The sequence below is a fragment of the Amborella trichopoda genome, chromosome 3 (genome assembly GCF_054954075.1).
Source record: "Amborella trichopoda isolate Santa Cruz 75 chromosome 3, AtrichopodaSantaCruz75HAP2 v2.0, whole genome shotgun sequence".
NCBI classification, from domain to species: Eukaryota; Viridiplantae; Streptophyta; class Magnoliopsida; order Amborellales; family Amborellaceae; genus Amborella; species Amborella trichopoda.
In genome coordinates, this window is record NC_142338.1 from 47,025,441 (window position 1) to 47,086,388 (window position 60,948).

The 60,948-nt window shown below is 36.2% G+C and overlaps 4 protein-coding genes across 21 annotated transcripts; 3 read left to right on the plus strand and 1 right to left on the minus strand.

Moving 5' to 3' along the window:
- Positions 1-3,847: 3,847 nt before the first annotated feature.
- On the plus strand, positions 3,848-13,272 carry LOC18443868 (D-xylose-proton symporter-like 2). 15 transcript variants are annotated; one of them, XM_006854049.4, is made up of 15 exons: positions 3,848-4,146; positions 4,244-4,315; positions 5,279-5,382; positions 7,037-7,115; positions 7,338-7,397; positions 7,636-7,702; positions 7,787-7,911; positions 8,255-8,356; positions 8,474-8,842; positions 9,442-9,489; positions 9,572-9,634; positions 11,129-11,209; positions 11,897-11,995; positions 12,325-12,462; positions 12,880-13,272. In XM_006854049.4, the coding sequence occupies exons 2-15, from the start codon at positions 4,265-4,267 to the stop codon at positions 13,009-13,011; spliced, it is 1,518 nt and encodes a 505-aa protein (XP_006854111.1). In that variant the 5' UTR covers positions 3,848-4,146; positions 4,244-4,264; the 3' UTR covers positions 13,012-13,272. The 15 variants fall into 15 exon arrangements, with proteins under 15 accessions (XP_006854111.1, XP_088717087.1, XP_020529078.1 ...); XM_088860961.1 differs by having other exon boundaries at positions 7,791-7,911; XM_020673419.2 differs by having other exon boundaries at positions 7,051-7,115.
- Positions 13,273-25,268: 11,996 nt separating this feature from the next.
- On the plus strand, positions 25,269-28,744 carry LOC18443866 (uncharacterized). The gene is made up of 4 exons (XM_006854047.4): positions 25,269-25,525; positions 25,920-25,992; positions 27,598-27,684; positions 28,321-28,744. Exons 1-4 carry the CDS (start codon positions 25,352-25,354, stop codon positions 28,371-28,373), a joined length of 387 nt encoding a protein of 128 aa, XP_006854109.2. The 5' UTR covers positions 25,269-25,351; the 3' UTR covers positions 28,374-28,744.
- Positions 28,745-32,226: 3,482 nt separating this feature from the next.
- Positions 32,227-41,319, plus strand: LOC18443865 (transmembrane 9 superfamily member 2). Of its 3 annotated transcripts, none has more exons than XM_011628639.3 (9): positions 32,227-32,482; positions 33,030-33,100; positions 33,217-33,404; positions 36,399-36,439; positions 37,389-37,974; positions 38,283-38,420; positions 38,574-38,730; positions 39,161-39,645; positions 40,793-41,319. In XM_011628639.3, exons 1-9 carry the CDS (start codon positions 32,428-32,430, stop codon positions 41,010-41,012), a joined length of 1,941 nt encoding a protein of 646 aa, XP_011626941.2. In that variant the 5' UTR covers positions 32,227-32,427; the 3' UTR covers positions 41,013-41,319. The 3 variants fall into 3 exon arrangements, with proteins under 3 accessions (XP_011626941.2, XP_006854108.2, XP_088717096.1); XM_006854046.4 differs by having other exon boundaries at positions 32,227-32,344; XM_088860970.1 differs by lacking the exon at positions 33,030-33,100 and having other exon boundaries at positions 32,227-32,344.
- Positions 41,320-43,830: 2,511 nt separating this feature from the next.
- Positions 43,831-60,301, minus strand: LOC18443864 (uncharacterized). Of its 2 annotated transcripts, XM_088860971.1 has the most exons (9): positions 59,961-60,301; positions 58,939-59,047; positions 58,616-58,706; positions 57,770-57,885; positions 56,334-56,453; positions 56,128-56,217; positions 45,375-45,511; positions 44,722-45,037; positions 43,831-44,167 (listed from the first exon to the last, which is right to left on the minus strand). In XM_088860971.1, exons 4-9 carry the CDS (start codon positions 57,881-57,883, stop codon positions 44,015-44,017), a joined length of 930 nt encoding a protein of 309 aa, XP_088717097.1. In that variant the 5' UTR covers positions 57,884-57,885; positions 58,616-58,706; positions 58,939-59,047; positions 59,961-60,301; the 3' UTR covers positions 43,831-44,014. The 2 variants fall into 2 exon arrangements, with proteins under 2 accessions (XP_088717097.1, XP_011626940.1); XM_011628638.3 differs by lacking the exon at positions 58,616-58,706.
- Between the last annotated feature and the right edge of the window lie 647 nt (positions 60,302-60,948).

Below are 60,948 nucleotides of genomic sequence, written 5' to 3' on the forward strand. Positions count from 1 at the left end.
GGAGCCTGCTATCAAGGGGAAGCATTAAAAGGTCGCTTTCCTACGCGTTTGGTATCTGCTAAATACACGTAAATGCAGATAATATGAGCATACGTGGCTCATTTTAGTCCGTTAAAATACATATAGCCATGATCGATTGTTATTTTTGCAGGGATATGGAAACGTGCAGCTCTAATGATCCTCAAATTCTCGGGTTCTTCCATTGAGATAATGGACGGTCCTGATCAAAGAAGTTAGACCTCCTAGCTTATCTGAACCGTCCGTCTAACTCGCTCTCTGCCAATAAGGAATACCGGGTGAAATGCCCTACACATTTACCAAATATACTAGGAGCTATTCTCTAATGAAAGTAATGCTTTTAAATATTTTAACATATTTACGCACCAGCCTCAAAAACTTGGAAAAATATTTTTTATGATGGTGATTTTAATATATTTCTACAACCAAACGATAAATATGTTAACTCCCATATGCCACTCAATTTTATTTTCTCGTTATAAATAATTTAAGTTTTTTTTTTTCTTTTGATATATTAACTATAGGAATGGAGGTGCACATTAAGTTAAGACATCCGCCCCCTAACCACTGCAGTTCAAAAAAAAAAAAATCTACCCCCAATCCCAACCCCATTTCAAAAATTTCAAGTGATTTTATATAATAGTTAAAAATATAGGAGTTCATGACACATTGCACAATATTTTCAGCCACACAATTAGATGAAAAAATAAATTCAGTTGTTGAATCCACATGTAGGGAACATTAGTCTTAAAAAAATTCTTAAAAAATCAAAATAAGACAGATACCTAAAAATAAATGCAAATAGAAGTTTGATAATTAAGGAAGTGAGATTACTTGTGAGCATGTTATTGACTTGACTCGAAGTTCAAACAAATTTTTTTTGAATTCGTGACACACTTCAAGTAATCGAAATTGACATCTAACGGCTAAGAATAATTATAACTACTTTATAAGAAAGATAAATGGTCTCACGTTATACAATTTCATAAATATTCCCTACTAACCTACCCAAAAAGAATAGTAGGTAAATATAATTACTATGAGACGGTACGTTATAAGACTATTATCTTTCTTACCGTGATGTTACAATTACTACACGCTATTAGATATCAAATCAAATGGCTTGAGGTGTTCACCAAATTTTAGAAACTTTTTTTAGAACTTTGAGTTTAGTCAATGACATGCTTACAATCACTCGATTTGAAAGTAAATCAATCGAGTTCTCTTTGTATACTTTTCCAATTACTATAATAAATTAACGTTTCACTTATTACTCCTTCTAAAAGATCAAATAAATGTGTGTTTCATAACTTGAGAATAGCATGAAAATAGACAAAAAAAAATTAATAGAAAGATAACACTCACAAACAAATGTAAGAAGCATTACGTAGAGTAATTATTTAGAAAATATAAAAGTTTATATAGAGCTTAGGCTCTAAACAACCAAATTAGAGCCTACATCAAAAATTTCACTAGAAGAGGTTGTTTTGATGCCCAAATATCGTCAAATTGATCATATTGACATCAAGATGAATGGACTTGAGAAAAAAATAGATTTCAAGTTTTAGAAATATTGCATTGGATAATTAATTTTTAAGTTATTAAAGTTTTTATAGATCTGCTCGATCTACACTATTTTTAAAGCTTTAAATTTTATAATTAAGTATAAAAATATAATTTAAAGCTAGTCAAAGATTTCTAGTATTGCAACCACATTTCTCAACACTATTTGAAAGTGGGCTCTAATTTGATTGTTTAAAGCCTCGGCTCTATACAAACCGCACCTTTTAAAAAATAGGTTTGAAACTTATATCTTGGGTCGTTAAGAGAAATTGAAGACAAAAAATTGTATACTCAAAGAAGAGAGAACATGCACTACCCAATGCTTCCCTAACATATTTGGAATGTTTTTCTACATTTCCTTTATAAGAGAAACAATCCTAAGTAAAAAGAAAAACTTATGCCTTTTTTATCGATATTTATTAGGAAAAAGGCAACCTCTATGGTATAGAAGTAAGGTGCATCTCACAAAAATCCAGCAGGGAAGAGTATTTTGAAGTTGGAAAGCCTTTCGGGTGATCATCTCAACCGCAAGACAAATGGATATGAAGGACAGAAAAGGATTTCAAATCCTAATAATAGTGCTCGTTGTAACAAATTATTTGGGTTGTCTATTTTTTAGATTTTCAAATGTTTATAGATGTGCTCGATAAATATCATTTTTTGAGATCTTAAATTTCATAGTTAAGCTTGAATATAAATTTTCTTATAAGGCTTTTTACACTAAAACTACATCTTTTGGCAAAATATGGGTTGTCCAGTTGTACTACGGTAAATCAGGTGGAGTTTATAGGTCTTTTACAACGACTTAACATCTTACAAGAAAGGCATATTACATGTTATTATATTGTGGAAGGGGATTTCCTTAACATTATCAATTCGTATGATGAGTTGAGAGTTGAGAAAACCTGGATCTATTTGATTGCAAATCATGGATATTTGTAGTTCTATCGAGATTTCTTTAAACATGTTTACAGAGAAGCTAATGAAGTGGCCGATGGTAAGCCAAACAAGGTGTCACTTTAGTTGAGTTAGCTATTTCCGAGGAATTGTTATAGTAAACTTTTGTATCTTTAGTCATTTATCTTTTTCAATAAAATTAAGTAATATTGTAAAAAAAATATAGAGGTGTATGGCACTTCAGTAGTATAAGGTGGGCACCTTGTACAAACCTTTCCTTATTTATACCATGCCGAAATATTGTCATTTGCTTGGGTTATCGTTATTGAGTTTTCCTTTAATGGATGGAATACATGCATTAAAATTGACCCAAATCTAAATTCCTTGAATTTCTATACATTAATCATCTAAATCAACTTGGTTAGGCTATTGGACTAGAATTATGAATCTCATGCTCTATCTGTCTGAATTTATTTAATTTTTCTATTTCATTTTTAAGAGGATAAAGTTTGTATAAGGTGGCAATCCTTTGCTATTAAAATAAGATGCACCTCAAAAATCCTTTAGAAGAGAGTGTTGTAATATTAGAAAACGTTTCGATTTGATCATCTCGACTTCAACAGGTACGGATTTGAAGAAAAAAAAACATTTAAACTCCCAAAAACATTGTATTTTGTAACAAATTATTTGCACCGTCTATTTTTAATATTTTAAAATGCTTATATATCTGTTTGATATGTACTATTTTTTATATTTTAAACCCCATAATTAAATATGAAAATAGATTTTTAAACCATCGTATCATCTCCGAGCATAGTCAAGAGGCGCCCCATGTTTCTCCGGTACAAAGAGTGCATCTTGTACAAACATCACCCAAATTTCGTATTAAAACAAGAGTTTTGGACTTTCCACGTGTTTGTTGTAGGGTGGCAATGGATCGGAGTGGGACCTTGACTAAAAAATATAATGTGGGACCCAACCCGACTCTGACTAGACCCGATCAAAAAATTAAAATATTATTGAACCCAAACCCAAATTCAAATAGTATTCCCACCTAACTCAATTTTTGCACCCATACCCAAAAACTCATACAGGTCAGGTCCATTGCCACCCCTAATTTCTTAGTCGTGTGGCCTTTTTTTTTTTTTTTCACTCGTATCCTTTTCTAAATATTTTTTTTCCCCTTTTAAGTCATCACGGTTAGATTGAGTTTACATAGATGCTTGGGGGCATTTTGCATTTTCCAAAAACTTTAAATATGGAAGTCTCGGGCCGTTCTCTGAAATCAGCGACTCGATTCGTCATCTCCTCCTGGCGTTACTTTAAAACGGACCAGAGAGAGAAAGCAACTATCTAACACCAGCTCAAAAATAGGACATTTTCTCTCTCTATAATTGTGCTCTCTCTCTCTCTCTCTCTGCAAGATTTAACCTTCATCACTCTCTTTCTCTGTCAACGTTTAACTTTCACGACTCTCTCTCTCTCTGTCAAGGTTTAACCTTCATCACTCTCTCTCTAAACTCTGCAACTACCTCGTGCTAGCTGCCATCCCAATTTTCTGTAGTATAGAGAAACCCTAATATGTGCGATTAAAAGTAACATTATAACATGCCAATTCCATGATAACCAAAGGAAGGGGGCTCTAGTTCTCAGCCTTCTCTGTCCAAGGTAAGTAACTAGAAGTCCATGCCCTTTAGCAAATTATTTATCTCTCTGGTTCAAAAATTGGTTTAATTTGCTGCTTTTTCTTTTTTCTTTTTGACAGATTTAGTTCACAGATTGAAAGATGCTATCTGAAAGTTCTGATTTAGAACAACCGAGAGATGGGAAATCAAATGTAACGTTTTTTTATTTTTTGTTTTTTATAGTGGAAATATCCTTTTGTTTTGCTTCTTGGTTTTTCATTTTTAAGTATTAAGTTACTTAATTTTAATTGGTTCGTATTCTTTTTTATTGTGTTTGTTTGATTTTATGAGCTGCTCATTTTCTTTTTTCCAGTAATTATGCTTTTCCTTTTTTTTCTCTGTTTTTTGCTTCTGGTATAAAACACGTGGAATTGGTGGATTCACTTGAAGAGCATGTTAAAGGTTGCTTTTCCATTCGTTGGGGGATTGCTTTACCATTGACAATTGGGTTCTTATTGTACACTAATTTCATTTATGTTTGGACTTATTATCTATATGAAGAAAAAAGAACATTTGCTGTCTTGAATTTGTTTGTCCTATTATGTTTTGTGATACATTTTTTTATTGTCTATAATCAGGTTCTTATATGTTTGGGCTTTCATTTTTGTATTTTTTTATTTTTAGTTTGGATTCGCAAAAAATATTAATTAAATAATTGGCTTGTTTTTTTCTTTCTTCTTAGTCTTCGGTCTTCATGTATTCAGTCAGTAAGTCCTGTTTATACTAACCCATACATAATGTAAGTAGTTCTTTAGCTTTTTTTCTTTTTTATTTTTTACCTCAGTGGTGGATAGCTCATTTGCCTTTATGATTGTCATATCAAACGATATTCTTATTGTTGCTCGAGCTTCGATTACATTTTCTTTGGAAACTTGAAGTAAATAATGAAATTTTGCTATTGGTTAGTTTTACAGTAGCGAATGATAGTATTGGTTAGTTCTCTGCTTTTTAATTTACTCTGCTTTGAGCAAGAGAGTTGTTCTTGCCGAAAGTTTTCTTCTTTTGCTAGCTTTAAGTTGGACTTTGAGAGTAACTAGGGACCTTTGTTTTGGTTATATGAAGAGTAACTGTTTAGGTGGTTTCCTTTACAGTGTGTGAATTTGTTTTTGTTGCAGGGTGTTACAGTTTCTTCACCTAGTGAAGATGACAGTGCTAGAGAACCCCTTGTTCCTGTCACTGCTTCGGTTGAAGCCTACTCTGTTGCAGCAACAATTCTTCCGTAAGTTATCTTCTTGGGTCACTCATAATACTGTTTCTTCTTTCCATCCAAGGTTTAAATAAATGGCAGTTGCATGAAAATAACAGGCATCCTGATACTTATAGATCCCGCACCATTACTATTGCACCCATTACAATATATAAAAGTGGGAATAAAAACAGTCTGTATCATATTACAGCCAAGTGCTGCTTCATTTAAGGAACAGCTGTCATGCGCCAGTTTAGCACACATGATATTGGATTTCCTATCATTAAGTAATGGCAAAAAAACTAAAATAGTGGCTGTTATGTTCAAAATAATGGAAATATATGTCATTATCATGGAAAAATAAAATGTAAAATAGTATATCTTCAAATATTTCTTCATATTTTATCATTTTCCCTGGTATTTTCCTCTCTTCCCATTATATTCCCTTTTTTCTAGTTTTAACTCTATTTTTTCCTTTTTTTCGGTTGAACACTGATTATACTGATATAGCACAATCGTTAGAATTATAAAATTGAAAATGGACCAGTCCTATTGCATTCCATTTCACTTTTTTTCAAGTGTTGCTTCAATCCCTCTATCTACTACTATTTCAAAATTGATGGCTGGTGCTAATTATGCTTCATCGAATGCATTCTTGTAAAAGTACCATTTCTTGGCTTTCTCCTTTCCGCTATCAATCATTTGGTGGTGGAGATGGGCAGCCTCAAGGGGATCCCCTGTATCGCACCACATGCTTGCATCGTAAAAGAAAATGCCATTAATTGGTTTGTGTACTTCTACATCGTCTAGGGTTATGGCTATGCCTACCGTTGCTATTCCCTATACTAGGTTGTGAATTAATTACGACTAGCTATTCACACGTGTGTTGCAAAATGTCATAGTTGAGGAACTAGATGAAATCTGATTTCCAAAATATTTGTTCCAAATGAATGGTTAATATATTAAGTAGTACTCTTTTAGTTTTAATCTTTCTCCATAATTATTGAATTTCTCATATTTAAATTTATTGTTTTCTTTTTTAATTTTTTTTGTTAATTTTCAATCATTTTCTAACTTCTTTGTAATGTAGATATCTATTTCGTTAAGAAAAATGTTTCTCATTAATTTTAATGAAATTTTTTATTTTGGTATGAATTATTTTCCTCATACATGGCATACAGTTATTCTCTAAATATTTTTAAGCTTTCATGTTTTTCTTATCTCGTTCCTATTTCCTCTCTCTAGTTTATTATTATTAGAAACTAAATTTAGATAATAAATAAATGAGCCCAGTTTTAAAGTGGCTTGACTAACTGATGTTAGATTTAGATAATGCAATGAGAGTTTTTCAAAGAATATGCTTATAAAACAAGTCTATGTAAAAAAAGAAAAAGAATAGCATATTTAATTGGGTTTTTAGAGAGAGATAATTTGAGAAATTGGAGGGAATGGCTATGCAACTTAATTTTAAAGTCCGTGCTTCCAACATAGTTGGTTTCTGTAAGTCATTGTTAATATGCAGAACTTTTATCAAAAAATAAAAAACCGTAGAATTTGTTGCCCGAATTTTTGTTTGTATTTTTTGTTTAGGTTCTTCGTATAATCTTATTAATTGGTGCAGATAATGTACTATTGCATTGTTTTATTTGAAATTACTAATAATTTCATAAACTGCATAATTGTTTAGGTTTTTATTTCCAGCTTTAGGAGGACTCCTCTATGGCTATGATATTGGTGCAACATCTGGTGCTTCCATTTCTTTAGAGGTGTGTGTTATTTACCCTATGATTGTCTTTTAAATTGGAGGATCTTTACAAACATAAGATAAATACACAGCTGAGTGATAACAGCCTTAAGGATAGATCCGGAAAGATACAATTTACTTAGGTAACCTAAGTTTTGGATTTGGATGAGCAGCTTTGAAATATATTGAGGTTTATTGATGTGTTTTCCTGTCTCCTATTCTGAAACCTTCCTTTTCTTGGCAGTCTCCTGAGTTAAGTGGCACCTCATGGTATGATTTGAATTCATTCGAAGTTGGGCTTGTGGTAAGTTTATATCCATGTCAAGACTCTGAACATTCAAGACTCTGAACATATAACTTACTAAACAGCACTTGCTTGATACATAGAGATTGCGACCTTCTTATCTGGTAGTTATGTGTGTCCCCACATGTGTATTTCGTTCATGTGTTATGATCGCAAAATGTATATTTTTATGCACCCATTCATGTAAGTTTATGAATATTTTTATTTTTCTCTGTTAAAGTGCTCATATCTTATGTAGGTCAGTGGTTCGCTGTATGGGGCATTGATTGGATCCATTTTGGCATTCGGTGTTGAGAATTTCTTAGGTAGATTTCCTGTATTATTTTCACACTAAGTAGTGTAACTAGCTCATGATTTAGGGATGCTAAGGCAACAATGTTTTAATGAAGGAAGGCGGAGGGAATTACTTGTGTCTTCTATGCTATATCTTGTTGGAGCTCTTGTAACAGCCTTAGCGCCTGATTTTCCAGTTTTGGTGGTTGGGCGTCTTGTATATGGTTTGGGAATTGGAATGGTACTGCACTAATTCCCCTTATTTTCTCATCTTTTTGGTAATTCTTGGTATCTACTCTGTGTGTACTCTCCGACTCAAGTGACTTACTAGTTGTCACTCTGAGAATGGATTGATATTTACCTTGTTTGGAATTTCGAATATGGAAAACATTTTAGGGCTTGAACCTCTTGACATAGTGGTTGTTTTGTGTGGGTCGCACCACTATGATCTTGAGTTTGAATCCCAACACTGTCCACATGGGATAAGATGGGGAAGGAAAACCCTTTTGTTGTTTCAACTGCATACTTAGTTTCGCACATAATCTACTAAATTTTATCCTTTCGTGGTCTGGAATTTTTTACAGGCCATGCATGCAGCTCCAATGTACATCTCAGAGACAGCTCCTTCTCAAATACGTGGAAGACTGATATCTCTTAAAGAGTTTTTCATTGTTTTGGGGATGGTTGTAAGTGTTGAAGCATCTCACTAGACACTTTTAGTTTGTAAATATTTCTTTTATGGCTCACTTTTGATTTATTTCTTGAAATGCCATAGTTACAAATGCATTTCATCTCTCATACAGCTAGGATACACAGTTGGTAGTCTCGAGGTTGACATAGTTTCTGGATGGAGGTATATGTATGGAACCAGCTGTCCAATATCAATCATAATGGGAGTTGGAATGTGGTGGTTGCCACCATCTCCGCGATGGCTGCTACTTTGTGCTGTACAAGGAAGGGGATCCTTCCAAGACATAAAAGAGAGGGCAACATATGCCTTATGCCGATTAAGGGGTCGAATTGATGACAACTCAACTTCAGAGAAAATCGATGAGCTTTTCGATGAGATCTCTAATTCCAGTGAGGAGCAAGAAGCATCTATAGGAGAGATTTTCCAAGGAAAGTGTTTAAAAGCCCTTGTTATCGGTGCAGGCCTGGTTTTCCTTCAGCAGGTAAAGTTCTGCAGCCACTTTGATCACAATGGTATAGTTTTTTGGGTTATTTTGTTTAATTTAGTTTTAACGAATTGTTTTTTAACATTTTTATTAAGTGCGCTTCGATGAGAAGAATGGACGCCTAAAATTTCAAATGATTTGGATTTCTAGAAAAAAATTAAAATTAAAATACAAAATGAGGTCGTGATCATCAGATCGGCCCAAATTCAATCTGGGCCGTTGGGCTCATATGTAGTTGTGAACTAGTGGGATAACCCCAGCCTTTTCTTATATATATATATATATAGAGAGAGAGAGAGAGCACTATGAGTAGCTGTGTGCTTGAGAGAGAGAGAGAGAGCACGATGAGTAGCTGTGTAGCACATTCATTTGTGGGTGTGATGTAGGAGATAAGAGGCATGAGTTTTGAAGAGCCTATCGTCATTCTCTTGAAAACGGGTTCCTATGGCCATGGCCATGGCCAAAGCCATTGAGAAATGAAGAAACTCTCTTGGTGGGTTGCTAAGTAAACAACAAACAAGTGGGTCCGCTAGATTGGTCAAAATGTTGACAACTGCTTCTCAATCTCGACCTACTTATCCTTTGTTTGCATGCAGATCACAGGTCAACCAAGTGTTTTGTACTATGCGGCAACAATTTTTCAGGTATATGTTATTCTATATTTATTCATATTGTGGAGGTTGCAATCAGATGATAATTTGATCTTATTTAAATTTTGTTGGCCAGAGTGTGGGTTTCTCTGCAGCTTCTGATGCAACTCGGGTTTCAATTCTTCTTGGCATACTAAAGGTTATTACTTGCTCCAGAAAAATTACTCATCACAAAAAATACTCTGGGGTTGTAGTGTATTGAATGCTAATGGCATTTGCTTGCTAGCTAGCTAATAGTTATCCATTATGTAATTAAATAGTTGCTTTGTGCTTTTACATGTGATAGCATGTATAGAGAGAGACATGATAAGGATAGTTCTTGAAATGTGCTTGATAGTAACTTGCAGTGATGCTGATAAGATTGCCACACAGCTTATCCATTGATGGAATTATCAATTGCCTCTGGCATCTGTTCATTTGCCACACTAACGAGAAACATTTATTTGAGGAAGATTAGTCAGTATTCTCAGAGATGTTTCATTTGAATATGATTTTTCTATAATTGCTCGGATGGTTCAAGGAAGCCACATCTTTTCCATTTTGCTTTTGACTTGCAATATGCATTCTTTGGACTCAGCACTGATTGTCTTTTCATTTAACGCACCATCCCCTAAGGGGGGGGGGAAATTCCCATATTTGCCAATTGTTTTGTTCCTTTAGCATGTACTGTAAAAATAAGAAATACGAAAATTTTCAAAGTCTCCTAATCTGGGAGGAATATATGTAAAGGTGTGGTTTGTATAAGGCCGAGGCCCTAAACAATCAAAGTAAGGTGCACCTTCAAATAATGTCCACGGATGTTGTTGCAGTACTAGAAATAATTGTGATGGCCTGAAAATTTATTTTCATCTCTAGAGAACTTTACTAAAAAAAAATTTATTTTCATCTCTAATTATAAAATTTAAAGCTTTAAAAATAGTGAAGATCAAGCAGATCTATGAATGCTTAAAAATCTTGAAAGTTGACGGTCCAGAAAATACATTACAAGATGCACAATTTCCAAGACTTGAAATCCATTTTTTTCATGTTTGTACATCTCGAGGTCGAGACGATTGCTTTGAGGATTTTTGAACATCGAAACAACCTCTTTTAGTGAATTTTTGAGGTGCGCCTTGATTAGATTGTATAGGGTCTCACCCTTATATAAACTTTTTCCATATGAAAATTTTCTGACTTCAGTTTTTTACTGGGAGGTGTCCCTATAGAGCAAAGTAACCGTCTTCAAAAGAGGCAAAAGGACGCTCTTATGATTCAGGAGCGCTTAAAGAGTGCATCTTCTCACTTGGCCAATGGTTAGGGTACCTTTGGAATAAGACTGATGTTACTTAGAGGTTCCATTTTAGTAATAAACTACCTCTGCATTCTAGGTTTCCTCTTTGGTTTAAATTTCAGTTTAGGGCTTCTCATACTTATTCATTTTCATGGTTCATGTTACAAGCACCAATATGGTTGTGTTACTTTTTTTTTGATAGATCCAAGAAGTACACTTTCCTGGTTGGTTCTCTTTCCATGGTCCATGCAATAGAATTTTGCTTATCAGTGAACAAAGTTTTCTTAGTACATACACTTTCCTCATTATGTCAGTGTATCGATTCTACATTGTGAAGGTCTCATTTGGTTTCTGTTTTTATAGTTAATAACAACTGGAGTTGCTGTCATTGTGGTCGACAGAGTTGGTAGGCGGCCTTTATTATTAGGGGGAGTTAGTGGCATTGTAAGTTATTCATCTCCTGTTTCTAAAAACATTATATATTTGGTGTAGCTTATAGTAACAAATATCTTCATCTTCTTAATGTCCTCTGAAGATATTGTGGATTTTGTAAAAGATCTATTTTTTTCTATTGATATCCTCCTCCTCTTTTTGAAATGTATAGTTCTCTTTTTGATTATAAGTTTTCCTCCGTCTTTTTTGAAAATGTATACTTCTTTGTCATCATTGTGAGATCTCCTCCCTCTCTTTTTGAGAAAATATATTATTGATTTTACGAGAAAAATAAAATGTACATTTGTAAAAATTTCTTACAAAAAATAAGAGTCTGTAAGGTCTTGAATTTAAAAAATTTGCAGACAAAATGCATTTGTTATTTTATTTTTTGTCTTTTTTTTTTTTTAATATTTGATGTCCATATAAGAAACCTTCAAGAAATCCTAAGAAATCCAAATTTTGAAATTCTCTCAAGTAATGCTGAGAAATTTTTTGGAACAATGTGTTTGAAGATTTTTTTTTTCCTCTGCAATTTGTGGAAACATATTCAAGGGACATTACATTGTTATCATTAACCATGCTGATACTATTAGGGTTCTACTTGCTGCAGAATTGTAGCTAATTTTGTTTGGTATTGCCTTATTTTGGCTTTTTATTATTGAACAAAGTTGAAACTTCTATTTTTATGGGATGCAGGTGATTGCCCTATTCTTATTGGCTGCATACTACACTTTCCTGAGCAGTTTACCAGTTGTAGCTGTAGTTGCATTATTGTTGTATGTTGGGTGTTACCAGGTATGAAATCATAGTTGCTGCTTGAGTCTAATATCACTCGGAGCTAATGTGATTGATATTTAGGAAATTGATTAATATTTTTCTTCTTTGTTCTTTAATAAGTTATCCTTTCACTTACAATTAGATTTCGGTATTTTCTGCTAAAATTTTTTCAGGACAAAGCTTGATAAAACTATCTATTTTTCTGTCTTTTTTCTTTTTAATGGATCACTTATTAAAGTCCAGGTAAATTTGTTTATGATGTTTTGTCATGAATTAAAGCTGGTTGCATTTGTTGCATGTATGAAAGTGGCTTATAGTTATTTAGCTGACAAGGAACTATATTGCAGCTGTCATTTGGTCCCATTGGGTGGCTCATGATTTCAGAGATTTTCCCTTTGCGTTTTCGAGGGAAGGGACTAAGCATAGCTGTACTTGTGAATTTTGCTTCAAATGCACTGGTCGCATTTGCTTTCTCACCACTAAAGGTAAAAGCACGTCTGATGTTCACCTACCAAACTATCAAGTTCTTATTCTTGTTTCCTGGGCCACCTGCATGGTGTGGCCCTAGTCTAGTTTTGGCTTTGGCATTACGTTGTTGGGTGGGAGGAGCAACGGCTAGTTTTTTGTTTTTTTTGTGTGTGTGGGGGGGGGGGGGGGGGGGGGGGGAGAGAATTGTTAGAGATATGTGTGTTTGTGTGGGAGATAATTGTTAGGGCTGTGTGTATGCCTGGCTGGGTGTGTGTGAGAGAGAATTGTTAAATATCTATTGAGAGAGACTGTTGGGTTGCTAAGGTTTCATTCTTACATACAAACAGAGAGAGAGAGAGAGAGAGAGAGAGATACTACATATTTAACACACTTTCAGAGAGTTGTATTCACTACATACTTATTATGACATGCAGGCCCTGTTGGGAGCTGGACTTCTATTTGCTGCATTTGGGGTGATTGCAATACTTGCTCTGCTCTTTATCTTCTTCTATGTGCCAGAAACAAAAGGTCTCAGCTTGGAGGAAATTGAGTCAAAGATCCTTTAAAAGACAGTTCCTCTTCATACGTATACTGGCTTTTGTGAGTGGAGGGAGAGAGAGAGAGAGAGAGAGAGGTGGTTGGATAGGAGATGTATTTCAATATTTGATATGTAGGCAACTAATAGCATTGTCTTCAGTTTGTGAAGATGCAGTTTAAAAATCCCTATTGTTTATATGTACTCGAAATCGTTCGTACTTTCTTGCATGTCATTGTCACTTAGACATGTTCAGTATTTAGAATAAATACAGTGATTGAATTTTGATCGAGATTTAAATCTTCACAACTCGAAGGCCACGAGTCTTTGGGTTTACAGGATTTGTCTCCATGAGGGAGCTTGTATATTGTAATTTGCTTTGTACAGAGTCAGTCTTATTTTGTTTTAGGGCGTGGTTTGTATAAGGTTGCAATCGTAAACAATCAAATTAAGGCACACTTCCAAATTCTATTATACATGTAAGTTTAGTATAATTTTCTTTTTTAGGATGGCTTGAGAATCTATTTTCATCTCTAATTATAAAATCTTGACTCCAAAAGTGGTTCAAGTCAAGTAGATCTATAAACACTTTAAACTCTTGAAAATGAATGGTCCAGATAATATGTTGCAAGATGCACTATTTTTACGATTTGAAATCTTTTCATATTCATAATCACTATGTCAAGATGATCAATTTTTCCAACATCAAAACAATCTTTTGTGATGGATTTTTTATATGCATCTTAATTTTACATTTTAGGGTTGCAACCTTATATAAACTTTTTTTCATTTCTTAACGGTGACTCATGCAATGAAGTTAAAATAAATGGATGGAGCAAGGTCAGCCATATAATGAATTGTTCATTATGAGTTAGCAAGATAATGTGTCACATAAAAGTATGTTAAAAATATGTATTTTTGTTATAAGGAAGTCACAGTCATTTAAATTGTTAAAAGTTAAATCCAATAATTTTTGATGTACTATGAAGTTAAAAAAAAATTATTTGAATTTTGAACTTTAAGCTTCGTCAACGATAGACCAATCCAATAATCAAAAGTGATTAGGACTTTTGTGTATCTCATATAGATGGTCTTATTATACATTTTTCATAAGATGCCTCTTATCTTCTTCTTTCTCAAATAGAAAAAATATTTATTAGGTTAAGGCTCTAAACAACCAAACAAGGGGGCACCTGAAAAAATACTAGAAAAAGTTATTTTTGATGCCGAAAGGCCCTCAAATCAATCATCTCAACCTTGAGATTACATTGACGTAAAAACAAATGGACTTCAAGTCTTGAAAATAGTGTATCTAGTAAATACATTATTTAGGTTGCCAAATTTCAAGATTTTGAAATATTTGTAGATCTGCTTGATCTACGCTATTTTTAAAACTTTAAATCTTAGATGAAAATATTTTCATGCCATTATAAGGATTTTTGGTACCGAAACAGTAACTTTCGATATTATTAAAAAGTACGCTTTACTTTGATTGTTTAGGGATTTAAACCTACACTGCTAAAATGGCACAGAATTCCATATGAGTTGGGAGGAAGACATTCCAACCTTAAGGCGTGGGAGAGTTTGGTAATTTTCAACGTTCCTGTTGAAAAAAATGAACTCAAAATTTGGAAAAAATAATATGATTCATGTATCGTGTATGCTCAAGATAATAACAAGACCAGTGGTTTATCATCATCATTATTCAAATTAGTTGGTGATAGATAGACAGCACATATTATGTTGTCTGATGCCTCTGATGGTATCCACTCCTCCATCACCATTATTGCAACGATGAAAACTGTGTGTTCATGCTCATTTGCGAGGACTATTTGGATCATTATATGGTCACTTTATATGGACCAATTGTTTTGTGGAAAATATGTGCATTCACCCAAATAATCTCCCTAGTATGGGTAGCAATTAGGTTTGGTCGACTTGCCGACCCAACGGATCGACTTGAATTGGGTCCGGGTTGACCCGATCCCCGCCGGCCTGGTATAAAATATAAATATATACATTAAATAGTATATAAAATAATGTTTATCTTTTCATTTCTAGACATAGGTATAGGTATGATCTGGGTCCAAATGATTTGGACCACGATTTGAGGGAACCTAGTTGGGGTTGACCTGAACCTCAAGTCGTTGCCACCCCAAAACCCTAGTATATGGAAAGCCTGCAAACCCATCCAAGTTAAGAAGAAAGAATGTTTAATCCCCTCAACATATTTTTTATTGTTCAAATTATAGTATTTATCTTTTCTATTTTCTTCAAACCCATCCCAGATAAGAATAAAGAATGTTTAATCCCCTTTACATATTTTTCATTATTCAAATTATAGTATTTATCTTTTATATTTTCTTTAATGATGCCTTCATTGAAATCCTATATAAACTTTTCTTTTTTTTTATAGAAGTTCAAAGATCTTATTAAAAGGTTAAAGGGGTTACAGGAAAATTACGGAAGTACAATATCAGAAATCACTAAGTTGGTTAGGGATGTGTCATTCCTCGCAAGAGCATATGCCAAAACATTGGCCTCTCGAGCCACATGAGCAAAAGAAAAAGAAAAGAAAAGAGAGAAATCCAAAACTTGAAGCAAAAAGGAACGCAGTTCCTAAGGAACCTTCTTCTCCTTCTTACAGCAATTGATGACATTTAAAGAATCCCCTTCCACAATAATAGTCCCGATGTGTTTTCCAGTGAAGAGCTTAAAACCCTGAAGAAGAACAAAGAACTCAGCATAATTTGCAGATTTCTCCCCTAAAGGACCTGCATAAGTGAACAGAATTTTACCTTCCCAATCCCTCACAACATCTCCAAAACCCGTCGAGCCCGGATTTTTTAAGGAACTACCATCAAAATTCAACTTAAAAGTTCCCCTAGGAGGCGTAGACCACAAACTTCTTGATCTTCGGTTGCGGACCCCCAAATGTAGGAGGTTAAAAAAATTACACTTCACATCAGATTCAACAATATCTTTCCCCAATTTCGAGATCGATAAATACATCTATATAGCATGAAGAATTTTATCTAAGATTCTATCAGGAGGCAAACAAATCCCATAAAAAACTCTACTATTTCTTTCTTTCCAAATTTCCCAGATAACGACACCCCTCGCAATCTGCCAAATAACCAAAGCAGTACGTGACAAATTTGGAATTGATAATGCTCCAAGAACCCCATAAACATCAGCAGGTAACACCAGAGCCACACCAATCTTACCAAAAATCTAACGCCCGTTATCAAAGGTAAAAGGGCAATGGAGAAACAAATGGGGACCTGTTTGACCATTACCCTTATATAGAAGACAAATATTTAACAAAATCTTACCTCTTTTGATGAGGTTATCAGTAGTTAATATCCTATCTTGTACTGCCAACCAAAGGAAAACCTGGATTTTAAGCGGAACATGCCACTTCTAGATATTTGCAATTTCTGGCCTTTCATGGAAGAGAAGATGATACATCGATCTAACTGAGAACTCCCCATCTTTCGCTAAGTCCCAAACCACCTCATCATTCGCGTTTTGTGGGATATAAACATCGTTTAAATCATTAAGAAGTTCAGATAATTGAGTGAAGGTATAATCAAGAACCCTATTATAAAGGAGATTAATCTGCCATTCCACCATGTCCCCCCCTAAAAACCAATAAGTCACGGATATTCGCATTTGGTTTTTCTACACGTTAGAAAACTAGAGAAAATACAGCTTTCAAGGGAGAGTCATCAAGCCACTTATGATGCCAAAAGGAAATACTACTACCATTCCCCAAAGACCATCGAATGTCCCTATGGATTAAGGATTTATAATAAGTAATTGCTTTCCAACAGGGTTGGTGAAATTCTTCTATTATTACCTCTACCTCCAACCCACATCTGGAATCTATCCTCCACATATTTTGCCATAATAACTTTGTACCATTGCAGATCTTTAAACTTAAGTCTCATCTACCACCACTTGCATAAGAGAGCCTTGTTGACCAACTTGATTTTCCTTAAACCCAAACTGCCTTCCTTTCTAGGTATGCAAACCATATCCCATTGAAGGAGATGGAATTTTTTGGAGTCACCCACAGAGTCCTAAAGAAAATTACTCATAAGCAACTCAATTTTACGAGCTATCGATGCTGGAATATGTAAAAACGACATCTGATAGATAGGAAGGTTGGATAAACAAACTTTAATCAAAGTAATCTGTTCCCCCAAAGAAAGATATTTATATTTCCATAAATGAAGCTTCGTTTGAATCCTTTGAATGACCCAATCGCATATAGCCAAAGGCAATTGACCATCCGAGATAAGCAAACCAAGGTAAATTATAGGGAATTGTTCAACTCTAGACCCTAATACCTCTGCCAAATCCTTAACCAGTAATTCATCACAATTAATATCAATCACCCCTGCTTTCTGAAAATTGACTTTCATCTCCAAAGCCACTTCACAACAATTTAAAAGCAATGCAATATTGGAAACATGATCCACCCTAGCCTCACAGAATAGTAATGTATCATCTGCATATTGAAGGTGAGAGATGCATGGACTATTATTTGGCAACTGAAAGCCCACAAAATGTCCTCTAGACACAACATTGCGGATAAACATGCTAAAACACTCTACATAAATAGTAAAGAGGAATGGAGAAAGATGATCACCTTGTCGAATGCCCCTAGAAGCTTTAAAGAAGCCCGTTGGACTACCATTATATAAAACAGAGAAATGAGCCGAGAAGAGGCAACCAAAAATCCAGTTCTTCCATTTGTCCCCAAAACCCATATTTCTCATAATCTCTAAAAGCACACTCCATTCAACTCTATCGTATGCTTTTTCCATATCCAACTTAATCACCATACCAGGAATCCCATTTAAAACACGAGAATGAATACATTCCTGAGCTACCATAATGCTATTAGTGATCAGCCTATCTTTAATAAAGGCTGATTGAGGGCCAGAAATAATGTAAGGTAACACAGTCTTAAGACGCTCCACTGGCACCTTGGCTACAATCTTATAGAGACTTGCCAGAAGATTAATCGGTCTGATATCCCGCCTAAGCTAGCAATAACAGACTTTTTAGGAATAAGAGCAATAAACATGGAGTTCACACCTCTGAATAACTCACCTCTCAAACGAAAACTTTTAACCATCTCCAGCAGCTCGGTACTTACAAGATTCCAGAAAGTATAGAAAAAGATCAAAGGAAACCCATTTGGCCCAGGGGCCTTATCTCATGGTAAAGAAAACACCGCTCTTTTGAGTTCTTCCATGGAAACTTCCCCTTCCAAAAGGTAACCAAATGAGAAGGAAGAATAATGAAACCCACCATATCAAGCTTTGGGGTGACCCTGATCTTAGAGGAGAAAGCCTTTTGAAAGTGATTAACGATAGCATTGGCCATCAGCTCACTATTCATAGGATCAACACCCTGAATCACCAAACCAGAAACATCATGCTGACGGGTATGTGCATTAGTCATAGCATGAAAAAATTTCGTATTCAAATCTCCTTCCTTCGGCCACTCAACACGGGAACGCTGCTTCCAATACACTTATTCAACTCTCTTTAGTTCCTCTAACTCCTTACAACAACAGGCTCTCTTTACCACTAACCCTTCTGACAACACTCTAACATTTTGTACCTCCAAATAAATCAACTCAATCTTGCTAAGAATTTCCTCAATTTTACCCCCGATATGAACACGATTAGCAATTTTCTAAGCCAACAACCTATGTTTGATATTGAGCAACTTCTTATGAAGCTGAAAGTCAAGAGAACCAACGAAGATAGAATTCTCCCAAGTTCTCTTAACTAGTTCAGTCACATTTCATGCAGCCAACCAATCTCCATCCTAAATGGAATGGGACCCTTAAATATTTTCTTAGTACACAAAAAGATCGGGGTATGGTTAGAAGAAAGCCTAGGCCAAGGCTTTGATCGTAGCTAAAAGGAATTTTTTGGATCATTCTCCAGAAATCAAAAACCTGTCAAGTTTTGACATAAAAAGATTTACCACACTCCCATTGGTCCAAGTAAAAGCAGAACCAAACATTGGTAAGTCAATCAAAGCATGACCTCAATAAAACGATTAAAGACACGGGTCGAATGTGTCATCACCCCACCGTTATTACTATCATCCGGCCATCTAGTAAAATTAAAATCCCCTCCAAGACAAGTAGGATATTCAAAAGACTGAAGAACTTCTGACATTTCATTGATAAAAACATTATTAGCATCAACAATATGGGGACCATAAACATTCATTAAAACCCCACTTGAACTTAGAAAAGGGCTCTAAAAAACCCAAAAACACAAAATCCGTTTTAAGCACCACATAAAATGATTTTAAAACTGTAGGATCCCAAAGAATCCACACACCCCCCCCCCAGAAGCACCCACAACATCTATCCCCACAAAATCCCCAGAGCTAGGTCCCCAAACTTCTCTAACACCAGACAAACTGGGACCCGGGAGTTTAATTTCCTGAAGGATTAAGATAGAAGGTCTGTCTTTATAAACCATAAACAAGACATTTTTTTTCCTTTTGAGATCTCCCAAACCTCAAACATTCCAAGAGAGAATATTCATAAGAAAGAGGGGGCAGAAGAAGAACCTGGGCCATCCCTGAACGAGCCAAAATAAACATCTTCCAAGAGCATGGCTTCTTCAAGACTCTCAGCCAGCATCCTCCATCAGCCAAGGAACTCGAACTAGCCTCTGCCTCAACAACCTACTCCTCCGCAATGATGACGCCTCTCATCGTTGCATTCAAGGGCATCCGACCACAGGCCTGCAAACACGTCGAAGACCTAACGCCTCTAGTGAAACTCTTGCCTCTACTTTTCGCTTTACCCTCACAAGAACGTGGTGTAATAGCCACCACTTCCTCAGACAACATAACATGATCATGCACCACAACGACCTTCTCCTGCTTCTTCTTCGTAGACGTCTCCATCTTGACCAGCATCTTCTTAGCAATAATATCCTGAAATACTACTCCAATTGGGATGTTGAAATCCATCCAACAATAAAAAATCAGAGCACTAATCTTATGATCATCAACAGCTGCGACATGGTCGACCTCAACAACAGGAGTGTCAGGTGCCTCAGGAACAACTACCTCCTTTGGCAACTTAGCAGTAAACTGGAGCAGAAGAAGATTATGATCTTGGGGAATGGTATTGAGAGGAAGATAGTCATTAGCAGCCACCAATGCTAAGTCCTGAGGACCATCTTCCAATATAGGAGCATCAAACCCAACCCCACTCGTCGGATCCATCGCAATAACCCCCTCATTAAGAATCTGATGAACATCATCCTCCTCAACTACAATAATAGCTAATGGATCCACTCCCAATGGGTTCGAAAGAAGGTCTCGGGGAAGAGCGAATCCTGTGAGCAAGGCGACGATGCCTCAGAGGATACATCTTGCCCAACACTACTAACAAAGCTTGAGAGACGATCGATGAGGACCGCTGAAGACCCAGAAACGCTAAGGTAGAGAGGAGCAAAAACCAGCTCAAATGGCGGATAGACGAACCATTAACTGCCTTCACCACAGAGAAGGCTTCACCGCCTTCAAATCTAAAATAGGGAGAGAATGACACAATGAGTGCACCTCTACATACACCGAGGAAAATCTTGGGGAGGCCGCCATCACAATCTTCTCCTCCGAAACTTGGGCCGCAGACCTGCCATGCACGGACACGTCGTCAACATTCGGATAAACACCACTTGGTGAACCCACATGATCACCCGAAACAAATGGTCCAACCTGTATAACGCCTTCCTTAGAAGCAATCATGAAATCTGGAAACCGACCGATGGGAATGCACCATTTTTTAATTTTCAAAATTTGAAAATTCAAATTGCCGTTTCTAAAAAGCCGATTCGCGGGCCTATGCTTAACTTTCCGGTTGACATTCGCCGAAAAAACCTTTTCCGGTAAATGTAAATCATTCTTACACTGCTTTTGTCGATGGTGGACCACCTTCTAATCGTCCTCAGCAGGAGGCTTAGCAATTTTGATGGTCTTCCCACACTTCTCAGCAGAAACCTCAATCACAAAGGAATCATGGCAAACAATCAATCTAACAACTTTGAGAAGGGAGACACTTCTTAGCTTCCATATACGGACTCTGATCATTCTCAAATCGGTCCCAACAAAGGTATTTCTATCAATATTACAGAATTCACCACAGCAACTAGCCACCTTACATATAGTATCCATAGTCCACACATGGAAAGGGATTTCAGAACGATAAATCCAAATACTCTCTTTCTGAATGTAAGACGAATGAAAAGATGGCTTCCAACCATCCAAAAAAAAAAGCTTACTACGGATGAGGACAAAACGATTACCCATAGCAAACTCAACATCCTCCTTGGAGCGTAACAAGAATACAATCTTATTATCACCCAAAATTTTAACCTTAGGGGCGTAAGAAAGACCCCAACCCCTTCTAGCCCAATCACTCAACCCAAAGATATCAATCGAAGGGGGTGAGAAGGAACCCATAACAGGAAAACGTGCATTATCAAAGAGATCAGAACTCAAATCGAAATTAACATTTACCTCTGGATCATTCAAACAAACATCCATACCATTCTCTATCTCACCCACAAATGCTTTTTCTCTATAGCCCCCGCCAACTTCCACAACACATACCTTTTCTATCTTCTCTAATGGCACCTGAGGTGTCATCTCCATACCTTGATCCTCCACCTTTTTTTGAATCATAATATACTTTATCAATCAATTTTTCCTTCTCTCTCTACTGCTCCCCCATCCTACTTCTATGTGTCTCCAAAACTCTCTCTCTCTCTCTAAGAATCCTCCTACCCTACTTTTAATGTAATGTAACAATCCTTTCAACTCCAATATAGAAAACCCAAAACAAAACCGCAGATCACTAAGAATCCTCAACAAAACCCTTTAGCCATGGCTACTACATTGAGGAAGATAATCCTAAAGATCTACTGCTTTGCCCAAAACAAAACCCTCAAGCCATGGTTACTACATTGAGGAAGATAATTCTAAAGTTCTACGGCTTGGCCCACTATAGATGCTCAGAATTACCAGTGTATCAACGATAAGTATTTGCAGCCATAATCAAAGAAAAGAACCCATTAATCTCTCTCTCTATGTTAAAGCTTCTCTTCCATCAATTTTTTCCCATCCTCTCAAATCCTCTATTTGAAAACCCAACACATTCTTTCCTTCTCTCACATTCTGTCTTTGTGTCATCCAATTTCTTCAATATTAAAAAAGACAAAACGTACCGTGCTTCAAAACCTTGTGTCTCTCAAAACCCCTTTCTCGCCAAAATTAGGGCATTCAAAAAGCTGAAGGCCGTCTCATCTTCCCGTCAGAAATCCTATAAAAACTCCTCCTTTATTTTTCTGTCTTCCTCACTCGTATACTCTCCTTCCCCTCTCTGGTAACCTCCTCTAAACCCTCATGTATTTCTCATATCATGAATCTTACAAGTGGGCAAAAAGAGACATCTCAAATTTCATTTATATGATGGGGCTATTAGAAACCAGGAAAATGATAAAAATTGTAATTTTTTGGGGCAAAATTATAGTTTAGATGATGAAAACAATAAGGAGATAACTAACCATTCTTTCTTTTGAGGGTCTGCATGCTTTTCATAAACCTAGGGGTTCATTTGGATTATAGCTTGAAAGAGGGGGTTCAAAAGACCATATTGTCTATTGGTGTATTATATTAAGGAAAAATATACAAAGAGACCATTTACGTTTTATACAATGTAGTCACAACCACTCTTATCCCTTGGATTTCAAATTATGTGGTTGTAAGAATGTCATTGAAAACCCTAAGTTAAAAAAAAAAATATTTCTTAGATTTCATGACTACCCTGAGCCATCCAATTTGATATTTAATGAGTATGAATGATTGTGACGTCATTGTAATAAAGATAAATGATCTCATTGTATACAATCTTAGAGGTGTGGTTTATATAAGGTGTCAACTTTAAACAATCCAAGGGGCTTCTCCAAAGCTCCTTAAAAGAAGTAATTTTCGTGTTGGAAAGTTAAATGGTAGTGTGAAAATCTACATCTCATCTAATTATAAAATATAAAATTCAAAAAAGATGTAGATCAAGCAAATCTACAAATATATAATTTTTTAAATAATGAACAGTCTATATAATGTATTACAAGATGTAATATCTTTTAGACTTTAAAATATTTTTCTTTTTTTTCTATAACTGTACATCTTGAGGTCAAGATGATCAATTAGAGGTTTTTTTTAGCATCAGAACAACATTTATCGATGAATTTTTGAAGCATGTGCTTTTTCGTACAATATCTTGTTGCAACCTTATATAAGCTTTTTCTTTCGTATTAAATTGTTGGGTGTGATTTCTATAAGATTGCAACTTTAAACAATCCAATTAAGACGTACATCCAAATTTTATCATAACATGTAAATTTAATGTAAAAAATTATTAGGGTCTATTTTTATATTTAATTCTAAAATTTTAAAGTCTAAAAATGATTAAAATCAAATAGATCTACAAACATACAAAAATCCTGATAATAGTCGGTCTAGATAATGTATTGCAAGATGCACTAAATCTGGGACTCAAAATATTTTTCTTTTTTCTTTTATATTCATACATCTCAATGGTGAGATGACCTCAATTAGTGGATTATTCAACATTCAAACAACATTTTTCGATGGATTTTGGAGGTGCATCGATAAGTCCCTACATTTTAACGTTTCAACCAGTGTTTTAAAAATCGACGAGTCAAACCGGACTAGCCCGATTCGACTCGGGAACCGGCACAGCCCGTGCCGGTTCCGATACAAAATCGGGAACCGCCCTGTTCTAGAGAAGAACCACCTGTTCCAATCCGGTTCTGTCCGGTTCAACCCAGTTCCTTCCGTGCACATGTGCGACACGTGTGAGGTTACCCTAATATTTCTACACAAATATTTTACTTTATATTACATAGGTATTTATATACCAAAGTGGAATACCCATCTTTAGATGTGGGATAATTCACAAACATCATTAAATGAAAAGGAAATTTAAATATATTCTATTAATCATCAAGTTATAACCACATATGGTGAGGTGGCATGGTGGTTAAGACTTTTGCTTCTTCATATGACCTCTCAAGGTCGAGTCCCCCGTAGGCGTTATTTTTTTGTGTTGTATAGTTTTTGTTATATATATTGTATAAATATTTTTGTAAATAATATAAAAAGCATAAAAAAATGAAAAATAAAAAAGTTAATTTTTTGTATGCAGTTAATTTTTGTTGTATATAGTGGTATAATTATTTTTTAAATAATATGAAAGGCATAAAAAAATAAAACATAAAAAGTTTATTCTATTTGAAATCTTCATATTTCTACTAACAATCTCTTTCACTAAATTTATTATAGAAACCTATAAAAATAAATTTTTGAAAACTTGAAGTGTTATTTCCAAAATTTATACGTATTTTATTAATTTTTACATTGATAACCAAATATTTTATTTTATTATTAATTTTTACATTATAAATCATGTAATGTACTATTTTTCTTACAGTTGTCAATAATACATTTTAAATTAGATAATATTATAAAATATTTTAAATTTATTATTATTTGTCTAATAAAATAATTATAAAATGTAAACTAATGATTATAATTTCAGTATATAATATTATAATTAGTTAGGTTTTAATAATTTTGGATTATAGTTAGTTAGGCTGTAATAATTTGGATTTTTTTAGCGGATTAGGGTTTTTCGCCAAAACGAGATTTTAATGGCCATTATTTCATTGATTAGTCTACTCTTTATAATAGTCCATGTATAATTATCTATTTTATCTATGATAATTCTATGATTTTTCTTTCATATGATGCAAATTTAATGGTTAACATAAGTTTATACAGAAAAAAAGCATCTCATTATTCACAAATTGATGTAAAAAATAAAAGTTAATAATGTAGTACTTTTATTTCTTATTGGATTCCTAACAAACAATATCTATAGTGAATTTTAATACTTTTTTCAGATTTTTTTGAAGCTTTAATCCAACTAATTTAGCCGATTCCCGATCCGAATCGCTGATTCGAAACTGTTTTTGAGATACCCGATTTGGGTCACCGATCCGCTTTTTAAACCATTGATTTCAACCTTAAATATAAACTCTTCCTAAATTGTTTCCCTCTGTTTGTCATTTGTTGGAAGATTTGGGTATTATTGGGATTAAGGAATGCGTTGGACTGCGTGGCGCCGGCTCTCTGATACAAGCGAAAGCTAGGGTTTTGCAGGAGGAGACCAGGGTTTGAAGGGGAGCCGATAGTTGACGTTTTTGCAGGAGAGGAAGAATCAGGGTGTTTTAATGGCGAAGTTCAATGCCCCTCTGAGAAACAATATGGGCGATCGCAGGTCTCGAATCTCGGATCGCAAGAGGAAAATGAAGGGGGATCCAATCACTGGAAAGCTTAAGCAAACAAATGCTCCCACTTCAATTTCAGGAAAGAGAAAGAGAAAGCTCTTCAAGAAGTGGAGAAAAGTAATTCTCAAATCTGTGTTTTTTTTTTTTTTTTCCTTTTTTATATTCTTTGATTATTTTCTTTCTTGGTTCATATGAAGTAGCACTCATGGAAATACACTTATTCTTTCTATTTTCTTTGGGTTATTCTATTGTTTACATGTATTTCCTCTCACTATTTTTTTTTTTTCGAAATTTAGTTGTCTGTTTTTGCATCTTATACCTGTTCTTGGTAAATTCTGGTTTTCAGGTAGGATCCAACTTTAAATTCTAGGTTTTGAAATGAGCCGTTTTCTCTCTTTTCTCCATAATCAGAAATGCCCGACTCACCGAACTCTGCATACTTCTTTTTTTGTTTGTGTGCTTTCTGATTATTTATTTCTTTATATGCAATACAATTGGTTTTTCAATTCAGGGACAGAAGGAGGCATTGCAGAAGGGTCTCGTAACAATGGAAGGCATTGAAATGGCTGTGACCAATACTGAAGGTTCACGTTTAACCCTTTGAACCACATATATGGTTACGTATGATTTTACTAGACATGAGCTTGAAATTGATTTCTTATAATTCTTGTCCTTTTCTTTTCCCCAATCTAATGGCAGTGATGAAGAGGAAGCATGGTTCTTTAAAAAATTTGTGTCTACTTGCTATTCATCGGCATTGGGTTCTTCACATTTCCTTGGCGATGTGCAAAATGAATAAATAGGAAAAAGGGAACCTGGTGGCTAGGAAATAACCACATGTATCATATAATTTGGGGGGCAGCAGTAGGTGAGATTGCTGTTGATTAGTACTGAACCAAGTAGAGGCACAAAATGTGCGTTTAGGTTGCCTACAAGCTGAGAATTTGGAATGGGGTTGATTCAAATTCACCCATATTTTTTTATGGTATTTTTTTTAGTTTTCTCAGGAACTTTCCTGAGGTATGATTTCTCAGGAGATCATGAAAATTTTAATATGTCTTGGAATTTATGAAATCACATGAAAGTTTGAAAGAGGGGAACATTATAAAACCAGGAAAAATGTAAGTATCACTTGCATCACCATCTCATTTAGTTTGATTGGTATGACTGTGGGCTTTATTTCTGTGGATCTTTAGGGTGGGGTGGACATTATCCTTGGTTTGGTTTTGTGGTAAGGGACTTCATTTGTTATGTGAACCTTCAATTCTAGAATTAAGGAATAAATTTCCTTTGGGGTTTACATTTTGAAGCACCATTAGTGCTGGTCATCATCATGATGTATATTATCTCTAGAAGGAATGATGTGGTTGTCGATGCTACAGTAGATAACAGTGGTACTAGGTTTACATTTATATTTCGTAAAAGTTCTACTCAATTTTATTCTGTAACATCTATCTTTATTAGTGTTTAAAAAGTTGGACTTGGGCTCCGAGAACCCGAGTCAGCTAGGGAATTCTTAACAAGAAAAAAAAGATTACTGAAAAACTGGGAGACTTGGGTGATTCTGGGGTTTTTTGGCTTGGAATTGCCAGCCCATTGATCTGGTTGAATTGGGTGAGACCTGAGTCGAAGGGGCGACTTGTTTTCAAACATTGGCTTTAATAACCCAAGAAAACAAAAAGATATAGGGACTGCCACATACCGCTAGTTTGTGTAGGTGTAGTATGAGTATCTCGTCGTGACGGTCATTTTTAACTATTGAACTAGTTTGAATGATATGTTGACTGGAACTGTAATAATATGGTTTTAGTTTAAGCTTTGAGTAGTGTAGCCGGAAAAGAAGAATAGTAGTAGCTTGACTACGAAAAAAAGTAGGCCTCTTAATTTTTTTCCTATCAGAAATGAGATCAAGCCATCAAGCCATTTTCACTTGATTGATTGGGGTGGCATCTTTTGAATATGGGTTTCGATAGTTTGTACATCGGAAGATAGTTCGGTTCCTAGACATTTGCAAAATGTGGGTGTTCGCCCTATGAACTGTACTTTATACTATTATTCTGTGAGGTAGGAAAAATGTAATTTTTTGTTATTTACCTATATGCCAATAGAATAGAGATAGTATTTTGTTATGTGCCAACTTCCATTTTTCATTGCGGTCGTTGTTGAAGAATGTGCTTCCGTGTTTATAGGTGCTTCGCACAAAGCTGATAAGGTTCCAACCAAGTTTCAGTTGAAGAAGTCTGCGAAACTTAGATTGAAGAAGCACAAGGGTAAAGGTTAGTAAATTCTCTCTTGGCCTTCAAAGTGTTGAATAAAACTTCATAAATACAAGGAATAAAACACGTCGGCCTGAAAAAGTGAATGTATTGAGATAATTTTGATAAGGAAAAAATTTATATAAGGATGGAACCTTATAATGTAGAACTACGGATGCACCTCAAAAATCCATTGGAAAAGGTAGTTTTAATGTTGAAAAACCCTTTGATTGATTATCTTGACATCGAGATGTATGACCATGAAAAATAAAAAGATTTTAAGTTTCAGAAATAGTGCATTTTACAACATATTATCTACGCCGTCCATTTTCAAGAATTTCATATGTTTATAGATCTACTTGATTTTAACTATTTTTTAAATTTAAAATTTTATAATTAGATATAAAAATAGATTTTGAGATAATCCTAAGCACATTTTATCTCAAAATTATATACCATGATAAATTTTGAAGGTGCACCTTACGTTGACAGCTACGGATGCATCCGTTTACCAACTGCACCACGCTTTTGATGTGGTAAAAACCAATGTGGTATTTGTGTGTGTGTGGGTGCATGTGCACACGCGCACCTGTGTGTGTGAGAGAGAGAGAGAGAGTTCTGTCTGAAATCTTCTCCCATTTGTTCTACTTGGTGCAGGTAAGGGCATAGTACAAACCTCAGCACCCTTTGTGGATGCCATGGCGGAATGATTTCCCTGCAAGTTCTCAGATGTTCCCTCTGAGATTGGTCAGCCATTGCTGCATACATTAACAAGCCCGGTTAATGAGGCCTTTAAGGCTGAAGAGCCTTCTTTATTCCTTTGTGCATATTTCAAGATATGAAGTCACACTCCAAGAATGATTAACATACTGAACATCCCAAATGACATTTTGATTGTAGCAAATGTGGCATCATCGACAAAAGCAAAAGCACCCATGTCTCCTTTTTCCCATTTTTTCATTTTTGTTTGAAAGTACGAAGTTTTTTATTTTTTATTTTATGGGCAATAGCTGGATGTGGGGCCTGCATTTGAGATGATACCCCATCAGTATATGATAACACTTGGTAAAGCACTTGAACATATAGTGTAGATCATCTCTAGTGAGTGTTTCCATTATTAGGAACTAAAATTATGGTTAATCTCCACCATCCATCATTGGGAATGGGTGGTGGTGGGTTTCCTGTTGCATACCATGCATCACTTGTGCATTATATGGTACTTCAGAAAATCTGAAGTTTTTTATGAGATGCAGTTGTTGATGATCTTCATGATCACTTGGAATATGTGGTCACAATGGTCATCACAAGATTCCCAATCCAATCAATGAGATGGACGGGGATGGACTGGGACCAGCCAATCATGTCATGTATTGTCCAAAAATTGACTTATTGGATGGTTGTGCCCCATGAACGCATACTCCCTGTGATCATGAGGATCACAATATGATTTGTTGAAAGTGAGTGGTATATAAGCTCGATGATTATATGGCTCATGGGAAATAACCCTGTAGGGAGAGAGCACAAGGCGCAATAGAAATTTAACCACCACATGAAGGCTCTTTGCAGCAAAATCTACAACATCATTTCCCAATTGAACATTGGTCATATTGAATATATAGCAAATAAAAGGAACTTATATCGCTGTGGGGTGTTTACACAAAATTAGATAAAAACTTCTGTAATAGCCTACTAAAAAAAAAAAAAAAGGGAAATGAAGAGTTTATGACTAAGTACTCCTACATCAGGCAAAAGGCCTTACAAATTATCAAAAGGGTTTAAGCTATCCAATCCAATATAGAAATAGAGGGTTACATCACAAGTTTAATATCACTTTTTTTTTATTGATAAGTTGGAACAAGTCGAGGTATTTTGATAATTTTTACCTATTTAAGTAACAAAGTGAAATGATATAAATGTTAGGAAACCATGACATGTTTTCACAATAGATTGCTTAGATATAACAAGTAGGGGTTATCTCATCGGGCTCAGGCATGAGCCAAATGACTAATGAACGCGCAGTTGTTCAGACTTGTGAGCCCAAAAAGCATATTTTTTCATTGGATATGCTTGTTTAGGGTTTGCGTTTTTCATTGGATATGCTTGTTTAGGGTTTGCATTTTTCATTGGATATGCTTGTTTAGGGTTTGCGTTTTTCATTGGATGTGCTTGTTTAGGGTTTGCATTTTTCATTGGATATGCTTGTTAAGGGTTTGCGTTCTATACCTTGAACAAGGAAGGGCAATACTTATTATGCTCGAATTTAAGTAGCCCTTGTGAGTTGATGGCTACTTATTAGAAATAGGAACCAGAAATAAGTACTATTTCGAGTCATCCACTTGACCCGTTTTTTAAAACGCTGCCCAAATCCAATTGTGCAGTCCTCCTTAATACAATCCATTAGTCACATCCCAAGGAGGAGGATGCATGCATGTCGAATTTTAGCCTTCCTAATTTGGAAATCTTTGTATTTTTAAATGGTGGGGTTTGTATAAGGTTGAGGCCCAAAACAATCGAAATAGAACCTGGTTTCTATGCAGCCAAGCCTGCATATGTAGAGATGCGAGCCTCATAATAAATCTATTTTTGAGATGGATTTTAAGACTTAATTTTTAAGGATGTGTAATCTCTAACATGGAGACTATAAATATGAAAAAAAGAAAATTAAAAATTAGAAATAATAATTCTAGTAAAAAAATATTTGGACGGTTAGTTTCCATTGTTTTTAGATGGAACACCTACTTACATCTATCTTTAAGATGGATGCTTTACACTTTCTGGACCGCATATGTAGAAATACGGTCAAGCCTGCATGAAACAATTTTCCATCAGAATAAGTCGTACCTTTAAATAGTGATGAAAGGTGATTTCTCAGCGGTAAAAGTTTTTGCGATTGGCTTGAAATTTATTTTCACCTCTAATTATAGACTAAACAAATTTTTAAACACTAAAAAATATTGAAAATTGACGGCCAAATAATACATTACAAGATGTACTATTCCCAAACTTGAAATCCATTTTTTTTTTCACATTTTATGCATCTCAGGGTCGAGATGATTGATTTGAGGGTTTTTCGACATCCAAACAACCGCTTCTAGCGAATTTTTAAGGTGCAACTTTAGGGCCTTAACCTTTTATAATTTTTTTCCTTTTCAAAAGATCTCATGCCACATAGTTGGCCAATTAAATTGTTTATTTTTGAATTCTAATGGATGGTGTGTACGGTGTAAAGATCCATGTATCTATTTTAGACTATCAATGACAAATAAGTATTAATGCCCGTTGATTCTTTCATACATATTAAGTACTCCTTTATAAGTACCACGTGATCGGTTTGTCAAAAAAAAAATATTAGTAAAAAAAGAGGGAAAATGGGAAATTTATGTAGCCTCTAGATAGTGTGAGTAAAAGTATTGTTTCCTAATATTATTTTTATATCTACATTATTATTTCTCTAGAAAAAATTGAACTTAAATTATATATCTTTTAAGAGTAATGATTATGTAGGACCTTCATTTATTCATGTGTGTAGGACCTCAAAGGATCACCATTAAATTTAACACAGATATTTTAAAAAGTTATCACATGGGTATGAGAATTGATTTTTTTAGAGATCTGGGCTAAATTTAACGATGATCCTTTGAGGCCCTACGCATATGGGTAGAGGAGGTCCTATAGTATCATTTCTCATATATTTTAAAGAAAAGTTTTATATAAAATTGCAGCCTTATACTATATAAGTAAGTTGCACCAAAAAAATCCGGTAGAAAAGAGTGTTTCAAAGTTGAAAAACCTTCCAAATATAACAAGGAAAAAGTTTATATAAGGTTGCAACCTTAAAATGTAGAAGTATAGGTGTACCACAAAAATCCATCGAAAAAGGTTGTTTTAATGTTGAATAATGTTGAAAGACCCTCTAATTGATCATCTTGACATCGAGATGTATGAATGTATAAAAAAAAATAGTTTGAGTCCCAAAAATAGTGCATCTTACAACACATTATCTAGACCGTCCATTTTCAAGATTTTCACATATTTATAGATCTATATGATTTTAGCCAATTTTAAAGTTTAAAATTTTATAATTAGATATAAAAATATATTTTTAAATAATTCTAAAAAAATTTTACACTAAAATTATAGATATAATAAAATTTGGAGGTACGCCTTAATTGGATTGTTTAAGGTTGCAGCCTTATTGGATCCACACCCATATAACAAATTATTTTGGCCATAAGAAACGGTGATAAAGGCACTCTCAACCAGTGGAAAGACGGTGATAAAGAGTGTGGGACCCGCCACTTGGATTGCATGGTGATGATACTCCTATTTGTATGACTACTGTTTAGCATAAATAACAGTAGTTCGTATTTGATCAATACGCCTCCACAATTAAATAGTTGTAGTCACATCTTTCGATCTTGGATCACTGTGTTCTAAATACTGCAAATTTTAGAGAGAGAAATAGAGTTTATAAGAGAGAGAGGAAGAAAAAAAATAAAATAAACAAAGGCAAAAAAATCAGGGAAGAGGGATAAAAACCCTTGTTCCCAAATCACGGTTCCTGCACGAGAAAAACTGGCACCCACGACTAAAACCTACCTCTCTCTCTCTCTCTCTCTAAAAAAGAGCCTCTCCCCTTCTCTCTCATCCTGCTACAATTAATTATCATCATTTTCTTCAGGTAAGGCCTTCCTCACCTTTTAAACTCTCTCTTTCTCTCTGACTTCTTTCTGCATTTTATTTCTTCAAAGCTGGTTTTTGTTCATGATTCCATGCCCCAAAAAGAAAAAGAAAAAAGACGAAGAATCGATCATTTGGGGTATATTTCTAATAAGGTTTTGTTATCTTATGTTTATAAGAACTTGCAAAATAAGGCATTTTCATGATTTGGACCGAAATAGAGGTTTGCTAACTTTGAATCCAGGTTTTGTAGTATCTCGTATCAATTTTCATGTATTTTTTCTCTTCTTTTTTGAAATTGTGGATTTGGAGTATGTCTAAAATCTCATTTTTACAAGGTTTCATGAAAAGGTTAGTGATCTGGGTATATTTAGACTCCGGTTGCCTAAGATCTAACAATCATTAATTTCATCCTCATGAAGAAATCAATCAGATGATATTCTTAAAATCATGTTTGTTGAGAATTAGGTTTTCTGAGATCTAGTAATCATCATTCCTCTTTAATTTCTTTTTCTGTGAAAAGTTACTGTTTTGGATGTGCTCAGAATCATTTCTTTTTTGATGATTTCAGAAAAACAATTTAGTTTCCGTTCTCAGTCAAAGATATGGTTTTGTTTATCTTTTTGGATGAAAAAGATTTGATCATTTGGAAGGTTCAAACTCACATTCTTTTGTTATGGGTTTAGGGAAACGATTTGATCTTCTAGTTGAAGATCATAGGCCAAGGAAGGAGGGTGAAGAACTTTGCCAGCTATTGGTAAAAATTATTTTCCCTCTAGATCTGTTAACAAAAAAATTCCAAATTGTTTAGAAACTACTCAGTTTAGCATGTTAAGAAAGCTCTTCTTTTTCTTTGCGTTGTATTTGTTGAAGATCTGGGGGTCAAGGAGGAGGACATTCATCTTCAAGATGGTGGTGAATATGGGATTGGTTGGTTGTATCTTTCTTCTATTTGTGATCTCTGGTTTCAAAGTTGGAGCAGATGGGTCCGATCACAAATATAAGCAAGGAGATCGGGTGCCTTTGTATGCAAACAAAGTCGGCCCTTTCCATAACCCCAGGTAAAACCTCCTCCATGTGTTTTTTCTTTTTGCAAGAATTTTGCAATATGATGAAATCACGTTTCTTTTGTCATATTTTTTATTGTTACTGTTTTTGGTTTGGAGTTCTGATGCAATTATTCATTTATATATTTATCACCTTTATTCTTAAGTCAAGATGGGTTTTTGCTATTATTTGGAGTGGATCTGAGTCATCTGACTAAAGTTTTAATGGTCTGAGCTGTTTAGTTGTGTGCTTTCTTTTATTCGTGCACTATATTAAAAGAAAATGAATCTTAAACCACAGATCCCTTCATAAGCCCCTCAAGTTGATAGAAAGAAGAATAGTTTGTTTGATTTAGTGTGTTGTTGTTGCATGTTTCTTTGAATGAAGTGCAATTGTGGATATGTTAGTTGTCTTCTTGTCTGGGCCCCATCTTTTGTCTTTTGATGAATCTTATTTCTTACGAAAGGAAAGGAAAATGAGTCTCACAATATCTTTCATATAGAATTTGTTGTTTTGGTTAAAAAACACATAACTTGGTGTATAGCATATGCATGAGTTACGATTATTACGAGTAAGCTGTGCATAGCATATGCATGAGTTACGATTATTAGTAGTTAAAGCAAAAACGACCTGGGGAAGAATCAAGGGAGTTGGATGAAAATGGGCAACTCCTTCCTAATTACCTCCTACTTAGAAACCGAATGAGCTCTTTCATTATCTTCATTAAGGACATGATGAAAGGAGATAAACAGAAAGTAAATATCATGCAACACTGTTTTTTCTCGCGAAATCTTCTACCATTGACCATTTGACCGTCTTGATACCGAAGGAGGCCTCCCATGGTCCCACCCTAGACTTCTGGAGATCCTATTAGAGTTGCCGATGAGTTTCAATTTTATAATGTTTTAGATCATAGAGGTGGTTTGCCTGACTGGGATTCATGAGCTCACTGAACACTTTAATAGTTTGTTCATGTCCATATTCTCCCTTGCAATTCTTTCCATGCAAGTGCCCATGGATAATTGAAACCTGTTCCTTCCTTAAGGATTGGCTCATGATCACAAACATGTATGAAGTTCAAGTTGTCCATTTCCTTTCAAATACCCTTTAAGCTTGATAGATGACACATATTCCTTAGGATATTTGTCTAACAAGAATTTGGCTTGATGACTAGCCTCTCTTTAAGGAAACTCCTTAGAATCCCAAAAAGAGGCTCCTAAGCTATCTTGTAAACATAAAGACATGAACGGTGAGCCAAAATTCTTGTACCATCATCAATCCTAGACTTAATTCCCCATTCCTATGCTATCCTCTCTCTATAAGGAGGTATCAAATGGCTGATGTGTCATTGGTGAACAGGAGGTGGGAGATCACAGCTCGTCTTATCTCCACTATATGTTCTTCAATCAATCCCATTGTAGCCACTCTATTACCGATGGTGATGAAAGCTTCCATGATGTAGTGTACATGGTTCTATTGCTGAATCCTGTGGAGCCACAATATTTTTCTGGAGTTCCATTCATCAATACAGAGACGCGACAAGCAGATATAAATAATCTAGAACATAGTCTGTAAAGGCCCAATCTATATAGTTATCGACAATCTCCTTACAAGCCTTCTGTACAATTCATTGTTTCTCCCCATGTGCCTCTAATTCAAGCGTTCACTTGCCCCTAATGCTTCTCCGTACCAAAAAGCACTTCTGAAAGCCATCATTTGACCCAATACCTCCCTTGGCCCCATTGAAAGAACTTATGGCCATATTTATTCCCACTTCCCTCCAAAATGATGGGTTTAAACCACAGAGTCTCCTTCATTCTCTACCAAGGTGAAGACTGCACATATTACCTTTTCTGCTTCAAAGTTATGTTTCAGTCCCCATACCATCCTTCTGGGATGCTAGGAATGGTGAGACTGTCCAGTGCTGGCCTCTTGTGCCCTTCCACTAAACATAATAGCTAAAGGAAACTAGTGGTCATATTGACAATTCTGTGTTCTTCATACTGGACTCCATCTACCTAAATGCTCCTTATATGGTTCTATTTCTTCCTTGCATTAACAATCTTCCTCTAACCAAAACACACTTATCTTTTTCAGTGTTTTCCTCTCTCTCTCTCTCTCTCTCTCTCGCTTTCTTTCAGACACACACACATGCATGCACATGAGACACACAGAATATCGTTGAATTCTTTTCCCCTGCCAAGGAACACCTTGTGAGAGTAAGACCATGTGATTAGAAACCTCCTTTGTCCCCACTGAGAGAATATCCACACACACGTGCATGCTAACTGTTCGGTAAGAGAAAATAAGAAATAAACAAAAGCTTGAGGCCAAGGATCTGTTAAACCTTACGGGACATATGCCTTTCGAATCATGACTAAAACCTCAGTTCTAACATGGTAGGTGAATAGCTTGAAGTCGGTGGGTTTCCTTTTTATTATATTTTTGTTATTGGATTTTGTTATAAGGGAAAATATCTCCATACCCTTCTTTTTTAGGTTTCATTTCACAATAGACCAAAGGCTTTAAAAGATATCTTGGGGCGTAAAAATTGTAGATTTTATTTCTTCTAACCCCTTGAGCTAATTTAAACCTGTTTTTTTAGGCCAAACAAATCTAAAAAGACATGCGTTTTCTAAAAGCCATCCTCCCAAACTTCTAGAGAGAGAGAAAGGCTTCATGGAGGTGAGAGGTTATCGGGAGGAGAGAGAGAGTGAGAGATACAAGGAGAGAAAGAAAGAGAGAAGTTTGGGGTATATAAGTGAAGAGAGAGAAATGATTGGGTTTAGAAAGAGCATGTCTTTATCACATTTGTTTAGGTTAAAAACTTGGTTTAAAGTGGCCGGGGGTTATAAAATATCTTTTGAAACCTTGAGTTTATCAAGAAATGAAACCTAAAAGGGATATAGAGATATTTTCCTTTGTTTTAATTATGTAGCTACAATATTTTTCTTTTTCCTTTTCAATTGAGCTATAATATTAACTGTGTGACGATCTTGTGCTTGCAGTGAGACGTATCGATATTATGATCTGCCTTTCTGTTCACCAGGTTTGTAGTTCTTAAAGAAATCTTTCTTGTTGTATCCAATTGCATTTTTTAAATTGGAATGCTAGATTATTTTATTGATTGATTCAGAAGTTTTATTTTCTGATTGACTCAATATCTTTTTAATAATCAACAATAATTACCTAAAAAAATCCTATATAATCCTATACAGTATATTTTTACTGCATTATGGTACTTCCATAGGGAAATGTCCCCACAAGGCTGTGACACATGTAATGAGGGGGTATATTTCATATTGTCAGTACATTGTATTTTGGTTGCACTTGCTTTGTACATCACAACTAAATGTTTTGTTGGACAATTCCATTTCTTACTGTCATGGCAAAGCAAAGCCACTCCTGTACCCCATGGTTTCCTTTTGACACAATAAATACAATGTAAACTACAAGTACATGTTTTTCCCCTATTTTAAGAATAACCAAACTAGTATTTATATTTAAATCAACTTATTCATCTTTCATAAAAGGTCAGGATATCATTATGTTTTGGTTAAATTTTGTTCTTGTAATTTCATGCGATGCATAATTGTTAACATTGGCTAGTCCCAGACTTAAAATTATGTGCTTAAAAATTGAATTGCCTGAAACATGATTTGGCTTTAGTCTAAAAAAGTGTTTTGTAATTCTGTGCGCTATGTAAACCCATAGTCCATAGGGGTCATTGCTGTCCAGTAAATCTTTTGACAGTGATGGAGACTAGAGAAACCAGAATTGATATGACCCTTTGGATGGGTCCTGTCTCTCTTCATTGCTGCACATCATTTCATTGGATGGTGATGGCTGATGGTCTATAATTTTACATGATTATTTGAATTGTGGTATAGTTCCCTTCATTTGGATTACGGTAAATTTTCCTTGTGGTAATCAGAAAAAATCAGCATACATGGTTATGGTTCCTAGGGCTGACATAATATAAAATCATAAATTCACAGAGCATGTAACTGAGAAGAGGGAAGATCTCGGAGAAGTCTTGAATGGGGATCGCCTAGTCGATGCCCCTTATCAACTGCAATTCCGGCTTGAGAGAGAGTCTGAGGTTCTTTGTAAGAAGAAATTATCAAAAGACAAAGTTGCCCAACTAAGGGATGCTGTTAATAAAGACTACTACTTTCAAATGTATTATGATGATTTGCCTATTTGGGGATTCATCGGGAAGGTTGATAAGGATAACAAAGCCGACCCAAGCGAGTATAGATACTTGCTTTTTAAGCATATCCACTTTGAAATCTCTTATAATAAGGACCGTGTTATAGAGATAAACGTTAAGACTGACCCAAATTTCTCAGTGGATATTACTGAGGATAAGGAAGTGGAAGTAGAGTTCTTATATTCTGTGAAGTGGAAGGAAACTGATACCCCCTTCGAGAAGAGGATGGACAAATACTCGAAGTCTTCCTCAATGCCTCAACACTTGGAGATTCATTGGTTTTCAATCATAAACTCGTGTGTCACAGTCCTCCTGTTAACTGGGTTTCTTGCTACCATTCTCATGCGTGTCCTGAAGAATGATTTTATCAAGTAAGAAAGAATCATGGATTTACTGGTTTTCTTTATTGGGAAATATTGCTATAATTCGATGGTCTATGGAAATACGATGGGCCATTGGATCCTCACTGTCCATTTACATGAAGGATGATGATGGAGAGGGATTGGGACTCACTATTATGTTCTGTTCAATGATCACTTCCATAGTTCATTGAATTATTGAATATTTTCCCTTATTTTGTCATAATTGGTGTCATTGATTATAGGGCTTCTGCTGTCAGTTCCTGCTTTATTCCTGTATACTGTTTCCTATCTAATTTGTTGTGTTACAAACTCAAAAGGTATTCCCATGATGATGATGCTGCTGATGACCAAGAGGAAACTGGGTGGAAGTACATTCATGGGGATGTCTTCAGATTTCCAAAGCACAAGTCATTGTTTGCAGCTGTTCTAGGATCTGGCACTCAGCTCTTGGCACTGTAAAATGCAGTTTCTTAAGCCTTTTTTTAACTTTTTTTTACTTATTTTATAATTTCTACTATGTATATTATGGAGATTTAGAGCCATGCTTCTCAACCTTGGATGATGCCATACTTGAATTTCACTAATACTTGTGTTTTCATGCTTACCAGTGCAATGTTCATCTTTCTTCTTGCGCTTGTTGGGGTTTTCTATCCATACAACAGAGGGGCTCTCTTTACAGCTCTGGTTGTCATATATGCTCTCACCTCGGGTATTGCAGGCTACACTGCAACATCCACCTATCTGCAACTAGAAGGAACCAATTGGGTACATTTTCTTGTTCTCCAAAAGATTTTTAAAGTTGGAAAGGCGTACCATAGTCCCATGGGCCTGTGATATGCAGCACTACCTGGCTACATCCACTCTGTCCATCCTCACTGATGGATGGTTCAATGCCCGCTGTGGATGTCACTCCATTTAGTAATCCAGGCATAATTTTGGAATATATGGTGGATGTAGCCTCGTGGTGCCATGTTCCATAGTGCATTGGACTATGGTATGCTTTCCATTTTCTCCTTGTTTTCCTACTCTGTCACTCTGAGACATATTTTTCAACTACTTTCTTGTTTTGCAATTTTCTAAAATCAGTTTTTCTTACCCAAATTGATATTATGAATATCTGGTAACTTCTGAGGTTTTTTTCACCTTCTTCCTTGCTATCTGACCCAAATGTTTCCTTCTCCTGTTTTTCTTGTAGGTGAGGAATCTTTTGCTCACTGGCTGTTTATTCTGTGGCCCCCTTTTCCTCACTTTCTGCTTTCTCAACACTGTTGCCATAGTATATAGCGCCACTGCAGCTTTACCTTTTGGTACTATATTGGTAATTCTTCTTATATGGACCCTGGTTACTTCTCCTTTACTTGTACTGGGGGGAATTGCTGGAAAAAACAGCAAAACTGAGTTCCAAGCTCCCTGCCGAACTACGAAGTACCCAAGAGAAATTCCACCTCTCCCTTGGTATAGAAGCACGATTCCTCAGATGGCCATGGCTGGGTTTCTTCCATTTAGTGCTATCTACATCGAGCTATATTACATATTTGCAAGTGTTTGGGGCCACAAGATCTATACAATATACAGCATCCTATTTATAGTATTCATCATTCTAATCATAGTCACAGCATTCATTACTGTGGCACTGACATACTTCCAGCTTGCTGTTGAGGACCATGAGTGGTGGTGGAGGTGAGTTCCAGATTTCGATGTTATAAAATTGATTCATATATTCATGTGCAACCGATACTTACCTTCAATTCTCTCAATAGGCAGGCTGGGTAAGAATATTAATGTGTACATATGCATATGCATTCCTGCATGCATGCGTATGTGTACACACACATGCATGACACATGGATGCATATATAGAAACCTCCATGCACATTAGAGTTTGTTTCGGTTTAAGCTGTCATATTTGAAACTGTTATTTTATGAGAGGAGCTCCTCCCATAAAACGATCACTCTTAGACCTGATCTCAGATTCAGAGCGTTATCAAGTTTCAAGGTTTTTGTGGTGATGGCATATGTATTGTACCCCAGTGATTTTGTTCAGAATTTCTATCTAATTTATGCTACAAAACCTTTTTAGTCATTTGGCATGTACACAAGACATTCATTCATCTAAATTGAGATCATCTTCCATCTTTGTATGTTTTTCCCCCTTTCCTGGTAGATTGCACCTGGCCTGTGCAGTAGTGAAAGACATGGGCGATGCCTAGGGGACCACTAGCAAGCAAGTGTGGTGGCCCCTTCCACTGAAACATTAATATTATATCATGTGGGCCCAATGGGCTACGTACTGGAATTTCACCTGATATGAAGAGATTATGCTCTTGAATCATCTTTTTATGTTTGCTAGAATTGTTCTATTGTTGACTGATTACACTAGGAAAATATTTTGCCTGCGCTTAAGTGAGAAGCCTAATTTTTAGAACTATGGCTGGATTATGTAGAGTTCCATGAATGCAAAGCAAAACACATGAACTTTCTTGCTTGATATTTCGAAGTTCTCTAATAGAACTATGGCTGGATCATTATCTACATGACAAAATAAAAGTTCCATGAATGCAAAGCAAAAAGACATGAACTTTCTTGCTTGATATTTCGAAGTCCCTAATAGAACGCCTGTATCCAATTTAGTGACATTTTAAATAAGCATGCAAGAAGCTGTAACTTTATTTTTTGGCTCACTAAAATGTAGTTTGAAAGCCTGATGTATATGGCAGGAGGCCCCTGTGGTTTTGTTTTTTGTTTTTTGTTTTTACTATTCCTTTTTTTGAGAGAGAGAGACAGATCAACAAAGAGGGAAAACATAATTTATTTAATAATGTTGCAGGTCTGTGCTTTGCGGTGGCTCCACTGGTGTATTTATCCTTGGGTATTGTTTGTACTATTACTATGCAAGGTCGGACATGTCGGGCTTTATGCAGACCTCTTTCTTCTTTGGATACATGGCCTGCATTTGTTATGGCTTTTTCCTCATGCTCGGGACTGTCGGATTCCGAGCCTCGTTGCTCTTTGTACGCCACATATACCGCTCCATAAAGTGTGAGTAGAGGTTTGTCCAATGGGAACATGCCATGGGGGCACAATGGAGGTATGGATCCAGCCGTTCAATTTGCTGGGTTCCAAGTCTTATATATTCTATTATAGTGGTCAAGTGGTGCCTTGATTCATGCACTTGCCTTAGCTAAATTTCTGAAATTCCTTTATGTAGAGGAAGACTGCTTTCAGTCTAGCTTTTTTGTGTAGGTTTTTATTTTGTTTTCTTTTCTTTTTTTGGTAGTTGTAATTTTGTCTTACCTTGAATTTTCATTTGTATTATTTTGCATCCCCACTGTGCTTTCATACTCTTTTGTTCAAGAGTTGGTACTGTGTGCATGTGAGAGGGGAGAGAGATGATGGTATGTTTGGGAAAATTCTAAAATATAACTAGGCGCTTTTTTGAAAGTTTTTGACTTTTAAGGTATATTTTATGAATACTTTAATATTATAGAGTTAACTTTCTGGAATTTTGTATATCTTGCCGCTACTTATATAAAGTTTTGAATAACGCCAATGTATTTTTGAAACATGAAGTGATACATTAGTTAACAGTTTCAGGTCAGGGCCTTAAGTTGAAGAAGCTGTTTTGGCTTAAGCAAAGCAGATTGAATGTGATTACATTGCTACCGAGTCGTCTAAATGCATGCTCCGAAGCAAATCGAATATGATAACATTGCTAGTGTGTTTGTAACTGTGCCGTGTGCACACGCAAGAGTCGTGAATGAGCAAATCATACATGATAACATTTCAAATCATACTCAATGTTTGTGACTCTCTACTGCATGCGCACTTGAGAGAGAGAGAGAGAGATTTGGGTAGGTAGGTGGTGGGATTGGAACTGGTAATTTTAGGTTGCAGTTTGACCATCCTAACGAGGGCATGTAGAGACTCCTTCCCCGATCATATGATGTAGCTGTCAGAAAATCGTCTAATCTTTGACAGAGAGACGCACATTGTGAGAACAGCTTCTCTAATGTTAGAGAGAGCGAGCAACAGTTTGTACAGCAGCACGTGCAGCTTGAGAAGAAGGATCGGAGCCTTCAATGGTTTTTGGGGGCAAAGCAACGTAAAATCTGCAAACGCAGTATATGCATCGGTCTGCGGCAAATTAGAACCAGCATTATGAATTTAGAAAACCGGTATTAAGGAACAGGTGGGCAATGCGCTGAACTTTGGTATCATACGTTTTTTTAGGGTTTAAAATGGTAAAAATCAGTAATGATCATTTTTTAGAAGTTGTGGTTTGGAGGGTGATTCTTTCTTTTGGGTGAATAGGTGGTGATATTCCATCACTATCACATATAAAAAATATCAAATATGCAATGGTGCTGTTTTTTATTTTTATTTTTTGAACATGTTCACAAGTGGCAATGAGGGCTCCATCACCCAGACTGCGTCGACGCCCGTTCCTGTTGCTCGTTTTTATTTATTATATATTTGAGAAGCAATGACTATGACGCATGACCTTTTTGATAAAAGTGGAGTGCAACTGGGCTTATGGCACTACTTTCAATTAAGAAGGAAGCAATACACTGACATTCATGCCACCATGTAACGGCAGCGATAAACCTAAATAATTGCTCATGTTTGACCATGCATCTCAGCCATATATGGGCTGGCATAACTCATATACTCGAGTACTTTTTCAACATTGATCTTGAGAAACTAGGAAACCACAAGCGTTTTTGGTTATGTAGAAAACCAACTCTACCTTTTTATGGCCTGAGCTAATTTATATTTATTCAAGTTTTTTCTGAACATTGGTCTGAGAAACAGAGAAACACCGTTTTCCTTCCCGAACCATCAACCCCCCATAAACCACAGAAACTAGAGCAACCCAAGAACAGGATATGCCCTAATATGCTTATTCCCCATTTGTTTTCTGGTTAGTGGTTTCAAGGTCTTCTTTAGTGGTTTTATGCAACATGTAAGGCTAGTCAGTTCCAAACTTTCAGGACTTGCACTGAAACTCAGTTTTAAGACCAAACACCAAGGTCATCCTCCTAATCCTCAAACTTTGTTTTCTTTTCTTATTTCTGTTTCTAGTTTTTAAGTTCAGGTTGAAATAAGAGCGCTTCTGTACATGAACATAAATACAAATAACAGAAAGATAAATAATGAACAAGCTCAATTTAGTCTAAGTCATTTGTGCCAAAACATCCAAGGTCCCAAAAATTGTCAGGTGAAGGGGTACAACAATTGCAAGTTATGGGTATTTTTTTTTTTTTTTTTGGGGTAATTCAATGGGGAAGGCAGCCCCTGCCCCATTTTTTCAAGGATGGTTGACGGAATAAGCAGTTTACTGTTTGCAAGCTGCATGCATCACAGTTTACCATCTCAAATTAAATAAATCTAACGGCCAATGATGATTGTGATTTCCCTATATCAAAGGGAAATGATCTCATTGTATACATTTCCTTAAATAAAAGAATGACAAGACTCAAATCATTTCCTAATAAATGGGATGAGGCCTCAGATCCACAAACACAATTTGCCCCTGGAAAGTCTGAACTGTCCTTTCAAAAGCAAACATAAGGGTTCATCATAACAAATGCTTCATATAAAGCACTCCCATTTGTCCTCTATATTATCTAATTTTTCAGATCTTTTCTTATTTCTGGTTTTATGCTTTAAAAACATAACCAAGATCTTCTCAAGAAATTCCCAGTAAGATAAATTTGCTAATGCTTTAACTCAGCGCATGTGCATTATTCTACAATCCAGAAATCTACTCAAAAGTTATCTTACCCACAGAATGAGAGCTCTCATTGTAAGCATGAATTCACTAACTATTTTTTGCAATAGCATTAGTCAAAGGGTACTAGTAAATGCATTGTAACATAATTTCATATCACTCGATTAAAAAAGGCATTGGAAATACTTTGTCATCCATTTACTTCACTGTTAGAATAGATGATAAGGGAAAGCTTCTTAGCTCTGAGAATACTTGCGGGCACTCTTCTCTCATTATGGTGACAATTTGTGCACAAGAAATATTGTGAAACTATTATCATTACCTCCTATACAATCCTGAGCTCTGAAGAGTTCTGCAGTAGTCTGCAATAACTGGGGATTTCTTCACTATTTCCCAAATTTTTGCAGAATTTCGTAGCCAATCACGCTCTGCTATGGTCTTCGCAAAACTGTGACACGGCATCGATAACACCTGAAAAATCCATGGGGCCGATAAAAATGAAAACCCTAAATCGTTTGGATGAGAAAAGTGCTGATTTTGATTTCTTGGCACCAGCAAAAGTGGGTAATGTGAATTTACAGCACATTTCCAGTACCAGGTTCAAAAGTCTAGCACCCAACATTAAGAATCTCTCTCTCTCTCTCTCTCTCTCTCTCTCTCTCACGAGTACCCTAGGTACAAAAGTCTAGTGCACAACTTAAAGACTCTCTCTCTCTCTCTCGCCATTAGATCCCTCCTCAGCACAAGGTCAACAGTGTCAATTTATGGTAACCAAATTAAATTCAGGAGAATATAAATACATCATGACACAATGGTCCTAAAGTATCATTCAACATCAAGGAGGCCCAATGTCCCTCGAGTCATCCCTTTAATATCTCCATCTCTTTCATTCTAAATTTTGTTTGTTTTCGTGTTGTGCAAAAGAGGACCTTCCATCAAAATTTAGTACTAGAGAAGTTAATAAAAATAACATCTTTAACAATTTGAATTCAGAAATTTAGTTCAAAGGCTAAGTCATATTTTACCTGATCACGGAGCTGAGCAAGCATGGAACCATAACTCTCGAGCTGAGCTTTTTGTGAGTCATCCTGAATCTTCAACGGAAGAACAAAGAAATGTGTACCCAGTATACCTGAATCAGCAGATTCTATCTCATTACTCCCTCTCTCAAGAGATCCATTCTGGTTGTCAAGCACTACAGGCTTGGCACCATGTTTTGATTCTCCATAGATTTCCATCTGGTCGGACCTACGTTTCCAAAATGAAGAGGACTGAAAATATAGGGACATTGTCTTTCTTAACCACATAACGCTACTGGCTGCGAACTCCCGGTCTTGCAACCTGTAGATCAGGATATATGGTTGAGTAGTCCTGAAGATTCTAAGGCTATTTCTCTTGGAAGAGAGTTCAACTGTATAAAGAAGGCTGGAGAGGAATACACTGGATAAGTAATTCATGAAGAACCTTGTTTTCTTTTTTCGTTTTTTTCTTTCCTTTCTTTTTTCCTTTTAAAGTAAGATGAGTGAGAGTGTGAGTGTGGTATAAGCTCATAATGTCGACTGTGAAATTTGGGCACAACATATATATTAAGAAAAAAGAAACAAGGTTCTTAGGGGAAGGAAAGCCACTTAATAAATAAAGTGCATGAAACCATCTTAGGGAAAGGAGGGCCACACACTTTGAGTGTACAAACACAGGGTCAGCCATAAAGTCCCCCAAGTTATCCAGCAATGCATCTCTGTCCTTATACGGTGCCAGATTAGGACCAAGAGAAACCAAGGATGGGTCTGGTATACCTTGCTTTAATACATCCACCTGCAAAGAACATCAAAATAACCAGATGAGAATATGAGCTTTTAAAAAAGTCTAATTGGATGTTAAAAGAAAGGAGATTTACAAGATTAGTGCGGATGATGCTCTGATTCAGTGCAGGGGTATTATCCCTAATAATTTCAAAATTTCACATAGTTCCTTTTGACAAGCCACATGGACTTTTTGGTCAAAAAGCTCCAGTGGCTTCAAGGTTTTCTATAGCCTTTATAACAAGCTAACAAATTAATCATCGAGACAGTCAAACACATGATATTGCTTAATCACAGTGAGACTTTGCCGTCACTGCTTTAACTGCAGTGAATGATAGCCTTCACCAGTTTAGCATTGGTGAGATCTCGACTTCCACAAATTTTGAGACAAATCACAGAAAACTGAGTTTCTCATTGACTAGGAATGAACTTCCAGTCAAAGGTTAGCCAAGCAAGTGCAAAATCTGCAATTTCAGCTTGAACTGAGAAAGCTCAGTTCACCACGGCAAATGATCGCCTTCAATCCTTTAGCTTCAGAAACAACATGAAACCTTTCTGAGTCCTTAGAAATGATGCTCTGGAACTTCCGGCAGACTGACAAGCAATTTCACAGTGAAATATTTGCGGTTCAATACTTAACCAGTGTCAAACAGAGTTCATAAACCTTGGCAACTACTCAACCTAGAGGGTGTAGAGATGGAACCTCAACTGAGTGGAAATCACTCAAGAGGCAATCACTGCACATAGCTAAAGTCATTTAACAAGTGATAGCAAGAGTTGCCTCTATCCTTCAAAACAGGAAACTCAAAGCGGGGTAAAAGCTTAATTTCAGAATCCCTTTCGCTGTGCTTCAACAAGGGAGGCTCCCACTCTCTTCAAAGTATTAGATGCCCTCAACACAGAATCTCTCTATGATACAATTTGTAGGGGTGAATATATTTCCCGGATAAACTAGGCCAAGAAACACTTGTGAAATAAAAATTTAGATGTGCACAGTTGAGAGCCTTCTAGGAATTGCAGAGCCCAAGATTGATCTACCTAACCAATAGGGTGTTGGCTAACAATCACATAGAAACAGATCTCGCAGAAAACAATTGAGGAAACACTAAGAAATCTTGGTTTCAGTTAACCATGACAAAAACTCGCAGGTGCGGAGTTTCATCTCTTTGATCAATTTCATCAATTTTCAATCCGAAATAGGGGTAATTATAAAGGTCAAATTCACAATTCATGTATCGTAGCTACTGACAAGTCGTAGGAAAGGATGGCACATCACAATCACAAAATTAAAAGTACAGGATAGTTGGGTTAGGTAGCATAACCGCTGTGAAAGATCTATTTCCCCAGTCATTACTATGGGGAAAGGCAGCCAGGGGTATTTTGGTCTTTCCAATTATTCCCCATGAATTAGGTGGTCAGTTTGATTTGAAACACTTTGCAAATTGCTCTAACTCACTAATAAACAAATAATTTGATCCAAACAGTTAAATGTTTTGATCAGACAAAGATCATCCAAGAATCTTTGTGGTTATTGCCTAAAACTAACAAACTATCTAATCTACCCATTTGACTTTTTTTCTTTTGCTGACAAAAAAATGCTAAAAAATGATAGAAACTAAGAATTACAATATGCCCTGCAAAACTGATCAATCTGTTGTAAAACCAAGTTCTGCTTTTCTTTATTTAAAAGTATTTTTCAACTTTAAGAATCCTCTTAATTTGCCTTTTGATATGGAGCATCTAACAATTGATCGTTGCATGTGCCACGGTTGCATCCATGTCCAGCCAAGTTATGTATCGTTGTTCAGCAAATAATACTTGTCTGAAACCCTTCTTTTTCGTGCTTTTATATCAAGAAATACACGGTATCGCAAATTGGGCAAATAAGCCAAAGCTGCCAAACAACTCCTTTCAATTCCACAGAAATTTAATTTCACTTAAAAAATGGAATATGGATTATAAAAATTAAGCTTTTAGATTCATACAATCTCATTTTCTCGCATTGTGTTCTAGCATTTGCAAATTGCATTATGGTTTTAATACAGGTTTCAAGAAACCCAATTGGGGGCTAGCCTCCACAAGGATGAATTGCGTATTCAATTAGGGGGAAAAAAGGGGGGGAAATTTGGGGAAAAACAATTAGACATGGAGAGTTTGGGACAAAACAATCTTAAAATAAAATGCATTTTATTTAAGAATAATAGCTATTGTAGACATTTTTATGGAGGTTAAAGACCATAAGTTGTAGAAATTACATTAACTCCATGGATAGGAAAAAGAAGTGGACATGCTTATCTTAGCTCCTAACTTTATGAACAAGGTTTCAGAAATTGCCAATCCAAATGTGGAATGACCAAACTGGACCGGATTGAAAGGGTTACTGGGCCAGCTCTCTTCAGAATCGAAAACAGGCCGTAATCTCTATACACTCCCATCTTTCCCCATGTTTACTTTTTCCTTTTGTTTTGGGGATTACAATCTAAATCATCAAATAAACATAGGCAATATAGATTTATGCAACTTTTCTCTTTTTTTCTCCCTTTCTTTTATTTTTTGGCTAGATTGCCAGTAGTGTTGATCCGGATCTGTATAATGTAGGGCCGATCCACAGGGAGTCCTGTTTCGAAACGCTGGATATGAAGACTGAGGTATGTAGCTAAATATAATTGTGAAGGTTGGATACAACATAATATCAAAATGCGAAACGAAATGCACCGTAGGCATGTAAAGGTAGGGGACTGCTTGCCCACTGAACTACCCAAAAAAAAGGGGCATGGTTGTTCTTTAGCTAGTGGATCAATGAGAAGCAGCTTTCAAACATAAATTCTTTTTCCTTGACACTCATTCATCAACTCTTGGTTGTTTGTGTCAAGCATCTCCTCAACCTCTAGTAGATGGCACAAATATAGATTCCTATTCAAGATCGACCTTGATGCAGACATCGCAAGGACCAAAAATGGGTCCTAGATTTATCGGAATCAAGAGAGCTCAACTTATACTTTTGGGGTGTTTACTTTTGGGATATTTTATGGGTTTTTTGGCTCAGAAATTAGGTCTCTTTCTTTTTTCTACAATGCAATTTATTTTAGTATGTTTAAAGTTCCTTTTATTTAGTAGGATTATGAGAGGAACAGATGGGAGATTAAAAAGGGCATGTGATCCAGCCGTCGTCCAAGGATCATAACTTTTCAAAAATACATCAGATTTGGGTGCTTCAAAGTGCATTTCAAAGGTCTTTCAATTGTCTAAAAAGGTTATTGTTAGGTAAGTTTCATCACTTTGCTACCTTAGATCTTAAAGTAACACATAGACATGAAAATAATGAAAACTTTTGGGACTAATTAGGGCATTAATGATATTATTTGACTGTTTAGGGGCAATGTCATCATTTACTTAGCTTCTATATTACTTTTCTACATGGGATTTACGTGAAAGTCCTAGAATTGTGGGGTTTATGAGGGTTGCACATACTAGGCCGCCAAGGAAAAGTGAGAATTAGGATAGGTTTGAGATTCCTTTTGGGACTGGAATCATGGTAGGATATTCTAACAAATTCAGGAATGGGGGTTAGCTCTCTTGCCTTTTTGTTCTTTATTTTTGTGGTATGATATGAGGCCCTTCACATGAGGGCCGAATTTAGACATTTTAATGAACAAGGAAAAATGTGCTTTCTTTGAAGAACACGTCTGTAGTTGTTGGTTCTCACTTGTTTCAAGCCTATGGTATATTTTTGGTTTAGGTGTTTATCACTGAATTTCCTCTTTTCTCCCTATACTCTTTTCTTTTACAACTTCTGCTGCGCCAAAGGAGTATAGAGTTGGTTTGCTTATCCACCTTGGTAGCTAGGAAATGTGGTAGTGAGGAAGGCACAATCAAGTCGAGATTGACATGATCCAAGAACTGTAGAGATAAGTTCATCAACTAACATGAGAACTTCATGCCTTGCATCAAGAACCATCAGATCAACCCGTTCAAAAACTAGATGTTGATTCGGGACAAGATACATCGTCCCATGACACCAATCATTTCCACAATCAAGCAGGGTAAAGATGTTCCTGGTAATAGGATTGGAGGAGGAATTCGTCAGGGCGTTTAGAAAGGAGATCATGGGATACGCAAGATGTTTGCTGATTTCTCGTGACGAAAGGATCTAGAAGAATTTCTTGATTGGATCATGAGCTTGGAGAAGTTCTTTGGGTGGAAGGAACGAGAAATCAAGTTCACGAATGAAAAGTTGAAGGAACATGACTTGTATGGTGGAATCGATTTCAAATAATGCATGATAAGCAATGTAAGTCCAAAATCCGTACTTCGAAAAAGGAAGAAAATTCAATTAAAGGAAAATTTCCTTCCATTGAATCATGCCAAAACATGACGGAGTGTCACGGCGTATATAGAGAAATGTTTTGAGTTGTCCATGCAAACTGATTTACTGGAGATGGAGGGCTGCTCTTGGCTCAATAGCGCTAATAAGCGGCGGATACAAATCCAAGATGAATTGGTTACTCAACGAGTGTGGAGCGTAGATTGGGCAAATCAGTTGGCATTAAAAGTGGAAGGTGACATCACTTAGCTAACTGAGCGACCTCGACTCTGAGTAAGATCGCCAAGGGTCAAGTTAAGCCTACTTTGTGCGCACCCAACAGAAGAATATATACTATACACACGTACAACAAGGGACAAATGGTCAAGGACCATGGCCCAATTTTATTCAAGTCGCCTACACTTACATGTATGCTACCATGGATGCCCACCAAGGGTTTAGGCCAGGACCCCAAGTACAACATTTTGTAATTCAAATATAAATACACGTGGCGGCCAGCTTTTGTGCATGATCTGGTCCAGGACACCTGGTGGCTAACCGACAGCCCACTCTCTAGTTTGTCACAACAGTCCAATCCTTGGTCAGCCACAACAGACCCCATGTTTAGCCACCAACCTTAGCACATGTCCTGGATTATGGCCACCTGGCAAGTCAGACTAAGCTGGTTACCGTAATTGTCTCCACATTATAATAGAATATGCACTTCAGTTAGTGTGTGTGTGTGTGTGTTGACCAAGGGTTGGGCAGGGCCCTTGATTATATCCAAAACCCTTACCTTTGGGTATGTGGCACTACTAAGAAGGGTTTACAGTGGGTCATCCTTTGTTAAGGTTGGAGAGATGCCCAAGGAAGATGTTTGTAGGCTAGGAGAAGTGGTTTCCTGTATGCGGTTGTAGGCATGTGAGAGCAAGGGTCAAAGCCTCAACAACCGTCCGCACAACATATACACATAGCAACTGCGTTACTGGGAAGCAGCCCTATAGCGGGATACATGTACATGTACATAAAGAGAACCCGTTTTGCCTTTGTGGTGACAAGTGCTAGACTTGTTGTTAAAAGGGGACTAAAATCCACATTCCAGGATCATGGTTCTACTATTTATTATCTAACTTTGACAAGCCAATCATGAGCCCCTCTGCATTGAGACTGTGGGTCATGGGTCTTAATAGAGTTGGATAAGAAAACAATAGCGGATCACGGTTCTTGGGTCAAGTGGAATGCCATTATTGTCGTTAATTTGACCCATTGGTACTAGTTCACTTCTAAATTATTTTATTATGGTATTAGAAATGTTTTTATGATTTTTCCAAGTTTTCAGAATTTTAAAATTTTATTTCTGTTGTAAAATTCATCAAAACGACATTTTGAAATTTTCAGAACTTGAGAAGGCAGATGTGGGAACCAACGATCGAGCCTCCATATGTGTGTGCCACCCAAGTGTGGGGCCCATGTGATCCCCTAGGGTAGTACGCCCCATTTTTTTAAATATGCCATCTTTTAACAGGATAGGGAATCTTTTAATTTTAAAATAGATTTGATTTCCTATTCAAGTGGGAGTTTTAAAAATCAATATTATCTTTTCACTTCTTAAAGATTATGGAAGATCTTCCAGATAATGCTAAAAGTGGTTATTATTTAAATTTTAAATAAAAGTTGGACTTGGGTCCAATTATAAGGGGATAAGGTTCCTAATTTCCACCCAAAATCATGATGGCTGACTTATGGGATGGATGGCTCTGATTCAATCTCTCACCCCACATTTTTTAATTATCCTAAAGGTCAAGCTGGACAATAAGATAAAGCATCCTAAATGAAATTTTACTCCAAGTAGGAAATAGATTTGTTTCTATTTAAACACCATTTAGCCCCTCTTTAAAAAGATATTTCTCTCTCCTCTATGCACACTAATCTTTCTGTCTCATAAAAAATTCGTTTTCCTCTCTGCTCCCTTCTAGATAGGGTCATGCCACCCAAAATTTAATAAGACAAGGGTGCCATATTGAACCCCTAATTAGGGTTTTGCTGTTTGGAGAAGAAAAAGGGCTTTGCCCAACCATAAGAGGATTCTATGCCTTCAAACCCAGCCCTTATTTGTTCCTAAGGGTTCCTACAAACCCTAATTAGGTTTTCATGCTCTCTAAAACCCTAGAGAAAGAAGTACTGCTTGTGAAAACTTCCCATCTCAGAATTTCCAGTAACACCTAAAGGACTAAAAATGCGTCATCAGTCAGGGAATCGTGTAGGGTGGATCAAGACCCATTGTTCCAAAAGGCAGACTGCCCGGTGCTTAGGCGGTCTAGAGGGCCTGGGCGCGTCCGCCTGGGCCGTAAAAATAGGCGCCCTGCCAATGGGCGGGCCACCTAGGGGCTTGGGTGCCTAGCCTAGGGCCTGTGCCCCACCCAAGGGTAGAAATGCCCCGTGTTGATGGGCATTTTTCGGTTTTTTATTAAAATAAGATGGGAAAAAGGTTGGGTTTAGGTTCATTTCAAACCTAAACCCTATTAGAGCCCATTGTAGAGAGAGAGAGAAACCTCAAAAACCTAGATTCTTGTGAATTTCATAGGATCGAAGGGTCTCTCCAAATTACGAGAAATCGATCTAAACATCACCCATTGAGATTAGATTTAGTTTTGGAGGTTTTATAGGACTATAAGAGGGTTTTTTAAAAGATCTTGAGATTAGAAACATTTCAAAGGAGGAAGTTTGGATATCGAGCAATCAAAGTTAGTAAAAAAATTTATTTTTTAGATTTCTTGTATTATTTTGAGATTTCTTCGGGATCTAATAGAAGTGGTGATCTGGTTGGAAATATGGCTATAACCTAAATCCTTTTGATAAAAATTGCATAAGATGCAATTATCGTGAAAAGGATTCAAATGGGGGAGCATAAACAGGTTTAAGAAACATCTTGCCGGTAATAGGGGGGATGTTGCTCCATGTAAAAAACCTGATGCTATTAGAGAGGAGATAAGAAATTATGAGTATTGTAAAAAAGAACAAAGAGGAGAGAGAGGCATCCATAGCATAGCTGAGGTATGGGGTTTGTGTCAATTTTGATGATAGTGATTAGGAGGGGTGTGAAGAGGTGGAATAGCTAGTTGTATCTCAGACTAGGGGAAGGGAAAGGGAGTTGTACTTGGTTCTAGGACTGGGGGGGCTAAGAGGCCTCGGGTTAGAGGGCCTACGGATTGTTTTTTCCCCTAGCCTAACCCTGAGGTTGCAGGAGAGAAACAAAGAAGCAAACAACTATTGAGAATATAATCAAGAAGGAAGAGAAATAGAGCTGCACTGTACATTGCTAGATGGTTTTATGAGGCAGGCATTCCTTTCAATGTCGCTCGCCTAAGCAAGTTTCTACACCAGTTTGGGCCTAAGATGAAGCCTCTAAACCCCATATGAGCTTTAAGAGCCTCTTTTGAAAAAAGAGGTGATTGTCACGAGGGAGATTGTTGAAGCTCAAAAGGATGCATGGGCTCAGTATGGGGTTTCTGTTACGACTGACAATTGAGTGATAAGAAGAGAAGAAGCTAGATGAATTTGTTTGTGAATTGTCCTTTAGGGATTGTTTTTTTTTTTAGGTCTATTGATGCCTCTTATTATAGCCATTACATATTTCAAGTGATGGAGAAGGGCATCAAGGAGGTTGGGGAGCAACATGTTATACAGGTTTCATAGATAATGTTGCTCCTAATGTTGTTGCTACTAATTTATTGCGCACAACTTACCCTAGTATCTTTTGGGCACCATGTACAACACACTATATAGACCTTATGCTCGAGGCTCTTAGCGGTTTGAGTGATATTTCATATACATTTAAGAACAAGTCAGCTACGACTTTCACTTATAGCCACACCCCCACCCTCAGCATGATGCATAGATTGACAAAGAAGAAAGAGATTGCGAGGCCCGGTGTAACGATATTTGCTACTTGGTACCTATGCCTAGATAGCATACATTTGAGGAGAGTTCAGTTGAGGCAGATATTTACCTCAGATGAGTAGAGAGCATGCAAGTGGTCCAGGGATCAAAAGGGGAAGAAGGTGAGAGATATTATCCTTTCTAAGGATTTTTTGGGAGGGGAGAAGGGCATTCTTAAGGTATTTTTTTCCTTTTGTCAAAGTCCTTCGTATGACTGATAGTGATAAGCCCTCCATGGGCTACATATATGAGGCAATGGAAAAATGCAAAAGAGAGATATCCCATAATTTAGATGATGATGTGGGCCGCTATGAGCCTGTTTGGAAGCTAATTGATGAAAAGTGAGAAAGTCAGCTACATCGGCCATTGTATGTAGCCAGTTATTTTTTGAATCCAGCTTTTTTTTATGCTGATAGGGATATACACACAAATGATACAATTATGACTGGATTTAATAAGTGTGTAGATGTGCTAGTCCTTAATCCAGATATCCAGAACATCATATGCGCAGATGAGCTAATAAGTTGCAAGAGCGGATTAAAGTCTTTCGAGAGTCCAATGGCAATGAAGCCAAGGACCAAAATGGATCCAAGTAATAATATTCTTAAGTTCCTCAAGTTCAAGTTTTATTTCGTGTTTGTTATTTGTTTTTCATAGTCAATATTACATATATAATTAACAATTGTAATTCATAATCAATTTACAGCCAATCGGTGGAGCCCACATAGATGCAGTACACTAAATTTTCAAAAGCTGGCATTCCAATCTTAAGCCTAACAACTACCTCATCCGGCTATGAGCGGACAATGGAGTACTTTTGAGATAGTAATTCAGTTTACTTTATTAGTTTACAAATTACAATTTACTTATTTGAATTAGTACTTTAGTAGTTGCTAGTTACTTTGTTAGTAATTACTAATTATTATGTCAGTTGTAAATTTGTTTGTAGTATATTTATATTAATTAGTTCCATTTGATTTTATTAGATCCATACAAAGAAAAGGAAAAGGCTTGAATCAAAGAGGCTCAATGACTTAGTCTATGTCAAGTATAATCGCTACTTGAAAGAGAGGTTTGCTAAGAGAGACCCCCTCAGATTAAAAAAATATGAATAATGCTATTGAGTGGTTGGTTGATGATGATGAGATCAAGAGGCATGAAGGATTAACATGGGATATGGTCATAGAGCCCTCAGGACATCAGCCGACCCTCCTAAGGCCACTAGATCTTCTTCCCAAATGATGAGGGTGGAGGAGAAAGGAAAAGCAGATTCAAAAGAGACAAAAGAGGACGACTATTATGTTGAGGAGGGAGATGATTCCGATGATGATAGCCTCAACTCCAATGCATATGATGCAAATGCTGCTGACCTGCTTTTTATGATGATGAGTGATGATTAAAGACTCTTTTGAGTCTTCAAGTTTATATTTCTTTCATTTTTCTTTTCCTCCTCTTGGTTATGTACTGTTATTTGTAAATTTTTAAGTTTTAACTATGTGTGGACTATGGATACGGACTTATGGAGTGTATGTGGACTTGTGGACTACAGACATTTGATGTGCCCCCTAACTCTTATGTGTTATTTCTTATTTTCTTTCATTTTCTTGATGATGAATTGATGTCTTGCTAAGTTGCTACCCTTGATTATAAACTAAAATATGTCTCAGTATGTATTTTTAATATGTCTCAATTTGAAATGCATGGAATTACGGACTAAAATATGTCTCAATATGTATTTTGTAATTTTTTACACAAAATTTGACCATGGAACAACTTTTTGTTCTAATCGGCAGCCTAGGTTCTTGGGGCTCGCCTAGGTGCTGGGCGGCCTAGACCGCCCGGCAGCCTAAGTGTTACCCGGCGTTTTTTGGAACACTGGTATGATCTTCCCTATTCAATTCATCAGCCCAAATACTAACCATTTACAAGGAACAACTTTGCAAAACAATGCAATCTGGCCAATAATTGCCATTGTCTGGTCACATTTCATTGCTAATTATCCAAATAATGTTTTTAATCATTATCCAAATAATGTTGAAGTCAGTAAAATTCATCATTGCATACCAAGTTATATGCTCCTCAAAAGAAGAGAGACGTATGATTATTGTCATGGAAAATAATAATCATAACAAAAGCCAAAATAGCCATCACCACAAGCTAAACAAACTGTTCAAGATAAACTGAGAATGCAAAAGACACCAATATTTCAAGCCCAACGGGGTCAGGGATTGAAATGGTCCAGTCACATTCCATTCTAATAATCAGGACAACCCCAAAATAGGACCCCCTTATGATTTCAAGTATCATATTGAAAATGCAATAATAGGAAACAATTGACAAAAATAGATTGATAGATAGTATAGATAGAGGGAGCTGGTTGCACACACCTTTCCCATGAGCTGCCACATACTATAGTCATGAACTCCCTCTGATACCACAAGCAGTATGTGACAAACAGATGCAAGGAATACACCAAGCTACAATGGTTCCTTGCAAGACCGATGAAAAAAGGATTACGCTTGATCAGAGACTCTAAAGCAGCATACAAACTGTTCAAGATCACAATCCACAATATAACAGAGGTATGAAGTACCTGAATACCCATCATTTCATGGGCCAGCTCAGCTGAGAGGGGCTCACCATTTAAAATCGAAATTGCTGATGAACCATCAGGCCTCATAATCTCAGCCAAAACAGATGGACTAAACACGGGCTGAACAAAGCAACGGATTGATTAAATTAGGTGAAAAAGAGAGCGCACAACAGATGCATTATAGGTGCAAACAAAGGAGATGAAAGATGAGCATCAGGAATTTAATTTAGCATTACATTCAGAGGAGCCTTTCATGGATAAAAAATCAGCCACTCCAAAATTAGAGTTGGCACACCTGTGGAAAATTGCGTGCAATATGGAAGAAATCTTGGGCACTAGTAGTAAAGGGAATATCCTCTTCTACAATGTGTTTTGGGGGGCTCCAAAAGGCTCCTCTCATAAGGAACTCTATGGTATGAATAGAGAATTTCCCCCTTTTATGTGATCTCACCTTTGTATGTCATAAGTTCTTCACCCATTTATTTCTCTCATTTTTCTTCCTTGCTCCCATTAGATATGCATCTATGTCTCCATTGATGCAACTTCATGTACTAAAATTAAGCAGGGATATCAATCATCAAGGATAAACAATAAAACACTCAGTGTATACCTCTACATGCATCAATAACAAGGTAGATATGAAATATAAGTTTGTCGCAAAGACCCAGTTGTCTCTCATGATAAAGTAGAATGGATGCAATGGACAGATATATAAATCAATTTCCATATGTAATTAGGTTTCCAGTTGCTAAGAATCTACAATGAATCCACAAGTTTTCTCACTTCAATCACCACTATTACCATAATCTTTGGCTGCTAGCAAGACATTGCAAATTCAGGTAGACCCAAGGAAATGGAAGCAAAGTTACAAAACCTAGACTGAATTCGAAAGTTGCCTGATGCCAAGCTGAGTTGTGAGACAACTAATTGAGTGTTTAAAAGACTCTTCAAAGAAGTACAAAAATTTCAAAAATGTTTGAGACAAAATTGAGCCTAAAGGCTCTAAAGATTTGTATTGAAACTCAGCAAGGGACAGGAATGGTTAACTTGAGCAGTTACAAGGTCTTTCCACTAAGTTTCAAATATTCATCATAAGAGAGAGAAAGAGAGAGAGAGAGAGAGAGAGAGATAGTTAGAGAGAGAGAGAGAGAGAGAGAGAGAGAGAGAGGGAAACTAATAAGTACCAATAATTATTATAGCAAAAAAATGTGTTGCCATCTCATGTACAAATGGATAAGGCAAAGATGAAAATTACAAAACCTGCCATTTGCTCCTTGCTTTTATTGTTTCAATGCTTTAAATGGTAAGAGTAAAATCTAAGGCACATCTTTTCATTATGTATTCTTTACAATTTTTCTTTTCTTTAACGGTTTGAGCTAAAGAATACCCTAATCATAAATGAATAAGATAAAAAAAATTAAGTGTCTACAGGGAACCTGAGTATCAAGGAGTATCAGCCTCTCAGCAGAAATCCGCAGTTCGATACCCACACTGCAGTGTTTTGCCATTGCCCTTGTTTCCTCAGACTGTATTGGAAAAGGTGGGAGCATTCCTGCAAATCCCCACATATAAGAAAAGACAGAAAATATTTGCCAATCGACTCATAAAAATGGATCATCCATAAAACAATTGATTAAAGGACGCTGATAGTCCTTACAAAACAGTACTGACCTTACAAAATATCCATACGACCTTACAAAATATTAACTAAAAAAGAATCCAATATTGAACTAAACTCAAGTATAACTCACATATTGAAATCCTAAGATCCTATACGAAGAAGAACAAAAGAACAGCAAAAATAGCTACCCTTCTTAGCCCACAAGCACTAAAATGAAATTTCGTAGGATATGCATACTACCTACAGATTTGATTAAATTTCTCCCCCAGTATTGCTACTCTTAGCAACGGCTGTTCAGGTAGCCTACATTATCCAATTGTAATTCCAGTTTATAGCAAGCTATGAAAAATCGAAAATAGCTTTTGTCAATACCCAACCCCAATTCCCCCAGATGACAGGGCAACTTCACGCACATAATTATTGAAAAGCAAGATAAAAAAGCCCATTGAGCGAATCACATGGATGTAATATTTCAGGGCATCCTTACTACTTTCCAAATCCTTATTCTGTTCTAGATTAAGAATAGGAGAAATGGCTCTTCAGCACATAGTTTTTGGATTGGTACGTCACTCCCTTTATCTTAAATATGGAGTTAAGTATTTTTTAAATGTCAGAAAATAGTGCTTAAAGAAGAGCATCAATTGGTGTTGTTCCATCTCACCGACAATAAAATGCTTCTAAGCTTCATGAACAAGACTTTCAAAATTATTGCATGTACAAGTCACAGAAACTCCACACAGTTTTCGGTACATCTGCAAAAACAAGAAATATAACACTATCACTGTTCAAAAGCCAGGTGGCCCGTGAACTAACGGAAAAGTTCACAGGCCCGGTGGATATTGAAACTTAAAAGGTAGTGGGCAACTCGTGAAGACAATTAGGCAAATAAATATAACAGATAACAGTTTTCAGGGCAAATGGAACAACTAGGCACATGAATGTGCACAATAGCTCTTAAACTTCAGTACATAGAATAGCACATACCAGTCGTTCCGCCATCAAATCCATAAAGCTCATTCAAAATTGTGGACTTCCCAACTCCTGGAGGGCCTATGATACCAATAACGGTGAAATCTGTGTTGTCGGACATAAACTGGAAAACATGACAGAATTTAGAAAACAATAAAGTATAACCATATTCAAGTGCATAAAGTTCAAAATAATTACTCTTAGTAATAAAAATTGAGTCGATCATGAAGACCCACGAAAACCTGGGTAGATTACCATTTAGTCCGGAAGGCATGTTAATATAGACTGCCTTAGATGCCTGAGGATTTATGCATCACTCGAGAAAACAACGGACCTCCATAGAACACACAATTGAATATAACTAACATGAATTTCTAGATGTTATTGGATCCAATATAGAGCAGTTACTCATAATAATGCCAGATTTCTTGCTCCCCACTGAACCCCTTTTAGTCTTGAAATTTGACCATGTATGTTTGTCGCAATTTTAGGTAATTCAATAGTTACGAGATAATAAAGAGCCTCAACTGACAGAATGCAATGCCCAAGAATTGTGTCAAAGATTATAGAAAATAACCATAAAAGTAGAAACAAAATCAAATACAATAAAATGACATAATGCGCAAAGATGAATTTAGAACAAAGAGATACAACGAATTTTAAGGTGTAAATACTTTGTTTTAGTCATAGAAATGATTTTCAAAATCTGATCTCTATAAAGTCATCCAGGCATTCATTATGTTTTCTCCATAACCAAAGGGACCCCAACTTTCCAAAAAAAAAAAAAACGAATTCCAGAATGTGACGTGATTATTTCAACCCGAAATATGGAAGAAATATAGAAAAATCTAGCAATACATAGACACAATTTATACTTGGAAACAAGAGAGATTTTAGACTAAAGAGGTGTTCGAACTTTCCGAAAATTCATAAAAGGGGAGCAGGAGGGAGGGAGGGAGGGCGGAAATGGGGCTTTCTAAAGAGGTCGAGAGAAAGAGAAAGTGATTAGGGTTTTCGAGAGAGAAAGAGAGGCGTACAGGCAAGAGACGGTCAGTAAAAACATCCCACGATTCGGATACGAAAGTAAATGAACCCAGGCTCGGCCTCGGCCTCGCCACACTTTCGTCTTCGCTTCTGATAAATTTAGCGGTGGTGGGATTAACAGTTGCCCCCAAATTTGGAGGCTTCGCCAAAATAATCTTTGGAGCAGCAGATGAAGAAGAAGAAGAAGGGCCCGACACTCCAGTAGAAGCCCCACTAGCCGTTCCCATTTCAAAATCACCACCACTCTGGAGGAGAAACCCAAATTCCCAGCGGAGGTTTTAGGGCGAGTTTTTCTCACCACTTTACCGGAGGTTTCGTACAAAGAGGTCACAATAATTTTTTTTCCATTTGATGTCATAGATAAAAGGGTTCGGTTTCGATAAGGTTGCAACCTTGAACAATCCAATTAAGGAGCAATTTTATCATAATATGTTCTTCCTAAAAATTCTTAGGATTATATTAAGGGAAAGCTTTCTATGTTTCCCTTAAAATATAGAAGTTCTATATTCCCCATATCGAACCTTCCATTTTAATATGGAGGGCTAAGATTGTCCCAATCACAGCACTGTTTTATTTTTATAAATTGTTTTGACACCAAATTTTGGATGTTTATTCTTATATTAAACTGGTACTAACGATTTAATAAAATAAAATAACTAAAATACCTTTAAAAGTTTCAAATGGTATTTTGGTCATTGTTTTTTATCAAAAAATTATTGTTAATATTTTTTATAGGTGCGCCCCAATGAGAAGATGGCACGTACCAAATTTCATATTAAAAAAAAATTGTATTAAAAAAACTAAAAAATAAAATTTCATATTAAAAAAAAATTGTATTAAAAAAACTAAAAATAAAATACTTTGAGACGTCAGATCTAAGATTAAATGGCGAGTGGCTCTCTTGATAAAAAATGGACGGCTGGATGGTAGGGAGAACATAGAACTTCTATGTTGTAGGGGGAGCATAGAAAGCTTTCCTTT

Excerpts from the sequence above, each read along its gene's own strand:
- LOC18443866 (XM_006854047.4), top strand. The coding sequence starts at position 25,352 with ATGGCGAAGTTCAATGCCCCTCTGAGAAACAATATGGGCGATCGCAGG. Across the intron at positions 25,526-25,919 it reads TCTTCAAGAAGTGGAGAAAA|GGACAGAAGGAGGCATTGCA; the intron begins GTAATTCTCAAA and ends TTTTCAATTCAG. Across the intron at positions 27,685-28,320 it reads GAAGAAGCACAAGGGTAAAG|GTAAGGGCATAGTACAAACC; the intron begins GTTAGTAAATTC and ends TACTTGGTGCAG.
- LOC18443864 (XM_011628638.3), bottom strand. The coding sequence starts at position 60,194 with ATGGGAACGGCTAGTGGGGCTTCTACTGGAGTGTCGGGCCCTTCTTCT. Across the intron at positions 57,886-58,938 it reads ATTTGATGGCGGAACGACTG|GAATGCTCCCACCTTTTCCA; the intron begins GTATGTGCTATT and ends GGGGATTTGCAG. Across the intron at positions 44,168-44,721 it reads TTGCTCAGCTCCGTGATCAG|GTGTTATCGATGCCGTGTCA; the intron begins GTAAAATATGAC and ends TGGATTTTTCAG.
- LOC18443868 (XM_006854049.4), top strand. The coding sequence starts at position 4,265 with ATGCTATCTGAAAGTTCTGATTTAGAACAACCGAGAGATGGGAAATCA. Across the intron at positions 7,398-7,635 it reads CATTCGAAGTTGGGCTTGTG|GTCAGTGGTTCGCTGTATGG; the intron begins GTAAGTTTATAT and ends TATCTTATGTAG. Across the intron at positions 9,635-11,128 it reads TTCTTCTTGGCATACTAAAG|TTAATAACAACTGGAGTTGC; the intron begins GTTATTACTTGC and ends CTGTTTTTATAG.
- LOC18443865 (XM_011628639.3), top strand. The coding sequence starts at position 32,428 with ATGATTCCATGCCCCAAAAAGAAAAAGAAAAAAGACGAAGAATCGATC. Across the intron at positions 33,405-36,398 it reads GGCCCTTTCCATAACCCCAG|TGAGACGTATCGATATTATG; the intron begins GTAAAACCTCCT and ends TTGTGCTTGCAG. Across the intron at positions 38,421-38,573 it reads GGCACTCAGCTCTTGGCACT|TGCAATGTTCATCTTTCTTC; the intron begins GTAAAATGCAGT and ends CATGCTTACCAG.